Source organism: Ruditapes philippinarum, unplaced genomic scaffold (assembly GCF_026571515.1).
Source record: "Ruditapes philippinarum isolate M1 unplaced genomic scaffold, ASM2657151v2 ctg4096_1_1_1_1, whole genome shotgun sequence".
NCBI classification, from domain to species: domain Eukaryota; kingdom Metazoa; phylum Mollusca; class Bivalvia; order Venerida; family Veneridae; genus Ruditapes; species Ruditapes philippinarum.
In genome coordinates this window covers 112,373-178,437 of record NW_026856301.1, presented here as the reverse complement: position 1 = coordinate 178,437, position 66,065 = coordinate 112,373, and the positions used below count along the sequence as shown (strand labels likewise).

Here is a 66,065-nt window from a genome sequence, read left to right as displayed (position 1 = left end):
TAAAATACGCTATTTAAGTCTAGGTTCCAAATTTTGCCGATCCGGATAAATTCATATTTATGCGGTTAAAAAAATGCAAAAAATAAATGAATTACAGTGAAAAGAAATGAAATAGTTTTGTTGTTAATAATAAATTAAAATGCTTTGGGGCATGCGCGGTCTCAAATGGATTTAAAACATTTGCTTTTGCAACGCTGATTGTTCGAATCCAGGGAATCTGAATTATTTCAAATGAAATAACTTAAGATATGTTGGCGACCTTTATGCCTCAAAGTGATTAAAAAAAATATTGAAAGAGAAACAATATGGTTTTCTGTTTAGTGCACATGTACCTACATATTCACTTTTCAAGGACAAAGGCGCATTTGAAGGTCAATTGTGCGAGTCTTCATTATTATGTGCGCTCCATATCTGTCATACCATTAAAATTACCAGAGTATGAGGATGCAGGGTCCTGCAGTCATATAACTTAAGGTCATATTTAAAGTTGCATGCCTCCGGATGAGACAAAATATTTCCAAAAAGATCAAACTTTAGTAAAATGTAATAAAATTTTAAGACATGTAAAATATTTTATTTCCGATTAATGACTGATTTTTCAGTATTTATAACCATATTGCTACTGCTTGACTAACATATTCAGGGCTATTTTTGCATAATTTATGTTGACCTCTTTCTGGCAATTTACGCGGGGATTGTAACTGCCGTTTGCAACATGTACATGACTTTCAATTCACAATATTTAATTTTTAAATACATTTTCAAAATTTTCTTACAAATAGCATGAATCTTAAGGCATTATGCTTTCAGATGAATATAACTTTGATAGCATTTGATTCAATTAAAGCAAATTGTGTCACTTGAAGTGTATCAGACGTTAGTTTAAACACTCCAGTCAGTTCACGTAGGACATACAATGCACGAGATATTCATGACAAAATGGCCCTAATATGCTTCCGAGCTTTCCCGATATTTACTTCATCAAACTAGACACTTCAGATGTGGACCGAACTTGGTGAAACCCCATTCGAGGGTCTGCCTTTATGCCAATAAAGATTACACTTCCGTAAATCTCTACACCAAATGCTGATTATGCCTGTAAAATACACGTTCATTATAAAAAAGCAAGAAACTACCTTCTGCATATCAGGCTGGTGAACGATGATGAAACATTCGGCCGATGCGCAGGAGAGCAGTATGTGCACAGATGCGATAAAGGTAATAAGTTCGATCCACACCCAAGTGGTAAGTTTGTCTGAATCGACAAAATCTGCACGAGACACTCCCGGCAGTGTACATGAGAGATGTGTGAGCATTGTCCGAGGCTAAATTTCCTATTTTCTGAAATTTTATTCAAAATTCTACATATATATATAATAAGAATAAATAGTCAACTGTAAATTAAAAAAAGAAACCTCTTTAATATACCAACGTTTCCGCTGAAAAGCCTTCTTCAGGGTACACGAATAAATGATAACAATACACAGGAAATTATGTACTACATGTATTCAGGTGCCCGTTTGTGCTTAAAGATAGCACGGAGGTATTAAGGCTGATTTGTTACGTTTTTGTGCGTTGCGTTGGCGTTAGCGACAACACGACAAAGCGCCAAACGGCGCGTTGTCGCGCTGTCGTCTTGTCGTCCTGTCCCTAGCGCGGCATGCGTTGTCGTGCGGCGTGTTGTTGCGATGTCACATTATTGAAGGATTGACTTATAAGCCAAGCGACAGGGCGACAACGCGCCGCACGACAATGCGCCGTTTGGCGTGCCGCGATAGAGACAGGACGACTACGCGCCGTTTTGCGCTTTGTCAGGTTGTCGCTAGCGACAGGACGATAAGACAAAAGTCCGACAACGCGCCGTTTGGCGCTTTGTCGTGTTGTCGCTAGAGTCAACTAGACGCACAAAAGCGTACCAAATCAGCCCCCATACGGAGGGGCACCTGAGGTCTTCCTTCACATGTATATAATATATTTAAAAGCTTGACACACAAATAAAAATTAGAACTTAAAAATCAAATATCAAAAGGAAGTTAAAACACAATCACACGTAACCAAAATTGAATTATTTCACGTCTTCTACATATTACTGTACTGGCATGCGAGCAGTATCCGTACAAAAATCGTAGTTACTTAAACATTTTTTTTTTTACGCTCACTCACCAAAATTTGAATGTTACATATCAATATTCGGCTCGTCACACAAATCATGGAAATTCCATCATGTTCTAAACATAGAATAACCCTTAGTTATGAGGCCTCATATGGGGTACAGAAATTATCCATTATTTTGTATGAAGAGAAGTAGTTCCCGTACATAAAATTTAACCCATTATAATTATACAATTTTATTATATCGGACCTATTTTTCATTTATAATTGTTGAACAGACCATTTTCTAAGGGATAAATAGATGTAATTCAGGAAATAGAAAGTAGACTAAACGAGTGTATCTATTACCCGGTACCGTTACCCCCCCCAACGCATTCACATGCGATGGCATGCTTGTATACATGATATTTTAAGCATCAAAGCCATACAATTATTTTATATAGTAATATTGGTCAAAATTCTGATAATTAAACAAGTTTTCATCACATTGCCTTCTTATTTGTAAACAGGTGGTATTAGTGGAAACCCCTTAAACATGCCTCACGTGTAAGTATGTTTGCGCATGCGTGCAAGGACGGAATCCCCCAGATAAAACAAGGTCACGTTTTGACAACGCACAGGTGAAAGTGATTTAAAATGAGACTTTTTATACGTACTGCCGAACTGAGACTTAGATTTTGTCTCGTTTATGTATCTGCTTGATTTGAAATGAATTTTTGAAGAATGCATGTAAAAATCAAGCGTTTAAATGAAAAATACGGGTACTGCTTCTGTACGGGAACTGCTCGCATGCCAGTACATGTATTATTATTTTCATTGAGCTCTTTTGGATGATATTTACACGGCCCAGCGCACTGTTAACTATACACTTTCACAAAGAATACTTTAACAACAATATCGATTGGAGATTTTAATATATATAATACTGCAATTAATATATTTAGGGTTATCATGTTTTTGAAGGCGGTTAAATGATAATCTTCGTAACATGGGTTATAGGCAAATTTCGGCACTTTTTAGAACAGGGATAATCTTTTTATCAGTTTCTCTAGTGATACAGTTACTAGTGATAACTTTACCGTACTGGTATTTTAAAGAATTTTCAGAAAGTGTAAGTGTAAACGGTGGATTGCTCTTCGCCTGTGCTAAGATTGGACACAACAAGCAGTGCGGTACGATAGAAAATCCTCAAGGTATATTGCTCTTTTTTCCAAATTAAAGGCCCAATGTGCCTCAAAAATGCTTTATTTTTATTTCTCAAAAGAGTTATATATTTTGGTGTCGAGTTATCTAAAAGGTTATTCATTGGCCAATTACCTGTATCATAATTATTTTGTTTCTGTTGCTTGTTTGGGAATTAGTACTGCCGTAGTGCTTTAGTTTTTTGTATAGAAGTCAAAATACTACCTCTTTTACATTTTGCTACTTTTATTACAAATAATTCAGCGTTCTTTCCTTTAGGTAATATATAAGCACCTTAAATGCTCTAAAACCTTTATCTTAACATTATTAAACTCATGTTTACCTTTTCTAAAGGAGGGAAAATCTTGATTTGTTTTTTAGGTATAGATGTACCTTTAATTTAACTAATGTGTTTCTAATATTGACATTTTCAAATCTTGTTTCGTGTATCCAATTCAATTTATGTATTACGATAACTTTCAGCTATTGATCTTAGCATGCCGACAGTTTAAAGGAATTGATTTGTGAGCTATAGGCAGATTTTTTTTCCATTTACTTTAATAAAAGGTTTGAAAATAGCATGGACCATACAATCTTTTCAACCCGTAACCTGCTTGTTGTTACATGATCTAGTATAATCTACCCATACAACCAATGCAGACCAAGATCAGTCGGCACATAACATGAACCATTCCGTATGATTATTGTCTGCACTGTTTGTTATTCAGTCAGTATAGTTGTATGATGCATGCTTTTGTCAAGATTGAAAAATGGACAATCCCATTTACAATTATATTTAGCGTTAATGAAGTTTAATTGGCAAATTTTGACTTATCCTATTATTGTAGAGCTTTGACATTTTAATCATAGTTAAATGTATGTCTAGCGAAAACAAACTGTAGTTTTTTAAAGTAAATTTGCTCCGAAATAAGGGCGTGCGTGGCCGGGTGGTTAAAGTCGTTGAAACCGCTTGCCCCTCACCGCTGTGGGTTCAAATCCCGACAAGGACCTTCGATTCTCTCGTGTGAGGAATCTATCAATCTAGCTTGACGAACGCCGGTAGGGCTACTCAGGTGCCCGTTCGTGCTTAAAATAAAGCACGCAGGGTCACCTGAAGTCTTCTTCCATAAGTAAAGCTGGAAAGAAAACGACAAAGCTGTGTTCTGACGGTCAAAAGTACTGCAAGTTTTTGTCATGAAAAACATATGCACTTAAACACTGAATGTTTAACACTAAAATGTTGTTTAGAAATGAGTTTGCAATCCACAATAATTTGATTTCCCACTGTGTTGTAACCATAAACGTTTTTTATTTTATCTTAAGGTTAAAATCATTTTCAGAAATGCGGAATCCGTTTTGCACCACTTTTATTGCAAGAGCTGAATACATGTTGTCAGAAATATTTGTATATTAAATCGTGAACTCTTTTATTATTACAGACTGGTATGCAAGAACTCGAGACATAGAGCTGATCGCTTTCCTTATGCTGGTGACCGCTTTAATTATTTGTATGATATTCCTGTTCGTTAGAGACATGAAAATATTGAAACTTGTCAACTGGATTTTATGCTTTAGTTCATGTAAGTATATATACTTAAAATATACTGTTATGCTTACATCAAGCGACAGACTGACATCACTGATGCGTCGTATAAGATAGTCCAAATTCTGTCATAGAGCTGCGATATTTTCTACGACGCCGGAGGCTATGAATTCCTTACCGGTGCGACAAAAACATGAATAGCCTACGACGTCAGTAAAAACGTTTCTTGTAGAAGCACAAGAGCGCATTTTTAACTAAATCCCGCTTGATTTTTTTTTTAAACGAGGGCTTCTGCAGAATGTAAATGCTTAAAAAAGGCATAAGCATTATTCTTGAATAAATGCATGTGTTTAATTCGGTAATTATTTGGTTTCTGTTATTTGCTTCCCGTATAAAAAGAGACCAGTTTCACTAGGCATTTAGAAACGTTATGATGTTTTATATTATTTTGGAATGTTGGGTTACTTTAATTTTTTGTACAATTTTAAGAGATTGTTTTGTTAATTAATCTAATTTAATTTTTTTATTTATTTTTAACTTTACAAAAAATATATTTGCTATGAATTTTTATTCCAGGTGGGTTCATCATCATCGGTGTTACTATATACAAAACTAAATCAAGAGATTATCTGAGTGACATCTCCAGCGCATTTACTCTTGCCATCATTAGTGGAATAGCTGCTCTGGTCGCGGGTGTTGTTTGTTTAATGGATTGGATAAAACAATCTTTTGTATAAAACAGAAAGAAATGAGGACGCTTGGGATAATATCAAAGTAGATGAAATCAGAGGCTTTGAAAAAAAGACTGACTAACTAAATATTAAGCGAAATACAATTGAACACGGTTCAAAAGTCTGAGATATAAGATGATTAAGGTAGCACTCCACAGTTAATTTCAAGTTCCTGCCGTCAATGTCCTACAAGCAATACGTCTAATAATTCTGATACCAAACTACACAACCTGGAAAAAGAAAACACATTTTGTTGAGAACATATATGACATAAGATTGCAAATCTACAAAGAAATTATCCCATCTGCAATAGGCAGGCAGTCAAAAAAGTTGCAATTTATTCCGTTGAAGCTCAAAATCTACAGTGGCCCGAGACCCAAAACAACACATTTCGACCCTCTGGCAAAAAATATCTGCAAATATACAGGCTAAAGGAACACCGTCTCTGCTTTAGCAACTCCCTATACATGCAAAATATCACAAAGAAACTAGTCCTCAACCTTGTAGATTTTTTGCTACTGCTAAAAGTTTGTACGCTCAAATATTGACTGAAAGCAATACTTTTAGAAGTTATGACCTTTTTAACTCGGAATTTATATATAAAAAAAATTGTTATTAACAGACGAGCGTAAACACCGCATGCGCTTCTCTTGTATATTTCAAACATGGCCTAAATTGTGCTATACATTACATGTTATGGGGCGACGGGTCACCGACATAATAACGTTGCGAACTGTAGTTTATTTGATTTATTCCAAAGTAACGTAATATGTGTAGGAAACTGTCCTGGTAGGAGTTGGATTCAATGCATGTTAAAATTTCTAGAAAAACATGTTCCAAAATATTATACATGTATAGTAAATACCCATGCACCTAAAGTCACAGGCGTCCGCCGCATTTTTCTTGCCAATATTGGTCAAATTATCATAAAAAAAAATCTCCCCTCTTACTATAATATTTGCTATAATAATATCATATATCATAATTATATATTAAACGGGTGGTGGATAGTAATTCTGTTCTTGATAATTAAAGGGAAATAATTCTATGAGAATTTTACCATACTAAGACGAATATTACGAACGGAACGCCTGTTTGTCATAATAGGACTGTGATCAAATAGATTTCATTGATCCGTGTTTGATGATTGACATACTAAGAAATAATCAATTTCGATCTGTTTTAGAAACAGTTGTCTGTTGTAAGGATAAATATGTTTTAAAAATATTTTTCTGTATTATAGATAAATAAATGTCCGTAAATTCACTTTGTACAATGCATTTGCTTTTAAAATTTTTGTTTTGTTTACGTTTTGCCAGTCTGTAGCATAAATTACACTATGGTCCCAAGAATCATATCGTATGGTGGCTGATTTGGTACACTGCGCGTTGCAATATCAATAGCGACAACACAACCTATATCGCTGTCGCCTTTTCGTCTTGTCGCTAGTGACAAAACGACAAAGCGCCGAACGGCGCGTTGTCGCACTTTCGGTTTGTCGATAACGATGCACGCCAAACGGCGAGTTGTCGTACGGCGCGTTGTCGCGATGTCGCACTGTCGCTTAGCTTATAAGCCAATCCTTTGATTTGAACCGAGCGACAATGTGACATCGCGACAACACGTCACACGACAACGCACATATGGCGGGCATCGTTAGCGACAGGACAACAGTGCGACAATGCGCCGCTCGGCGCTTTGTCATCTTGTCGTTAGCTACAAGACGAAAAGTCGACAACGATATAGGTTGTGTTGTCGCCTTGGACAACGCAACGCGCAGTGTACCAACTCAGGAGGAAAGTGTGCGTGAGCACCTAGTTCAGAGATGACTTGAAAGGCATAACTGCTGGCAAAACAGCCATTTTCAGTGTTACACTCATTTCATATTGTCTCAGATTACTGTACATTTAGGTTCGTATTGGCCGCCAATTTGATATACTTTTGGCTCAAAATATTTCATATCTTTGGCTAATACTCGGTGGAAATTACGTGGAGGTTGATTATCACCACTTTGTACTTTAAAAACATGTCCGGGGTCCGTACTCGACAGCGATAGCTGCACTTAATATCTTAAAGGGCTGATGGACCCCCATTTAGCATAGACTATCCCCCACCCCGACTAGGTTCAAGTGCATACTTGACAAAATATATACTAAATGACACACTCTTTTTAACGTTTTTGCTTTCTAGCAGTTATTGACATATAAAATGTAAGATTGGACAAATGTATGGTGGCATATATCTGCCAACAGTAAACCATATCATTATCGCGTTAATCTGACATGTAGTTAGTTTTCGTATTAACACGATAAATATCTGATACATTTGTATCTATCAGATTATATAATTTTTTTCTGTTAGATAGGAAAATAATGAATAATTTTACTTCCAAAAACAGTAGTCAGATAGTTTACTCCATGCAACTGTTTTTTTTCTACTCACTTATATCTGAGACGTTCATCAAACATCAAACGAGATACTATATGTTTCAGTCAATACTCTATTAAATGTTTATTTATTTTGTTGTTATTTTTTTGCATGTCCAGATATGAATCTTATGGTTATTTGTCTCTCATGTCATTTGTAATACGTAGTTGTCCACTTGCGAAGAAATTTTTAATTTACTGGGAAAGTTATCCAGGAAAGCCGATTTTGTGGACTGGTTGACGAGATATGAGTTAGAATATGTTAAATTCGGCATAAAACAGATAACACTTTATTGATAGCCAGATGCATTTTTAAATTAAAAGTATTGTATCAAAAAGAATTGTTTTGTATTATTTAGTATTTTACGGTGTTCCGTTAGTGTCAGAGGAGCTCTCTGAGAATGAAAAGTGCGAAGTACGACAGTACGATGGTGACAGTACGATGGCAAAGTTAGACAGTACGATGGTGACAAGACGACAGTACGATGGCGAAGCGCGATATCACGATGGTGACAGTCAATTGTATTGTCGTACAGTTACCATCGTACTGTCACCATCGTAGTACTGTCAACATCGTAACGCACCGTACTGTCGCGCTTTACCATCGTACTGTTGTACTGTCACCATCGTACTTTTGCGCTTCACCATCGTACTGCCACCCATTGTCGACGTTTTCTTCTATGCTAATATTTTATCAGGCACATGCTTAACAGGAAGGTGATAGTACGATGGTGACAAAACGAAATTACGGTAGTGACAATACGACGATGACAGTGCGCCAATACAATAATGACAGTGCAATGGTGACAATACGATATTATGGTAGTGATAATACGATGGTGACAGTACGCCAATACAAAGGAGACAGTTCGACAGTACGATGGTGACACTACGACATTGCGATAGACTATGACCATCGTAAAATCGTGCTTTGCCATCATACTGTCTTACTGTTTCCATCGTACTATTGTGCTTCGTGCTTTTCGTTCTTCGAGAAAACGAGCTGGTCCTAACAGAACATCGTAGTTTTTATGGGGGTCGAGGTGGCGGTTGGGTTGCAATAGTTTTATCTGTACGTTTGTATTGTTTCAAGTTTCGACTTAAACATACTGAAATGACATTAGTGTCCAACTTTATTTGTCATCCAATGAAAACGCTGTTTTTCTGTGCGTTAATTTTCATAGAAGACTACATGTATATCGATTTATGTCCATAGTCGACTTCTATTCTACATAGTGCTTCATAGAACCGCATAGCAACGTAATAAAGTGAATGATGAGGCCAAATAAAGCTTGACACTAAAAATGTTAGTATCATCCGTGCTGTTCTACAGAAATTAGAAACATTCTCCTGTCGCTATCGCTCCTGTCGAAGTTTCTAATTTCTGTAGAACAGCACGGATGAACACTAACATATACATAGAGAAAAAAATCATCCAACGAAATAAACATATTTTGTTGTTGTAATTTACGAATCATTCTATCAATTTCTTTATCGTTTAGAAAGTCTACCAGTTTAACTCGATAAGGTTGGAGACCATCAAATAAGTAATTCAGGGGTCACTGGTTCGATCCCGTGTTCACTTGGTCCTTATTTTATTTGCATTGTTTTATGTTACTAAAATTAGTCGTGTTTTGCTAGAATTAAATGGTAAATATTCAAAATGTAATAAAATTCTGATTTGCAAAGAAGCCAAACTATTTTTGGATGAATTAAACAAATAACAAAACAAATACAGTACAAAAATATTCGGATCAAAATAATGATCAATTTTAGTATTAGGATCAATATTTGGATCAACTGTAAAATGCCCGTATCTTGCAAAAATATCAACAAATTTATTCTAAAATTTCATAAACTACAAGCTATTGCAAGTCTAGTTTTATTAAAGTAATATTAGATATTTAATCAATGAGGATAAACAATGAAGAAAATGTTTGTTTTTTAATTTGATCCTGATCTTCGTGAACACAGGGCCCAGGAGTCGCATGTCCGATCCTCTGGCGAGGCGTACTTCTTCGTGACACTTAATCTTGGACGTTGAATCTAATGGTCATTTGCCTCTAAACACTGTATCAGGAATCTTAATAATCCTGAGCCGCGCAATGACAAAACCAACACAATGGGTTTGCGACCAGCATGGATCCAGACCAGTCTGCGCATCCGCGCCGTCTGATCAGGATCCATACTGTTCGCTTACAACAAGTAGAGAAAGTGATAGCGAACAGCATGGATCCTGGTCAGACTGCGCGGATGCGCAGACTGGTCTGGATCCATGCTGGTCGCAAACCCATTATGTTGGTTTTGTCATGACGCGGCTCAATTATAGTATTAGCAGTTGGTCAGTAACGGAGAAACTGGTCATGACTGTATAGTGAGTGATTCAGAAAGACCTGTAAGTTTGATGGACCGCCTAAATATGACCAAAAATATGTTTTAAGCGGCTTAAAAAAACCTGAAAAACAAACTGTCGTTGAGAAGACAAAATTTGAATTCATAGATCGATCATAAAAACTAATTCAAAACGTATGCTCAGCCGTGACCATTTGAATACATCTTCAAAATATAACTTTTTTATTGATTCCAATGCAGTTTTACACGGCCCAGCGGACTGTTTCTATATACAAAGAGTAAATAAACAACAATATCCAATGGAGATTTTGGGATATATTTAAGTTCTCTTTGACTGTAATTTATGATCATTTCAGTTAAGACTTCAAAAAAGATAGCAGTTAAAAAATTTGCTCTTCAAGATGGGTTTTGGGCAAGCGTCTATAATGTTGAAAGTGGGGTTTATACTTATTATAGTAGCCCTTGTTATACAGATTCTGGCAGTGGCATTACCGTATTGGTATTCTAAAGAAGTTGCGAACAATTATGATGTGTATGGTGGACTGTTCCGCGGTTGTGCTGAAGCCGGCAACACCAAAGCATGTAACAACGTTAAAAACCCTACAGGTACGTTTATACTTCTAGCTTCATTTAACCAATATTTTCTTTAAAAAAAACTTTTTTATTCCGATACAGATTTTTTTTCAATATTTTTATTCATCTTTTTTTCATATAATCGTTTTATATATTATTTTAAAAAAAACATTTTTTTGTGTTATTTTAAGTTATTGAATTAGGAAATCTTTCAGGTATATTAAAAGGAAATTTTAAGAATTTGCAGTGGACTACTATGTTTTTTACTATTTATAAGCGTAAGAATTCTAAAAGTAGTAGAAATTTACATTTCAGTAAAGATTATGGTTACATAGATGTCGAGGATTTATTTCTTCAGAACTATTTTTATTCGAGTATATCTTTGATATATTATAGATTGGTGGGCAGCAACTCAGGCGTTTGAGATCATCGGTCTTCTTATTCTTGTGGCCGCTTTAATCCTTTGTATTATTGTACTGTTCGTCAAGGACATGAAAATATTGAAGATGGTCAACTTTATTCTATGCTTTTGTTCATGTGAGTAGCATGTAAAGTTACTTTATAACTATCTATATCAACGTTCTAATGTCAAAATCAAATGAATCTTTCAAATTTGAAAAAAAACCCTGAATGTATAAATACAGAAATTCTTTAAATCACCAAAGCATTGGTTATTTATCCAAATAAACTAGTAAATCATTAAGATTACATCATATTGTTTGCGAAGTTGTTAAATACTGATGTAAATGTATTCTTTCATTATTGCTTTTTTGCCCTAAGCAGAATGCGCATGCGCGAAATGATATTTCCGTTTCTAGGGAAATCGTATTGTAAAAAGGTCTATAATTAGAAATTTGAACACATATCTAGAGCTTTGTGATCATTTGTCGGATGAAGCGAGAATAAAGGCTTAAATTTGAAGGATTTCAACTTGAAAGTCTTCCTCTCTTATTTGTTAATTACTTAATATGGCGATATATTTAAACAAGATACACAGCTATTCAATGTCAAAAACATCCGACGTGTCATCAGCTTGCAAAATTTAAAGGACGATGATTTCGAAACATTCTTGAAATATTTAAGTAAAGAAGAGACACCGCTGAACAATTGTAAATGAACACCGTTGAACAAATGTAAAGGAACACTGGGGGGAAACGATGTAAAGGAACACCGGGTGAACAGATGTAAAAGGACACTGGGGGAACCAATGTAAAGGAATACCGGTGCAACGGTGTAACCAGTGGACCATTCGTTATTGATGAATATTATCCACTAAGCCAATATCATTTTATTTTATTTTCTTAAAATTTAAAAGAAAGATTATAGAAATGATACGTTTTTTTCTTCATACTTAATTTTTTACGTTATTTACATTTACGTAACTTTTGTTTAAAACTAGTTCATGCTAATCAAGTTTTATTATCAGAATGTCCATTTCTGTACAAAGTCATTCTATTTATACTTAGAGAACATCAATAAGTAAAGTGATATTAATCTTGCAGACATATTTTTTCTTCAGGTGGCTTCATCATCATTGGTGTTATTATATACGGAGCTGAATCAGAGGGTTGGTTAGCTGAATACTCCGGGGCATTTGCTCTTGCAATCATTGCTGGGATAGTTGCCCTTGTTGCAGGTGTACTTTGCTTATTGGATTGGATGAAAGCTCCAGCATAAAAACATAGAGAATCAAGGACGTTTAGGATTATTTAAAATAATTATAGCAATTTTTGTTGATAATTTAAGCGAATGAAGCATCAGAGAATATTAGAATAAGATACAGATTGTTGAACTTTTAGAGATAATAAATGGAACATTGTTTTGACGACTGAGTTACCATTTTTTATGAGATGTTAGGCCTTAATATTAGTCAAAGAGGAATATAACAACTGAAAGGTCATTTATACGTGCATAATGCTCAAAGGACTCCTTTGTATTACAGTTAGAAATGATATTTATTTATTGTAACAACTTTCTTTCCACTAAAAATAGGTCTTATAGAATTATATGTTAGAACAAGCATTTACATTATTATACCATTGTTAAGTTTGTATCATTTTATACGAGACTTTATTATTTGTAATGTATAGGGTTCTCTTCGTATTGTTAAAAATATGGCCTTGACATTCATAAACAGTTTGACGCTGTAAATTGATTAGAGCCACATCATTCTAGAGTTTACCTAAATCTTATTTTTCTTTTATATCATACAATCATACAGAGCGTTCATTTATCAATGTTTTCGTTATTTAGAAAACTCAATGTTTGCTTGTAAAGGTATAATTTAAGAACGATTGGATTCATTCATGTTTACTTTAACTATATATCATGTAAATAAATAGGAAATAAATATAATTAAACTTTTGTGTGTGTCGTCTAGTTATAAATCAATCATCATAATTACGCATATATTAGCTCAAATGATAGACATCCCCATGATAAACGAGGTCCGATCCGCTCGTTAAGGCACAATAGGCTGTGTTTGCTATCGAGTACGGACTACGGGTATGTCATCATTTATGCCCATAAAAGGTTTAATTTTGAAGCGCAAACTTCTGTTATTTTAAAAGAGAACATTTGCGAAAGAAATGAATTTTGAATCTGTACACCAACTCAGGGTATTTCGTTCGGATAGAATTCTTGGCTATTTAAACTGTCTTTGGAGTTTTCGAATCCAGGAAGCAAGTCAAATTTCCATGAATAGTTCTTGAAATAAGGGTATTATTAAACATCTCAAATAGCGTTCCCACCACGAATTCAAATAATTTATAGACATAAATGTGGCCAGGACAGATCGTTTGCTGAAAAAAATATATAATTATGACATTGTATTTTACACAAATAAAATTTCGTCTAATTTGTAATATTATCATTTTTTTTCGTTACAGCTTACAAGTTCATAAATGTAATTCCCTGCCAAAAAGGGCTTTCGAACAATTTAATTCTAATAAAAAACATTTATCCTCTTAACAAATGACGCCAGTTATTTCAAATTCAGTGTATTTCAAATTCATTTACCGCATCTCGATCAACGTGTACAGTCTTGAATCTGCCACAGTTCATTTGTACGACATTTCAGTATCAAATATAGAAAATTTACCAATTACGATATAAATATTTCGCGATCTTGTTATTGTGACTTGATATCTCATTATAGGGCAGACATTTCGTTATCACAGTAAAAAAAGCCAATGTCATGTTACACTCTTTAGTTTTGCATTATCAGTCCTGCCCTGCCCAACTGTGTTCGAAAAAGTGCTACAATGTACTACAAAGCAAACTGCAGAGTTTAGCCTGTTGTGATTAATAGGTTGAATAATTGATTGAATACATGAATGAGACTGTTTGTAAAATGGGTTTCGTGCATTTTAAACACTCCCGCTACAAAATGAACGATAGTTGAGCATTCGACCGATACGCGCGCTAAAAAGGTCATTTTTTTGGTTATCCGAAACAAATTAATCAACAAGTAAAATGGTTTCCTGCGGGGAACATATTAGTGATATAAAGATATTTCATTTAACTATTTTCAACATTGTTTGGGGGGGGGGGGATAAATAAACGTTGGTATCAGACATATATTTGACAATAATCGATCAATATAGAAGAAGGTCTTTGGAAACTGGTGACCGTTGATGACCGAAGAAGGTCGAACATAAAACAATTATTTCTTTTAAAGAAAATGATTAAATAGGCCTACCATTTTATGAATAATTCCGAGCAAAAAAATATAAAATAAAGTAAACACACAAGTCTTCGCAGCAAATATCTCTTTTTATTATATACTTATAAATGAAATATTGAGAAATATTGATGAAATAAAATGCGTATTTTCATTTTCCGTATTTTCACTGTAAAAATTTATTTTTCACTGCAGTGAAACATATTTTCCATATTTTCACTGGTGTCTTGCCGGACTACTTTCTTTTAAATTCTGCCAGTACACAAAATTTAAGGGAAAATCTTTCAAATTTTAATATCAAAAAGGAGAAAAATGTATATAATAGTCAGAAAATTCAAGTTTTTCTATAAATACATGATTTATTTTCATCTTGTGGCATGAAAATTACCATATTTCACTCGTGGCTACCACCACTCATGAAATATTTATTTTCATACCACTCAATGAAAATAAATCATGTATTTATAGAAAAAACTTGAATATCCTCTATTTATTATAACAGATGCCACTACGAATATTTTAATTTTGTAGATTTTCAGTATAAACAATTTATTGTTTGTAACATTTTGAGATACATATTAAAGAAACATTGTTAATTTTCAAACACATCATTCAAGTTTTTCCACCTTAAAGGGTAAAATAGTTATTGAAAATTAAAAATATCACGTAATAGTTTTTTTGTTCTTAATTAGGTGTAATTCTGACTGATTCCCTTGAGGATTATCCGTAACGTACCGGCAAACGGTATTTAGCCAGGTTTTCGAAAAGGTCAATTAACCAATCATGTACGGTTTAAAGATCGCATGCTCCTCCATGTACCGAAAACAGGTCACGTGCTCCTCCATGCCTCAAAAGTTAAACGCGTACCAATACCCTGCGGTTTCCAGACCGCAGGGAATAACTGGTCTATGTATCGGTCTTTTTAAGTCAAAGTTATCCGAAACAAATTAATCAATAACTGGTCTATGCATCGGTCTTTTTAAGTCAAACAGATTGGTACAGACCACTTTTTTTAATTATATCACTAACCGACCAATAGAAAGATGGTAATTTTGTTTTGGGCAAATAAAATGTTTGATATAGTAGGTGGACAGCGAAGCAAACACATGATTCAGAGCGCGCCTACACTACTTGACTTTCTGTAAAAAACAAAACAAAAAACGGACACGTAGTATTTTTCTTCTTTAAATATTTTATTGTATTATATGGGTTGAACTGTATCTAGTTAGTTACCCATACATATAATGTTTCACGCGAAAAAACTTTCGGAATGTGAAACTGCGTTTATATCTTAATATTTAGACGTCCAATTTAACTTTATGAAAGAAAAACTAAATTTTTTTTGAAACATTTTATGAATCATTATGATTAACTTACTTAGAATGGGCGGGCTATGCATATAATCTATGAAAAACAATTAAACATTAAAAATGATTCGGAAGAAAACGAAAACATTTAAAGTATATTTAACACAATATTTCAAGACACATTCCGTGTGTGAATTTATAGGTACATGTACATGCATTAATAATAAAAGCCAGATTTACACAAACATTTATGTTTAATAGCTGCCACTGGAAACCCATTTATGCAACTTATCCAGCATTTAAGCAACTTACCCAGCATTTTGAGAAAAAGGCAAATGATGCATAATTTCTCCCTTCAAGAAGAAACAACTAGGTGGAAAGCACCAGCACAGGAAACCTCGTTTTTGAAATCTTATCCGGAAGACTGTTTGAATTTCCAGTAGGAGCTGAGAGGATACATTCAGAACACCTCGCCGATTATTTACAATCATCTCGGAGATTATATGGGTAAAAAAATAGTTCTACCCAGTGATTTCGCCTAAAAAAACGGATTATTTTAGGTTTGATATGCAACGGTAAATAAAGTCCTTTTTTTGGTGTTGACAATAAATTGAAATAAAGCGTACATATTTTGACGTCAGATTTTAATCGAATTTATTCGTCATTTTTAGCACTATGTTGGTTTTCTCATGGGGCGACCTAAATTACGATGAAAAATATATTTGACAATCAGAATCAATTTTTATTATTTGTTTGGGTCGTCAGACCAAACAAATAATGGTCGCGAAATTCCAGACCCTGATGCTGTTTATTGCAAATGCCGAAAGTAGTCCGCTTTTTTGAAGCGGTTACTTCCCTTTATATGTACACTAACGCCGAAAAATTTAGGGGAGATCACTGCGTAAAGATGGTCAAATGACAGGCGCATTAATTTTCAAGCAAAATAGTTCCCGAATGGTCGAAGATTTCTAATATTGTTTTATTCTTTATAGATATACATGCTTATAGTAAGCTCCATGATTATTTACATCTGTGTCGAAATAATAAGGGTTACAAACCATAATTTAGAATAATATGGTTTTTTTCAGGCCGTTGACATATAACTTCACCGTGGCCGAGGGGTTTGCGCGCTCGTTGAGGAAGCGAGAGGTATGGAGTTCAAATCCCAGTTAAGGCAACTCATTTTTTTCTCAAATTGTTTAAGTCAAATAAACATTGAATTGAATGTGTTGCAATTAGTCTTATAGACAATTTACTAGAATGAAAACGCTGGAAAGCATTGGTGGCACTATACAAAAACAAATTGGTTTATAATCTCACAACCTTCACTTTTCTGACATGCTGAGACCCAAACAAATTCAGCGCCTTCTGTGCTTTGATTTATTATGTACGAACAAAGTATCTAAAGCAAGGTTATATAAATGTTGGAATGAGAAGTGTTCAATAACTTAAGAAGAGTACATTTTGTCATGTAAACAAATGTACATAGAGCAGGGTAGTCGTGACAACATCCAAACAGAACATCTCGCCCTTCTGCATTATGAATGTATGTGTTATACATGAACACCAACGATGTGAGGACACGGGTATTGAGTCCATATTATTTATTCAATGTAGGTACTGCGGCATACTTTCCATTTAATAGTTCATGCGTATCTAGACTAATGTGTGTACACATGAAGGAAATACTATTATCAAATCCAAAATTTATCACTTTAATTAAAGTCACTATGAACCTTAGTTTAAATGAGTAACGGAAAAAACTCAATGTAGATAACTTCAAAGCAATATAAACTTATTTTAAATTACTTGATAGGAGTGCCATCCGAATGGTCTTTTATATATCAAAGTATTTTACATGACTTTTTTGTACTTAAGTTTAAACAGCATACACCAAGCAGGTATTTTATAACGAGGACTATTCTGATGTTTCATACAAAGAATTTTCTCTAGGCCTTTTGAATACGTACAGATTTAGTTATTCAACAATTTCTTTAATGCTTTCATTTCTTCTCATCAATATAAATTATAAGATATTTTATATTAACAGCGTCACTTTGATTAACGATATCTTGTTTAAACTTAAAATCCCTAAAAAAATTGAATAAATTGTACAAAAATACAAAGCAGAGTTTATCCATTCTGCAAATTCAGCAAATTGATATATATCATTCACCACAAATGTAAAGCGATGTTTAAACAGTCTAAAATAATATATCTAAATGTTTTAATAAATCCGGTTTTACTTCAAGACATAACGAAGTTAATTTGTGTTTTATAATCAAGTAAAATTATATATTGAAATATTATCAAAATATATTAAACAAACATATGCTAAATTATAGACTGTTGCAGCTCAATTTCAATATATAATTAATATTGATATTATACATTGGTTGATTTGATTAGTTGATTATATACATGTATATTGATACATCGATTTCCAAAATAGGGACATGAGAGCTTTGACAATTCTTTCCTCCTTTTAAAAAAAATATATACATGTATAAATTATATTGGATTGAAAATAAATGAAATGAAATTAATACCTGAACCAAATCAAAAGTCAAGTTTTAATAAACGAATAAGTTCATTTAATAGAAAATAAGATGTTGAAAAGGCATGTCTATTTTTGATATCTAATAAATTGCGTGGTTTATTACAACAGCGAAGAAAAAACTATTGACGAATATTGATCTTAGCAGTATTCATCGTCCGATTAGAGCGTTCAGTCTAACCATTCAGCGGGGGAGAGTACAACTCAAAAGGTAATTCCTCGCATCATTTACATGTCCCTCTTGACAACTAATAATATGTCGTAAACATCTATAAACACATCGTTGGATACCGACAAATATGTTTTGTGATAAAGAAGTTGGCAGAAGGACTTGAATGTTAACGCAGTTAAAAAGGAAAAGTTTGTTTTCAAAAGATTTAAGGCGGGCAATTTATGAATTAAATCTTTTCAATTTATTTGCTTAGTATTTAAGTCACGTAGTTTTTTTGTGGTTTAAGTAAAGAATGGGTTTCGGTGAAGCTTCTTTATTTGCAAAGATAGGATTCGTCTTGCTTATAATTGCATTCATTCTACAACTACTAGGAATAGCTTTGCCGTACTGGTACTCTGTTGATAAAGACAGCTATGATGCATACGGTGGACTTTTTAGAGGATGCTTTGAGATTGCCAGTTCGAACAAGAAAACCTGCGACAGGATGAAGAACGTTGCAGGTAACTTTAAATTTTCAGACCACAACAAACCTTTATGTACCATATGTATCCAAACATATATTCCTTTTAATGATATAAAAAAACATTGATGGCCTTTAACCGAATGAGACAGGCCTTTAACCGAATGAGACAGAACATTTGAAAATATATAGGTCCAGTATTGAACATAACAAATCATCATTTTCAATGAAAAACGCTCGCAATCGTGCAACGAATTTGAATCATTTTTTTTCAGGCACATTTTCTTTTAATTATTTTACTTGATGCTTTTTAAACAATATGAGCTACACTTGATAAGTGTGTTTAAACTTATAGAGTGCCAATACATGATCCGAAACCAGACACTTTCTTGCGAGAAAGCGCAAACGGTCGTGTGTTCAAGGCCGTGATACTCCAAATAAAAATTGCTTATTCTTTTGAATACTTTTTGAACGATGTTTTATGAAGCACACAATTTGTCTATATCGAATGGTAATATTAATGCTGCCTCGTAAAACTGTGTATCTCAAAGATAGGTAGGAATCTTTCCTGGAGCGAATCCAAGCGACATGCCGAACTGTTTTCCGTTCATAACGATTATTATATATAGTTTCAGTAATATTATGCCCATCCTAGGGCATATAGTGAGTCAACATGTGAAAGCCACATAAGTTTTGCATTTTGCCATAATTCTTTAAATTTTATAATATGTTTCCCATGAATGAGACCCAAGGAAATTTATGTAAATATCCATTAGAATTTTCCTCTAACATTCAAATTTAAAAAAAGAGTTGGGCACTATAGTCATTTTATATTATAGGCAGATTTACATTTTATCCTAAATTAATTTTTAAGTATAATGTTATTTTAATTAAGATGTTTTGTAGGCAAGTTAAGCACCTCGAAGAAATGGATTAGTATACCTGTTTTTATTTCTCATTTAGTTATAACACTTTAAATACCGTGAAAGCTTTTATCAAAGCATTTTCTTATGTTATTTGGTGGTTTTCTTCAATTTGATCATGAAAACCTATATAATTTTCATTATTTCTCAAATTTCGACTTTAATGGGTAATCTATCTCGTTTCTAAATTGGCACTAAAATTCTGAAGCTGTTACGGACCATAGATTTGTCGAAACCATTTGTTGATAATAAAATCACAGATGGTTAAATCTGTCGGTGATTTACGTTATTTCTTCTGTATCTTAAGCACCGTTATCCGGCTTACCAGTGAAATCTGCTTGATAAAAACACGTGGTGTTGTTTTCTACCCTTATGGCAAGTCTACGGTGGCATAAGTTAAAAGGGGTATAGGAAATATTTTATTTACTACGCAACAAAAGTAATTACGTTGCCACATGATAGGTATAACGTGAACACGCAATTATGGAAGCTTGAATTGACTATGGAGGCTTGAATTGACCGAGATGCCGTGGTCACGAAATAGCTAGTACATGCGATAGAATAACGTGACACGCGGTAGCCATAACTTGGCCACGCGATATATTTTACGCGGGTACGCCTACGTACTACTATCGCATGCGCATGTTATACATATCGCGTATTTACGTAACATCCATGCCACAGGTCATATGTATATGTGTAATAAAGTAATGAGGAAACCATCTGCAGTATTCAACAGTAATTTTGATACATTCCTGCAATATGTAATTCACGTATCATTTTAATTAAGATACACGCAGTTCTCTTTTCCTAAATAACGTGCAAGAAAATATGTGCATTTGGTGCTAGATTCTAAAGAAAAAGCTTCAGTATCAAAGTCTAGCACCTTTCCACTTACGTTTGCACCTTCACACTTACGTTAGCACCTTCACACTTATGTTTGCATCTTCACACTTAGGTTTTGCAGTGCACACATTGGTGCTTTAGGTTTGTTTATATTATACATATGCAGTTGTGCTCGACTTGTTATTGGTTGTGATTAAAGTTCAGCAAAATGAAAAATTATTAATATTAAAATGTCTCTGACATGGGGCGAATTAAGTTTTAATGATAATGCATTAATAATACATGATATTTTGTTCAGGTGATGAAAGGAAATGTTTAATGTAACAATCCGTCTTTATTTTAATGCTAATTTAATGCAATACCTGTGCCAAAATACTGTTAATATATAACAGTATCCGGATATCAATCTTGAAAACAATAATTAGTTAAAAGCAGCATGCCTCCAGATTCATGCTACTTTAGTGAATATTTTTAAAAATGTATTAAACAGTAAAATATTGTCAAGTGAAAAGTAAATAATTCACACATTGCAAACAACATTTAAATTTTTCGAATATTGCCTAAAACAGGTCATAATATGTAAACATAGACCTTACTGCGTTAGTAACGCAATAAAATATGGTGATTAATACTGCAAAATCAGTTATTAATTGCATATAACATTTGCCATATTTCTTATTGTGAATAATTTTACATTTCTTAAATTCTTAGTACATTTTTCTCAAGATTGATTTTCTTGAAATATATTGGCTCATCTGGAGGCATGGAACTTTATTACAGATTTTATTTCATTTTTATGTGGGAAGCTATTAGTTTATGGAAACATTCTGCTCTCGAAATCGTACCTTAAACCAATGAAAACTAAGCAATTCGTGCAAACTATATTGATCCTAAGTCCTTAGATTGCCAGTTTAGCCTGACACTTTAACCATTCGCCAAGCTACAACTGTAAACTATAATTCATACATTTAATATGAACATATATTCTAATTATAACTTTTAACGCCTTACGTTTAAATCTGTTTTTAGTTTATACAAAATGTAATTTTAAGTAGAAGCCGAAAATACTTGATTTTAACTGTCAACTTTGATATGTTAAACTTCAGAGTAAATCTTTAATCCTTTAACATGTGAATAAAATAATACTAAATTGAATGCATGACTTTCCGAAATAAAGCTTATTTATTGCATTACTTTTTGAAATAATGTTAAACTTAATGCACTTATTTTTGAAGTAATGTTACATTTAATGCAAAATATTTTGAAATGATGCTAAAGTTACTGCATTACATTTTGAAGTAATGATAGATTTAATGCATTACTTTTTGAACTAATGCTACATTCAGTTTATTACTTTTTATTACTTTTTGAAATAATGCTATATTCAATGCATTACTTTTTGAAATGATGCTAGATTTAATGCATTACAATTTAAAAATACGCTAGTTACGTTACTTTTACAAAATTCAATGATGCTTAAGTTAATAAGCACATATTTGTCAATTTATTGGTTAATATAATGATTAACTAACGTTCAAGTTGTCTCATATATGGTCTAAGGTTTACATTGCCACAATATAGGTATATGTATTTTAACAAAAATATTAATGAGCCGCGTCACGACAAAACCAACATAGTGGGTTTGCGACCAGCCTGGATCCAGACCAGCCTGCGCTGCCGCGCAGTCTGATCAGGATCCATGCTGTTCGCTGTCAGTTTCTCCACTTGTAATGGAGTTGATAAGCGAACAGCATGGATCCTGATCAGACTGCGCGGATGCGCAGGCTGGTCTGGATCCATGCTGGTCGCAAACCCATTATGTTGGTTTTGTCTGTCGTGACGCGGCTCAAATAATTTTTATGGTGAGTATAAACCGATCTTTCATTCAGTATAAAGTATATTTATCATGAAGTTGTCGTTGCTAGTCACGTCCTCAGTAAAAATGAGACTTTGGTTTGGTATGTTATCTCCATTAAATGAAGTAATCACAGTTACTTTTGTACTTCTTTTTTAAAAACCCATTATGCCTCAGGAATGCTGTTATTTCTATTTCTTAAAAGATTTTTGTATATGATGTCCTGTTTTAGTTTCCAAAAAGATTTCCATTGGCAATTTACCTGATCTATCTTTTGCTTCTGTTTTTGTTTTAGTACAGTTATAGTAATTTAATATTTTTTGTAGAAGTCAAAATACTCAAGTCAAAATACTACCTTGTTTACATTTTGCTACCTTTATGACAAATAATCCCACATTCAGCTTTACATTATTTTTGCAATCAGCATCTATAGACATGCTCTTAAAACATTATATAAACATTATCATACTCATGTTTGCCCAATCTAAAGTAGAAAAAAATTGTTAATTTCTGAGGCATAATGTGCCTGTAAGTAATAAGAGTCAAATAAATGTTGGAATTTTATAGTACGTTTATTTAACAAAACATTTTCATGGAAATATATGAATGATTTTATCATTTTTTGTTGTTTTTATTCTTATTTTATTGTTTTATTTTTTTATTGTTTTGTTTTGTTTTTATTTTTGAGAGAATATTTAGAAGAAAAAAATATTGATTTAAGACTGGACATTTGATGCATATGATAAAAGAGCCCCAACAAAATTTATTAAAGTGAATTGTGTTTATAATGGAAGGTCCGAAATACAATGCATAATTACTTTGATAGTATTTAGTATTAAACATAAGAACATACCACTATAAAAAACAAGTAAAATGGTTTTCTGCGGGGAACATTTTTAATGATATAAAGATATATAGTTGACAATAATCGATCAATATAGAAGAAGGTCTTTGGAAACTGGTGACCGTTGAAGACCGGAGAAGGTCGAACATAAAACAATTATTTCTTTTTAAGAAAATGATAAATAGGCCTACCATTTTATGAATAATTCCGAGCAAACAAAGAATAAAGTAAACACACAAGTTTACGCAGAAAACATCTGTATTTATTATGGCAGATGCCACAACGAATATTTTAATTTTGTAGATTTTCAGTATAAACAATTTATTGTTTGTAAAATTTGAGATACATTTATTAAAGAAACAATGATAATTTTCAAATAAATCATTCAAGTTTTTCCACCTTAAACGGTAAAATAATTATAGAAAATTAGAAATATCACGTAATAGGTTTTTGTTCTTAATTAGGTTTAATTCTGACTAATTCCCTAGAGGTAATTCCGTAACGTACCGAGAAACGGTATTTAGCCAGGTTTTCGAAAAAGTCAATTAACCAATCGTGTACGGTTTACAGATCACATGCTCCTCCATGTACCGAAAACTGGTCACGTGCTCCTCCATGCCTCAAAAGTTAAACGCGTACCAATACCCTGCGGTCTCCAGACCCGACCGCAGGGTATTATACATGGAAGTTGTTGGCAAATGTGAAATACATAATCCGACAACACATTTATTTATATAGCAGAAAATAAAGTGTTCTAGAACAAAATATTATTTTTCTTCAGATAAATGATCAGTCTAAATCACATACAGCTTTATCAAAAAATTTTTCAAGCAGCATTTTATAAGAATATCCAAATGATACATTTCCATTGTTGTTTTTTTCTGGGTTTTTTTTATTGTTGTTTTTTTTTTTGTTGTTTTTTTCTAATTTTTTTTATCAATAATTTAAATACTTATGGAAAATGTGACTTATTGTAGGCCAATCCACTTTAAAAGGAATACTAGCAAAAACATCCCTTGCTGATGCAAGGATCTCATTAAATATTATCACAAACAAGCCATCTCATGTGTAACGACTTAGTACTAAACAATATAACATACGTTTGTTGTTGAAAAACTTCATGGAAACGAGCTGAATATTTTATATCTTTACTGATTCCTCATAATGATAATTTAGCTAACTGTGATAGGGACCATGTTTCCGTGACCTGGTTGTATATTAATTAAAAATTTACCTGCGCAACATCGCGTGAATGTCACCAGGGTCTTTCTAAGAGACCCGGGTGTCATGCTATATATAAGATATTACCTTCGATCGTTAATTTGTGTTGCACTTGAAGCCGCTGAAGCAGTGCCATTGTCATGACGGTAGATTATACAAGAAAACGGCGCAGCAATCATAGAAAGTGTAAATGAAAATCAATAAGGCGAACAGCATTAATCATGCGGTGATTTTTACGCATCGGTGAAGATGTAAGATTGACACAATCGTAATTCTCACTTGTATTTGTTTAAACGCTGAATCAATACATCATGTTAAAAATTAACATCCATGTCACTATATATACATGTAGTAACACAGCTGACAGCCTTTCGATGCCAATACGGTAACATCAAGATCATTCTATTCTGGTCATATTGCATCTTTGTATTTATGTTTTCATAATTGCCTGGTAAAATGATGACTTCTGATGACAAACCGGCTAGAAAGTAGTTCCAACTCACACGATCATAACATTCAAAATGATGACACTGAAGCTGTTGTTAAATTTCAATAAATAAATTGTTTGAATAAGATGGCCCTTACTAAAAATAGGAATGTTTCAGTCTCAAATTTCTATTATATCATATGTATCAGATTTAATCAACCTTTATGTTTCAGTTTTGTGTACATTTGTGTAGTAATCTTATTGTCGTAATGATAATAATAATAATAATAATAATAATAATAATAATAATAATAATGATGATGATGAAATTTATTAATGTTACCTTAATACCTAGTGTTATAACAATATACATGTAAAAACTATTCATCATTTTTACGAAATCAATGGACATCGATATCTTTCCAATATAAGTTGCAATATAAGTTATATCACGGCTTTCAACAGCTTAGTACTCGACCAGACGCCGAGTGCCTTATCCTCGTGCCAGGTACCAGGCTGTTTGGCGGTCAACATTATTTCTAGAATTCGATAAAAATGTATAAAATTAAAAAAATAAAATAAAAAAAAAACCCACACACCAAACAAAATAAATACCTTTTTTAGCATGCAGAACTGTTAAATCAGACTTATTTTTTCTCCATTTTCAGACTACTGGGCTGCCACACAAGCGTTTGAACTAATCGGATTCTTCTTGGTAGTTGGGGCGCTTATTCTAAGTATCATTGTTCTCTTCATCAAGAGTGACATGAAAATTCTCAAGCTCATCTGCTGGATTCTTTGTTTCTGCGCATGTAAGTATTCCGAAAACACGGACATCCCGGTGGTATTCTTTAGGCTTTTTAATGGTTCATTTATATACATTCTATTATTTTAGATACATGTATATAACCTTTTTGATAGGACATAAAAGTTATAAAAATCGCCGTCTGGTTAGCTAAAGAGGTAAAAGCGTTGGACTATGAATCGGACGACCTGAGTTCGATTCCCGGGTGGCGCTTTTAGAAACACTAGAACAAACGAGTACTGAGCAATGAGTGCAAAGTTTTCTGCACGTGAAAACAACAACGTTTTGCCTCTGTCGCGGTGTTAACCCACGCGGTCTGCAATCCTTAGAATACTAGTCCGACTCGTTTACCACTCGGTCAAGCCATCACTTATGAATTTATTTCTTATAATAGTATAATGAAGTAACTTAAATGCTCTAAATAGGCCTGTGCAAAGTTCTAACTGGAGCCTCAAACTGGGTTTCTGACCCTGTCTTTCGTCATTTCCTTTGTTATTTATCATAACAATTGTTGAAGCTTATTTAAGCGGAACATGTTTTGGTGAATTGTATTGGTATCATGACCCTTTGTTATAGAAATTTGCCTTTAACTCATATTCACACTAAGATTAAGACACAAATGACAGGCCATGCTGATTATTTGTAAAAAGAAAGGATAATTCTTTTTTTTTTTCTGTTTTACAGGTGGGTTTATCATCGTTGGCATTATAATATATGGGGCAGAGGCTGAAGGTATTTATGCGGAGTTTTCAGGAGCGTTTGCTATCACTATAATTGCTGGAATCATAAGTTTAGCCGCAGGCGTTCTCTGGTTACTGGACTGGATGGGAAAGGCCATGTGAACCTTGAAACATTCTTTACAGTCAATTTATGCCTTAAAATATTTATTTCATATTTCAAAGAACCGAACAGAATATTTATATTTTGACCTAAACATATACTGCTGAACATCAGCCATGACAATACACAAATTAAGTTAATCCATTCTTGGAATATAAAAATATTATATGAGCCGCGCCACGACGACAAAACCAACATAATGGGTTTGCGACCAGCATGGATCTTGACCAGCATCCGCGCAGTCTGATCAGAATCCATGCTGTTCGCTATCAGTTTCTCTACTTGCTATAGGGTTTGTAAGCGAACAGCATGGATCCTGATCAGAATGTACGGATGCGCAGGCTGGTCTGGATCCATGCTGGTCGCAAACCCATTATGTTGGTTTTGTCGTGACATGGCTCATATGTTAACAAATGCAATTCAAATTCTTTATCAATTAGTTATTCGTTCATTTATTCTTTCATTAATACTTTGCTTTAATTGTTTAGATCAATGAGTTTAAAAAGGAAAATTTCTACTGACGAAACCGAGTCAGAAATTTTCATATAATATTGTTGTTCTCATTGATTGCAACAGATCTCTAGAATTTTTTGCTTGCCTTTTTACTCGGTTATGTTTACCATAATTATGTGTACATGTAATTTGATGGGATGAAATTCACTAAGTAAGTTTGCTTATTTTGGTCTAGTAACAATAACTACATATTAAAATGCAGTCTACTATCACATGACAGTTGTTTTAATTATTAATTTTCTGTTAACACTAATTGAGGCCACCGACTTATTTTAAAATGCTGAGAAATTATTTTTACTGAACGACATACACCATCTCTTTGTTTTAGAATCATTGTCTTTTGAATGTATCTTGAATTTGTTAAAAGTGTGAATAATACAAGTAGGATATGACTGCACTTACGATGTGACGTGAGGGTGATTCGAGTCAAAGTCGAAGGTGATGTTAGTGTGAAGCAAGTGTGACATTAGTTTGATAAAAGTGTGAAAGAGTGTGATAAGAGTCTAATATTAGCGTGATAAAAGTGTTATAGAGAATGATGCGAGTGTGAATATGATATAAATATAATAAGAGTGTGAAAGAGTGTGATTTGATACGCGTGTGGTGTCAGTAAGATAAAGTTTGAACTAGTATGATACAAGTTATTATTATTCATGAGTACAATACAGTATTCTTTTGGAAGAGAATACATCTTGCCGAGTCCAATAAAGGTTTTGCAGCTGTGTTATTTTTTGTCCGGTAGAAAGTTATTGTACATAGAATAAATAATGACCAGTTTATTTCTCTTAGTCAAGTTAAAATAGAAAATACGTAAATTCAAGGTAAACTCTTAAGATCAACATTGGATGTAAATTTACTTCTTGGGGTACAATATGGATAATATATGCAAGTTTAGGACCCGGAATTAAATAAATATGAGACTAAATTGGCAAGATTTGATTAAATTATAATATATTTTTGATGATCACATGGTTTGAATACTGGTTACATTTTAATACCTGTGAACTAAATTTACATATGATGCAGGTGAGACGTATAATCATCAGAAACTAAGAATTCATATAGCCTTTTACCCCATTTTTGTAAACAAGCAATTCTTTTACATGGGACGAATACTCTAAAATGATCTGAGTTAATTTTATATATTGTAGACACGTGTTTGAGAGTAAGAGTGATAAGGCGTGTGTGCTTTTGTTTGCTTTCCATTGCATGTTTTATATGCGCTTCAATATTTTACACATTCGACAATGACGTCAGAGACGCACTTGTTTCATAGTTAAATATGTGTATGTTATATATCATTAAATGAGCCGCGTCATGACAAAACCAACATAATGGGTTTGCGACCAGCATGGATCCAGACCAGCCTGCGCATCCGCGCAGTCTACTTGTAAAAGGGTTGGTAAGCGAACAGCATGGATCCTGATCAGACTGCGCGGAGGCACAGGCTGGTCTGGATTCATGCTGGTCGCAAACCCATTATGTTGGTTTTGTCATGACGCGGCTCAAATATCCATGAATACTTTTTTAGTATTGTATTTTGAGTGGTATTCGGATTTGTTTCTTGTCTGGTTATTTTAAATTATATAGAGAATATATAAGTGTTTTTCTCCCTATAAATACAGGATATATTTTCATCGAGCGGTATAAAATATGATAATTTTCAAACCTAGAGATGAAAATATATCCTGTGTTTATAGAAAAGACATCAAATTGTTTGTTTATTGTATACGTTTTCTTTCCGACATTACAATTTGAAAGACTTGCCTTTAAAGTTTGTGTATTGGCTGAATTTAGAAGAAAGAAGTCCGGTGAAAATACGGATACTATGAAAAATAAATTTTAACAGTAAAAATACGGAAAATGAAAATACTAAAAAAAGACATTTTATTTCATCAATGTTTCTCAATATTTCATTTATAGGTATATTTTATTCTTTTAAGTGGATTTTATATTTTAAAAAGTGAATATGTTTAAAAAGAGTTCATTAATTTAGATATAACTGATATGCCATTCGTTATAAACATTATTATATATTTTATTTTCATGTTTTACCAAGAAAGTTCTTTCAATTTGATCATATTGATCACATCCATGTTTACTTTATTGAGATTTTTTTAAGATGACCATTTATTCATACTGTATTGTACACAAACAAATTAGACATATACATGTAGTATAATTCATAGAAATACTGCTTCATAAAAAACAATGGAAATAGGTAAAGCAAAAACATTATTCATTGGTTTTCAGCAATTTTATTCCGGTTTATATATGCTCTTTTTTGTAGACTGTTGTTTTTCCTCGTGTGATAATAAATAATTTTCAACCTGCGGTGTTTTGGATTTGAATATACTAGTATAAAACAATAAACCCTGCTGCCGAATACAGAATTAACCCGTGCGATCGTGCCTTATGATTACTATTCAGTCAGTACATGTAATGAATAAGTCCCTATAAATGATAAATTGTTTTGTCCAGCTTGAAAGACGAACAAGTCCATTTAAGATATGTGGTGATTAGTCTTCACAGACGTACTTGCTGGTTTGGCTCTATAAAAGCTTAATTTTTATCATATTACTTTAAGGGGTGTAAGTCTTCTCGTATTCACCACATATGTTTAATGCAACAGTTTATAGCGAAGTGTCCACATACTGAAAAGTTGTTTGTTTTGCGGCTTTTTTACCTATCATCTTGCATCCTAGAAATCTATGATGGCCATAAATCACTTAGCTGAGTCACAAGGTTTACGTTACAAAACACGTGTAATAGTTTTAGATTCCAAAAACACTTCGAGCATCATAAAAGCGTACAGATCAGATCGAAGCGGATACACAAGTGTTTATATCAATAAAGATGGGACAATTTTAGCATGTGAAATTTACTAAGTTCAAAAAGGGCATAGTTATGTCAAAATCCGTGTATGAGTTATGGGCCTCAAACAGTGGCTATCTATTATATGAGCCGCATCACGACAAAACCAACATAGTGGGTTTGCGACCAGCATGGATCCAGATCAGCCTGCGCATCCGCGCAGTCTGATCAGGATCGATGCTGTTCGCTATCAGTTTCTTTAATTGTTATAGGGTCTGTAAGCGAACAGCATGGATCCTGATCAGACTGCGCGGATGCCTTTATCCGAAATATCTCGGCGGGACGCTCTAGGATGGCCCGACTTGAGTGTACGGTCTCCCAAATGGGCTTTCCGGCGGCGACCTTAAATGAACGCATTAAAAAATTCTCCAATCTCATAATAGCCGAGTTTCCTCATAAAGGCCATACTTTTTTCATAACGGCCTTGTTTAGTGTTCATAATGTTGTGGTGAACTTCATATTAACCTTGCATTGAAGTGAAAACGTGCGTAATATTGAAAAATTAATAAATAATGAAGTTGTAACGGAAAGGAATCCGAACTATATGGACCCTAGAACCACTTATTTGTCTTTATCCGAAGTTTGACGGAAAAGACCGAGGAGTTCCGATTGACATCGGACATCTTTGAACGTATTACAATACTCATAAAGACTTTTGCTTTAATATCAGAAGAGATACAATACATCAATATTATTTAGAATCTATGATCGATAATAAAACCTTACTTAAATTCTGATTGAATATTTTCTTCAATTAACCAGCACAAAGTAAGGCATGTTTTGTACAGCGCTTCAACGACTTAGATTGATAAATTATTGATGAAACGCTTATTTCAATTTTGAACGAATGATTGTCCTATGTTATTGAATCATGACGTTATTTATAACAAAGGGCACCTTCATTTTATCAGGATTAATCAATCAATGCATTTTATTGATCAATATAACGCTGGATTCATCATAATTATATTACATTAATTAATCAGCGGTACGTGGCCTGACAATTCTATCAATATAAAACTGCTGAAGTCATATTTATAATTGATGATAATGGTTACAGTTGACAACGTATGTTACCTGCAGATGTCGGTAATCAATGAATAGCCCAAAAGACCCGCGGCATGTCAGGGCCGATTTCTGAACAATGCTTGCAATTTTTCAATGTCAGTGTCGGCTGAACACCACTATATATAGATACTTTCCTACCTTTGGAAATGATATTATTTGACATGAATGTCTAATTTGATAAAAGAAAATTGATAGAATTTGAAAAATTTAACACGAATTATCAGACCATAAACCACTAAGGGAGCACTTTGCTGCCTTAGTTTGTTTCTAATTTCATCTTGAAAACATACAAAACTGAAAACATCGATGGAATCTGTAAAAGATACCCCTACTTAAATAAAACATTAGATTAATTCTTTAGATACAAAAAATAAAATCATAAGCGATAGATCAATTTGATTAACAAATATATATGCATATGAATAACGTGTATATCATCACGAGTGAAACACACATATACATGCGCATATGCACCCGGTAAATCAAACACATTTATCAAAACAACAACGCTTTAAGAGAAAAAAATAAAATACCAATTGTTATGAAGTGAAATAATACTCTTTTTCTTAATTTTTACTCGTTCAAAGATTAAACAGAAAACCACAGTGCAAAGACACAACCAAACGAAGGAAGATAACTCATTTTAAGTTAGATTATGACGCAATGAAAGTAGTGCGCCTTTATCATATATAAATTAACAACTTATGAGAAGCAATATTTACCTATAATTCACGCAGCCAAGCAGCACATACATTAATTAGCTTTGGGGACTTCATTTTTATGTCGATAAGCTTCAGGGACTATTTTTACAATTCGAATAGTCAATTGCAATAGACTATTTAAGTAATGACATAGCAAAGAAAATAAATATATAAATAAATACACAGTTTTCCAAGCTGTTATGCAAATATCTTGGTTGTAATATGCAAATGAGCAACAGTTTACAATCATGAATCAGACACATGTGCGTTAGTTATAGTTTACAATCATCCCATTATATGATGAGATCCACAATTTATTATCAAAGAAGTAAATTAATCTTCGGACGCCCCCTAACGATATGTTTATAATTTCTAGATGCTTATGCCTTATTTGTCTCCATAGACCCATACCATATCATATTTTGTGTGTGAACAAAAAATAACAATTTAGGCAAAATGGTTAAAAACATACATACTGCTGGCTTAGTTTGATTTTTATCTTGATACCCCTACAAATGATAATGAAACATTCTTGGAAAATCCATTTAGGAAGTTCAACCGGTTTATTGTAAATCATTCTCAATAACCACTCACGCCGACACAGGTTTTAGGTCGTATTGCAACTTCCCAGCTTAACTGACGGAGGTGTATCTCAAACAATATATCAGACACAAGCACCCACGCTCGGTTTATCACACGACTATCCCATTCGCCAGTACTCGGAAATAATGCTTAGATCTTAGGTTGAGTATACCTTACAGTCAAAATGTTCATAACCGAGTTAAACAGCAAAAAATACAACAACAAAATGAACAACAACAAAAAAACTTATAAAACACGTAACTTAAGCACGTTCAAATGATTTCATAGTAATATACCACATTCAAAGGCACGCCTTACGTTTTAATAAATAAGCAAAGCTTTTTTCACTAGTACACGAGTACGCATCAAGCATAAAATAATGCGTAAATCTACATAAAACAACAATAAATGAAGTAACCAATCAGAAACAAAGCCGATCTTATGCGTAGACTGACACAACTATTTAATCATGATGAAGCGATTACACATTTAGGTTAAAACTCATTTTGCGTAAATAAATCTTACACAATCGTGTTTTTTTTCCTTCTCCCATAATGCATCAGTTTACTTTGTTACTAAAAGTGTAGGCGATCTGGAAACATTGAAGGCTATATAAATTTGAAATTAACAATTTTAGTACAAAAATAGTTCACAAAGTCGGTTGGAATTATTGTTATTATTGTTATTAAATATTTTGGAAGCGAATGCTTAAATTTTCGTCGTGAATTATGTTATTTCCTGTGTTATTATGGTCTTTAAGTACAATTCTGAAAGTCTGTGGAAAGAATATACCGTTGGATTTTTCTGCCAAAGAACGCACTGTCAACACAGTATTAAATGATGTGGAACAGAAGAAATCCAATCAATGGAGCCAGTTTCCTAGCAAGGATTTATTTGAAAATAAATTAGAAAATTTGATGCAGCTTGATAATTTGTTTCATGTAAAAAGCAAGAACATAGGTTCCACCTTTGCTCCGGCATCATATTCTTCAACTTCATCAGCAACATCAACAACCACGAAACATTCACCATCATCACGAGCATCACCGTCACAAAGACAACAACCATCAGCAACAACATCGGCAACAAAAACATTACGAACGTCATCATCACCACGTCCATCACCAACAGCATCGAAATTATCAACCTCCCCATCAAGAAAAAAATTACAATTAACAACAACTGAGCAGAAAACAACGACGCAAAAAACAACCAAGGCTACGCGTGGCGCATTTAATTTCCGGAAAAGGGAAGCTGCCAGTTCAAAACCATCAACAACTTCTAAAGCTACTACATCGTCTACAACTAAACCTACAACAACAGTCAAACCAGGTAATGCATATTTTGGTTTCCAATAATCTTACCAAGTTCTCTCTTCAAATCCTTTAATTTCTACTAAATATGAAACCATTCATAAACCATTCTTTAATTTCTTATCACTTTTTGTATCTGTTGTTTGCATACACATTTACCTGTCATCCCTTTTACATAAACCATTTGTAATTGTCTAAAAGTTTTCACCTTTACTTGTATTCATATATCATGAGGTTAAGAAATTAAGGCTTTTTAACAAATTTGTTGTACATCATAACTGTTAAATACTTTTTGCAAAAGTAATATTATCTAATAAAGAGTTTATCAGATGAAAGATTTTTTTTCTTTTGATACATTTGTCATCATTCAAGAGGATCGGTTATAGTGTAAAACACCGTCAAACAACTCCCGCCGCCGTGTTAATTTGTTTGCACATTCTTTGATATAAATTATTGTAAAAGGTATTTCATTTTACATTAACACACATATTCCACGTTCGAAAATATTGTATAATTTAGATCTGTTTCAGATTCAGGGTATTTCAGATTCTAGTCGTTTAATCTAGTTTAATTATAGCATGTCAAACACTATCTAACCGTTACTGTTTAACAATTTGCTTAACAATAAGCAAAAAACAGAGCCACCAAGCATTTTCGTATTCACCATTTATATAGATGTTTGTTTCTAAAAACCTAGAAACACACAAAACAATGAGAAGTGCTTATTGTGTAATGTAATGTTCATGGATTAAGAAGTAATCAGTAAGTTATGTTCACAAGGTGAGTAGCAACAAGTGAGTTATGTTCATTTAGAGAGTTATGTTCATTTACAAAGTAACGTTTATTTAGAAAGTAATGTTTATTTTGAGAGTTAATGTTTATTTAGAAGGAAATGTATCAGTGAAAGTTCGAAATAGACCATTGAGTAGTTTTATTGATAAGTGTATTGGAGTTTAAGTAATTCTTGAAGTGATTCAGGTAGTAGTTATGTTAGTGTTCAGTGAATAATATTTCATATTGTGAGTAGTGCTGAGTTAGTCATATAATTAATTTGTAACATTTTGAGAAGTTTTCAGACAGTATATTTTTCACATAGTATGTGTTGCTACGTTATTCTTAAGTTTTGATACTGTATAGGGAGGGTGAGCAGTACTTAATGGGAAATGTTCACAACGAGATAGTACTCGGTGATTGAAGTTCACGTTCAATGGTGTTGAAGTTCTTAGTGAATGTACTCGTGTGTGAGTACTTCTCTTAATGTAATGCTCTTGGACTGATGTGTTTGGTAGGTTTTGTTCAAAGAATGAGAACTTTTCAGTGAGTTATTGTAATTGAGTGAGTAGTGCTTAGTAAGAAACAGCTATGCAGTTTTAATGTGCGACTAGATACACCCATCAATGACGATGAGTTGGAAGTGACCGTGCTACCATGTAGTTAGTATATGTAATCAAAGATTGAAAAATGAAATATGTATACCAACACATCATTGACTTTTAGCATCATGCATGCACTGGCGGGTTTCCCCTTCCATTAGTGAAAACACAATATTAGGCTTGCATTTTAAGAAATCATGATTACATAAACTAATTCAGTAAATATATTTTTCCGTCATTTCAGCTGAGAAGATCACATTGAATCCTAAATGTCTTATACTTAAAAAGTAAGTATTTTAAACTTTGATATATTTTATTATTTGCAATGAAAGGTACAAAAGTACTTACAGAAATTTTCCACAAGATATTTTACGACACATATTACAAGAATTTAAATTAAGAACAGAAATGCTTGGTAGCATAAGTTGATCAAATTGGTAATCATTAGCGCTAATTTAATCAGTTATTACTTCTATGTCTTTAAATTACAATATTTTAATATTTTAAGGGACTAACTCAAGAACTGCACTCTTTAAGGGGAGCGGTGGCCTAGTTGTTAAGGCGTCCTTCTTCAACCCAGAAATAATGGGTTCGAGCTCTAATCAGGTCACGGCCATGTTTCTTCATATGACAACAGTATTGGTTAGTTCCAGGAAGCGGACTCAAAAGTGATTAATATATGTTGCAAATCTGACTAAAGTTCAGATCTACTTATTTCTTACAATGCATAGCGTTATTTCGGAGCTGATTTTAAACAGATTGTATAAGATGCTAAAACTTGTTTCCCAATTGAGCTTAAATATATGGGCCATGCCATGACAAAACCAACATAGTACATTTGCGACCAGCATGGATCCAGACCAGCCTGCGCATCTGCGCAGTCTGATCAGGATCCATGCTGTTCGCTATAAATTTCTCTACTTGTAATAAGGTTTGTAAGCGAACGGCATGGGTTCTGACCAGACTGCGCGGATGCGCAGGCTTGTCTGGATACATGCTGGTCGCAAATGCACTATGTTGGTTTTCTCATGGCACGGCTCAAATGTTAAAACCAACTTCAAACTACAATCATTTCCGCTGATTGGGATAAAAAAAAATAGTACGCTCCATTAACCGTTGTAGGCTTACAGTCCAACAGGGACTTTCAATTCTATAATGTAAGATATAAATCTTCTTAGCTGAACCAAGTTTATGGGGAACACCGAAGAACTATGACAACAAATATCAAAGGCGTAAATGCTGATTTACTTTACTTCATTACAGACTTTCCGTAAACCTTCGCCGACGTTTGACGAAAAGAGCCGAAAAATTGCCATAATTCAATTTCCTCTTTTGAATGCTTTGGGAATCACGAACACGCTTTCTCTTATATAAACGAATCTTGCAGATTACTTACTTTAAAAAGATTATCATTTGTTCTTTTTTTCTATTTTAGGTTGAACGCTAAATTACCTCCGGACTGCACAAGCACTTCGAACATAATGGATCCGTGGAATTGAGTTGTACATTGCATATAGATATATACTCACGAAAAAATATACAAAAAATGTTGTTGTTTTTTTCTTCTTCAGTTTTAGTTCATCTAATAAAAAATACTGTAATGCGTTCTTTCTTATGAAGTAGAAAATCTAGACTTTTTTAAATAAAGATGTTTTAACAGGTTATATCGCCCAGTACAGACGGTTAAACATATGAACAGGACTGTTTATTCCTGACCTTTAATAATTAAATATATTATTGGGTTAGTAAGAAAATCCAAAGCAATTAAATTTTATATATCAGAAGCTCCTAGTATGTAGTGATGGTTTGAAAGGCAGACTGTGACGCAGTTATTTGTCGCAAAGACGCCAAATGTTCCACTTGGCGCTAAATGTTGCGCTAAAGCCGCTCAAAACACCACAATGATGACGTCAAATACCACCCCATTTTCCCTGAAATATCACATCACTACCGTAAAATGTCGCATTATCTGAATTCATGTTAACAACTGTTATTTTGTCAATATTAACGTTATGTACGTAATTTTGTGACTAGCTATCTATCTCATAGGAAAAGATTTGCTGTGATGTACAAGCTAATACGATGAAATTGAAGTTATCTTAGCCCGTATTATAAATTGTCGACCACAATTTTTTGCCAAAGAGCCCCTTGGTGATGAAATACATCTGTATACGTTTAGTAACCCACATGTCGAGGATTTGAATCAGCTTTAGATGGATCGAACACAACGATAAGTTTATTCTCGAAAAAAATCAAATCAAACTCAATCTCAGATCAGAATTTTTATATTTTGTGCCGGTCTACAAGCATGTTTTGTTTGCGGTTTATCTTTTCTTGAGAATGTTCAGCAATCCAAACTAGCCCGGTCGAGGTGAAAATGCTGGCATTGTAGACAGATATTTCCTAGGCTGCCTAAGATGACGGAACATGCTCTGAAAGTGGCTAACATTCTGACTGAACTCAAGCTCACTCTTTTATCATTTTCTTCGTATCGTACCTTTATCTTTTTTAAGTGAGGCTTTAAACTATCATTTTAAATAGTTTTCCTCATTAGTATGAAAGTAATCTGTTATGTCAATCACTGTTGTGTTTATAGACGTAGGATTATACTTTAAATTTTAATGTAATATGAAATGGCATTGAATTGATGGACATTTCAAGCGATTTCAAATTAATTCTTGTAAATAAATTAAAAAAAAAATAATTACGCGGTGCTGGTATGGAATCGAACCAGAGACCTTTAGATTGGTAGTCCGACATCTATACCAATACACCATGAAGTTTACAAATATATTGATATATGCGATAGATACTGGTCAGTGATTATTCAAATGACCTTTACGAATGTCAATGAAGTGCCAGGTCAATATTGTTGGACAATACCAATGGCAAGCAGCTAAACTTATGTTTACTCGTGGTGGATTTTGTTCTATTGTGCTATGTTTACACAATATGTTTTATTTAAAAAAAATGCGATAACAAAATGCTGACCGTGTCGGGGTAATAAGCTAATGCGAGTTATATACCTTGTATATATTTTATATAGAAAACGGGTGCTGGGTCTTAATAATCAAAGGGCGACTTTTTATGATAATTTGACGATTATTGGCATGGCAAATGTGCCGGACGCCTGTGATGTACAGTACATGTTAACTCTTCTTTTGTAAATAGAAAACAAGTTTTTTTATTTCCAAAAATACTTATTATGGCAATTAGTATAATGATAGTGAATCAGTAGTTTGCACAGGACCTTGAAAGTATGTCAATAACAGTACATTCCATTCCCACACAAGTTCATATAGGGGTGGCATTTTTATTGACATAATTTCAAGGTTCTGTGTTTTATATTTTGTATGGAAGTCAAAATACTACTGCAGTTACATTTTGCTACCTTAATGACACATTACTAGTTCGCTTGTGTTTACATTTTTGTGGTAAATTAAGGATGTCAGAAACAAATAGGTCTTCAGAATGTTATGGTATGATAGCCTAATCATTGATAGTATATATATAAATGTACATGTATATGAGTTGAACTATACAATCAAAAGTCATACGACTACTTTCTAGCTTTACTGATTGAAGAAGACCGTGGCTGCTACTAAGTTTTTTACATTATTAAAGACTCAAGCATGCACTTGAGTAGAACCACAGATGTCCCATAAGATATAGATAGCTGGGGAAGAAATCAAAGTTTAAGTTAAACATATTTTATTGTATATTTATACATACATAGATTTTCACAATTATACATAAATACATTTATGTAAATATACAAAAGGGTTGTGCCAAAAGTTATAACAATATATCGGTGGCCCTCCCCTGAACTGCAATGTTATCTAAAAATAGATGTGAAAAAGACAAAATTATGTGAAGAAAGATTTAAGAAATTGAAATCTAAGAAAACAATACTTAGAGAGAAAAAAGTAAATAAATACATTTTCTGATATTTTGAAAACCAGGCCGCCTACTCCCTACAGCAGTTTTACTATGCATTTTAACAGTTGACAATAGTGTTACCAATTTGTATAGAATTGTAAAAAAAGATATAAAAGAAAGTCAATTGTTGTAAAACTATGTAAACTTTTCGTTTCTTTAATAAAAAAGATGAAAATGATGAAATAAAAGCACATTTTGAGAATATTTTAAAGTATTTACACCAGGGGCGTCCGTTGCCGAGTGGTTAAGGTCGTTGACTTCAAACCACTTGCCCCTCACCGCTGTGGGTTCGAATCCCGACAGGGACTTTGGATTCTTTCATGTGAGGAAGCTATCCAGCTAGCTTACGGAACGTCGGTGGTTCTACTCAGGTGCCCGTTCGTGCCTGAAATAATGCACGAAAGGGCACCTGAGGTCTTCCTCCATCAGTAAAGCTGGAACGTCGCGATATGACCTATACTGTGTTGATGTGACGTAAAACCCAAAACAAACAAACAAACAAACAAACAATTTACACCAAAAAATATCTGGCGTACTGAGAGGATGAAATTCTCTTGTATTTTTTAAAAGGTTTAATAATCTGATGACTATATTGTTGGCATTGAAATAAAAATGTTCAACAAAATGTCTTTCGGGTTTCTAACACAAACTGCAAACTTCCTTTTTAGAAGGAAAAACTGATTTGTTCATGAATTGAAACATTATGATAATCCAATGATAAATGATGTAACAAATGTGCAGTATTATAATTTGTTAATGATGAACAGGCATAGTTTTTAGACATGTACATGTAATATAAAGAGTTAAGATATTTTGATAAAAATGAAGTCGAAAGCTTCTCGTTCAGACTGGATTTGTTTCTAACTTAAAGTCTTATTATTATACACTTTAACTATGCATTTAAAGAATATATATTATTTAACTGCTATGGTGTTTATTAAATGATTCCTTCCTGTGGTGTCGTTGGGTTCACCTTCGGTTTAAAGAGATACCTCCTTAAAGGGTATCCACTTTCCCCACAGAAAACCCACTATTAATTTGTTCTAAATGTGTCTGAAAAATTACAGATCATAAGCACTTGTTTTCACATTCTACAGAAAATTCAGAAATGCTTGATAGAAACAGTTAGAAAAAAATAGTTTTGTCCTTAATCATTTAGTATAAAATTAGGACTAGCATTAAAATTAGAAATCCATTAAGGGTATTCAATGCAGCTGTAATTTATTTCATAAAAAAATTGTGAAAAACTTCCACCTGTAACCCACAAGCATTAATCGTTTGCTGCATCATGCTATGATCCAGGTCACCTTGAAACAACATCTGTGAATCTACAAGATTTGATAAGTAAATCCGGTATACATTGATTTTATTAATAAATCTACAAGCAATATATTAATTTGATAAATTAATCTGGAGATGTACCTTTTTTTCTTCATAAATTGCCAGTAATATGCTTCCTTTTTTTTCTCCAACATTGTAGTGTTATAAAAGTGTATATTAAGTTCATCTTCATTATACTGACTGACTGACAGTTATCAAATTTTAATTTTATGTTCACCCTGGGACACTTCTTAGATTTAGAAACTAAACTAGATTCCTTTTTTAGAACTCGTAATCTATCACAGGTCTGGAATCAGTGACGTAAAGTAGTGTAGTCTTGTTTTTTAAAATAGTCTAGTAAAAAAAAACCACAAAATTTTGCTCAGATTTGTATTCAGAAATAGACTATTGTGTATGAAAAGTAATCACGAGAATGTCAATAGATGCTAATTGACGAAGTGTCTTAGAAATTAAATTGAATTAGATTCAATATAACCATGTCACATGGAATTTAATATAAGTAGGTAACAATGCACAACTTCACATACTAACTTAATGATCCTTAAGTATTCTAATATTTAAAAGCGTACAAATTCGTGAAATGTATTGGCTTTAAACACCCCGTGAAGGTCCCTAATTTCTGAGATGTTTCACCCTTTGCGAGGTATCGAAGTCTAATGAGAACCTGCAATGAAAGAAAGTCATATTGTTTTTTATTTATTGATTTGCATGAAATAAAATAACTTTGATAAATGTTTATGTAACCACAAAAAATATGTCTAGATCTTATATGAATTCACTTGTTTAATACAGATTCTATTATTATATATATTGATGAAAACTTGTGTTGTTGAGACAAAAAATAATTTTGGATAACTTAAGCATTTTACATAGATTTCAACATTTCTAACTAGCAAATGCTAACGAAAACAGAACATTCATAGGACCTCAGGCATAATCTTAATGTTGAAGAATATAGGATAAGTAACGAGCAACATATGGTTTTAACAAGTAAATAAATAATATATATTCAAATAAATATTTGTTGGTGGTTTTAAGAGTGTAAAGAAACCCCATTACACGTAATTAAAGTTTCAGTATAATACCTTACATTAGTCGAAAATGGAGTTTTGAGCTCAAATGACCATTTACAGTTCGATTTTCGGCTTAATGTCTGCAAAATATCAGAGTTTTACCGAAGGACACACTGAGACCAGAGAATATGTCAAACACAACACACTTTTTTTCTTTTTTTTCTCTTTCCGTAGTAGTTGTATTTCCGGTTATTCTGGCTGGCCGGAAATTGAGGTAATAATAAATATGACATTACATTATGAAATAAATTGATGATCTTTTGCACATGTTTTACTGTATCATCTCTGGCTACACTATGCAAAATGTGTTTCGGCTGCTCCAGTAGTCTGGCTAACTTCACTAACATCGTCACACCTTTTATTGCTTTTTTACAGACAAACATTAAAACTACAACAAAATAGATTAAATTCAGTTCTGATAGTCTATTCTTTCAAGCTACATTTTTTTCCTAGAAACGGAATAAACATGCTATAATTTACGGCCTCGGTTCACGCAATACCACGTTTTGTAGACAGTAATGCAGTACCAGTACCAATATTTGCAGCATAACCCGACTATGGCTCGAATCCTTAATCCCATTGTTGAAAGGCAGACACCTTAACCACATAATGAAGGCTTCATCAACATATAAAGTCGAGTCAGGGAAAAATAAGGGAATTATCAGGGAATTTTATATAGAAATATTAGTGATCACTATTATGGAAAAGATGCTAGAATTATGAGCCTTGTCATATATGACATACATTGGTGGTGATCAAAAATTATTTTAATGATCAAAAAAATTACAAAGAATAAGACTTTAAAACAAAATTTTAGACCAAAGGGGAAAGAACTCTTTAAATATAGATATTAAAGTTGATACATAACTCCTTTGTAATATGGTATGTTTGAAGACAAGTCAATTTTGCATTAACATTGTACATCTTAAGAGAACAATTACATAAACTATGAACTTCATTTCTCCCCCTCTGCTTTTATCATGGCTTGGGACATGCTAGTTACTAGAACTAGGCAGCATTGGGAGAAGTGTAGTTTTATAGTTAGTCCAATCACAAACACCATGTTTCACTTCAATATACTGGATGGTTTGAGTCCACACAAAATCACTACACCTCTCCCCCATCCAGTGGACAGACAGTTTCTATGGTAAATGTCACTTTAGTGTCCATACACGTGTAATTCCGGAATTAAATGGTTACCATCGATTACGTTTCTCGTCCGCCATGAAGAATCAGTCCTGTGATAATAAAAACAGATTCCTATCATTCATAGTAAAATACAAGTATTTACTGAGAAAAAAATATTTCATTAAATAAAGTCTTTAGTTTAAACAAATATTTTAGCTCGATTGCGAAACAAGTTCTTGCACCTTATATTCCTGGGACTAACCAGCACTGGTGTCATATGAGGAATAATGATCGTAAACCGAGTCGGGCTCGAATCCATAATTCTTGGCTTGAGAGGCAGACACCTTAACCACTAGACCACCACTCCCCTCAAATAAAAGTGTTGAAAAATATTTTTATTATATTTCTTATTTCTTCTACATTAATTAAAAAAAAATAAACAGTTCATCAAAAGAAAAAAAAATGTCTTCAAAAAGTATTGATCCTTTTATCCAGACACTGCACTCAATCATAAGTTAACATGATGCAAACTTGCCGTTTCAAAATGTCTTCAAGATAAACATTTGAACTAAATATAACTCTGAAGAAAAATAAATAAGAAATTAAAATCATACCAAAAACTTAGATATAAAAGTACATTTATGTAGTGTAATCACATTTTGCAATCGGAATTACAGAAATTATTAAATAAATTAACAATGAAAATGACCAAGAGTTATCTATGTAATACATTGACTTTATTAATTTACCTGCATAGTTTGATTCTTGATATCATATGTGTGGATATTCTATAATGCTCAAATTAGCAAGCAACTTGTGAAACCTTTTTGTGCTCTGGGGAAAATTTAACCCAAATTTTCAAAAATTACCCTTTTAGATAAGACCCAAATTGCACCCTCTAATGCCCTTTTTATCGGTGTTCAAAGCCCCCAAAATTTTTTACAGTAAAAAATATGTTTTAAAATTTTGGGTTTTAAAACCCCAAAAAGCAGTTTTTTATAATATATCTGAAAAAAATTTTCCCATGTGTTTTAAAGAGAAACCTAAAAATTTTTTCGGGCAACAAAAAAAATAAATATTTTTGTTAATTTAGACGCAATAAGCTTTATCATAGAAATGATTTCGCTAAAGAAAAACACATTATAATGTCATATAAATTCACCTCTTCGATCTCAGTTAATCTTTACTGACACATCATATCCGACTCCTTGACCGTGCTCATATCTACAAACAGCATAAAAGGCTTTGATAAAGTGTTAATAAACCATCCCAGATTGTTAGGTGTGCACATCTTTTATAACCCCCTTCTTAAAAGAACAAAAATGATTAAACCCTCAGCTTGATTATAATTTCCCTTAAATAATTAAAATAATTTGATTTTTTTCAATATTTACTGAACCTTACATTTATTCACATTACCAAATACTTTTTGTCAAAAAATCTTTTTAATCTAATAACAATCGTCAGATTTATTAGGGTTTTGTTTATTTATATTTTATGACAATTCAACACAAAAGTCATACATACGAATGTGCAGGCTGTTGTTTTTTCCTGCCATCAACACAAAGTTACTACTTCATTTCTGTCATCAAGTCACATCTCCAGCTCCTTATACGAAAAAGAATTAATAAATATAGGGCAATTATCATAATAGAGAATAAATCTATTTCTTTAAAATATTAGATTTTACAAGTTTTGACATAGGTTAATAAAGGTAATTTTGAAGTAATTGAAAAAACTATTTAATATAGTCTTATCATTTCGGACCAATTCACTTTAAATATTTTCATGAATCATTTACTTGATTTAAACTACATGTAATACCTGGACGATTAATGTGGAAATATTTTCTAACAATACACCATATCCATCTCTCTCAACAATGAAACAACTTCCAGTCTTACAAATCTGCCGGTACAGAGGTGTAGAAAGCTGCCTCAAACACGAAACCTTCTTGCGAGTAAATAAGTGCCGGTCCTCTCGAAAGAATCGTGACCAGTCTTGATCAACTTCCACAGTGTCTGCCAAGTCCTTGATTATCCTAGAAGCTGAATAATAAAAAAAGCAAAGTCCAAAAACTAATTATCTCCTACCCTTGGACATTAAACAATTGATTACAAAATACTTCTGTTTAAATATAATTTAGAATTGAAAAAGACTTTATTGTGAAATATAGAAAACTATACTCCAATCTCATGATATTTTTATAGTATTATCATTTATTGCAAGTAAAATTTCGTTTTAACTTTTACCTCCATCAGTAATGAAAACTGTTTTCTTTGGACCAAAACCATCTTCTTCTTTTGACATATACCACTACTAGTAAGCAACCTCATGGGGATGAATCCAAACATCTGCATTCTCATATCTCAATACATGTCAACATTGGAGGCTAATCAGTCGAAACATTATATGATCAAAGGGAGCATAATCTGTTTATAATGTTTATACCAACAATCACCTGGGGTCTTCCTTCATCAGTAAAGAGACAACTGAACACTTAACTATCAACTAACAACTCTTTCAACTGCCTTTAAATCTTATAACATATCATCATGAAACATTTGGACATACAATCGTACAAAAGGAAATATTTATAAAAGACTGTTGGCAAACGAAACATAAGAAAATAATTTTATTAAGACTTAGAGGTCATGAGATTATAACATTTTCAATACATTTTAACAATCATAAGACAATAGAGATTCATTAAAACACAACGACAATATGTTTACATTTAAGACGACTCGCATGGCCAGATCATCGGAACGGGAAATATTATGACATATATTTGACAACCGTATTATACAAAGATATACAGGACACTGATAATATTTTATTTGGATGGGAGAAATTTGATTGAAACATATCAATTAGTAACATTGGAAATACATTTTGAAAAATATTAGGACCAACAGAAATTTTTTAATTACAACACATTTGACCGTATTTAAAACATTTTACGCGAAAAAAAATTGCAGACGACCCGCGTTTAGCCAGGGTACCGGCAACGGAAAATACTATGACACCTGTAAGACAATTTCAAACCAGAATTTTAATAGAATTAAAGAAACCATACAGCATTTTTGGAAGGAAGTAATTGTAATTTGAATATATACATGTTAGTAACATTGGAATTTTTTTTAAACAAATATTAGACAATAGATTTAAATTACAACACAAATAAAATGTTTACATTTTAGCGAAAAATTAACCGATGACCCGCGTGGCCAGAACATCGCAACTGACATTATTATGACACATATTTGACAACTGGGAATTAGAAAAATAGAAAATAAAGGACCCATACAGTATTTTATTTGGATGGGAGTAATTGTAATTTAAATATACATGTTAGTAACATTGCAAATACTTTTTAACAAATATTAGACAACAAATTTTAATTAAAACAAGTATAATATGTTTACATTTTACCGAAAAATAACCGACGGCCCGCGTGGTCAGGACATCGAAACTGAAATTATTATAACATATATTGGACAACTGAAGTAATTTTTAAAGAAATACAGGACACTAATAATATTTTATTTGGATGGGAGAAATTTGATTGAAACATATCAAAAAATAACATTAGAAATACAATTTAACAAATATTAGACAATACAAGTACCATATGTTTACATTTCAGCGAAACATAACCGACGACAACGCGTACGCGGGACATTGCAACGGAAAATATGACACAGGTTGAAAAATTTGAAACCAGAATTGAAATAGAATTTAGGGACACATACAATCATTTATTGGATGGAAGTAATGCTAATTAAAATATACATGTTAGTAACATTGGAAATACTTTTTAAACAAGTATTAGACAATAGATTATAATTACAACACTATATGTTTAAATTTTACCGAAAAATAACCGACGGCCCGCGTGGCCAGGACATTGAAACTGATTATTATGACACATATTTGACAAATGGAAAACAGCAAAATAGAAATAGGGGGCACAATCAAATATTAGACAACAACACACGTATAATGCGTTTACATTTAAAGCATGACGCCCCACCGGTCAGAACATCGGACAGAAAATATTATGACACATATTTTTCAATCGCAGTCTTAATAGAAGTACAGATAACAACTGGTATTTTAATTAGATTGGAGAAATTTGATTGCAAGTAAAATTAGTAATACAATTTATCAAATATTAGACAACATATTTTTATTATAAGTACAGTATGTTTATATTTTAGAAAGAAATAACCAACCACCCACGAAGCCGGGACAACGCAACAGAAAATATTAAACCACATGTTGGACAAGTTGAAACCAGACTTTTAATAGAATTAAATGACACATACAGTATTTTATTGATGAATGGAAGTCATATTCATGTAAGTAATATTGGAAATACTTTTTTTAAACAAATATTGGACAACATATTTTGATTAAAACATAATAAATAAAATATGTTTATATTCAAGCGATAAATAACCGACGTTCCGCGTGGCCAGGACATCGCAAATAAAATTATTATGACACATGTTTGACAATGGAAAACAGCAAAATAGAAATAAAAGGCGCATACGGTATTTTATTTAGGAGAAATTGTAACTCAAATATGCATGTTAATGCATTGGAAATGCATAGTTTAACAATTATTAGAAAACGGATTATAACGACAACAAAAGAACAATATGTTAACATTTAAAGTAAAAATGCACAGTGAGCGGCTTGGCCAAACATCGGAAAGGAAAATAATCCAACACAAAAGGACTCTCGAGAAATCGGTACCAGTCTTGATCAACTTTATTGGTGTTTGCAAAGTCCTTCATTGCTCCAGTATTCTCAGCTATTATGTCACAAGGCAGCTCTCCTGATTTATTTGCAGAGGTGTCTCTAAGTGTAATAATATAGAAAAGGACCGTTGATAATTATCTCAAAACATTTACTTTATCTAAATAAACTGTTTAAACTTAACATATTACAATTTATTTGTTGGCTTTTAAGTAACATGACGACACTCCAGCTCTTTTGTATCGGAGTAGAACCATTTGACAATTCCTATCATCTGTAAAATATACCTTATTGAAATAAATATTTATTTAATAAACCTTTCAAATATGTTATTGCTTATTGAAATATGTATTAAAATGAAATACTTTATTTCTCCCTCGATGCTGGCCTGTCTCCAGAATAACAATGTCATGTACACAATACACAGTTGACCAATGCTCCATCATGCACCTTCCCAACACAAAATTTTCACCAATGTTACACAACCATCCTTATTTCGACATTATCCATCATCACAACGTTGGACACCAATCTAGCATTCATTGTTCAAGGGTTTACTGAAAGGTCACTAGGGTTAACAGAACAACATTCAAATCGCAAAATGTGAATATTTACTTTAAATAAATCTGTTTAAAATTTGACTGGTTACAAATTATCTTTATTTCTTTTTAAAGTAATATGGCGACATTAATGCTACATTGGTAAATGAAATATTGCCACTATATGCATTATTTCTATTTACGTAAAACCACAAGAACTGTCTTAAAATCGATTGCAAGTCAAATTACAATTAACAAAGCTATGGAAATTTTCCTTGTCCAATCAAAAGTCTAGTCCATTAAACATAATGGAAATAGCAGTTATTATAACGACATATTTATTTGATTTAACAGGGGTTTCCAACCCTCTTCATGAATATAACCATGATTCATTACCTTTAATATGTAATCACAGCTCTTATGCCACATGACAACTCTCCAGCTTTATTTGCAGATGTGTCCCTAAGTACAATGTATGTTAAAGACAAGGGCCGGGGACAATTATCCCAAAATGTAAATATCTTTATTTTATCTTAAACTGTTTAAACTCAACATATAATAATTGGTTTGTTTTTAAGTCATATGGCGACTTTCCAGCTCTTTTGGTACATGAAGATGTGAGTCTAAGTGCAATGTTTCAGGCAAGGGGTTGTACCGTAGTAGAACCATTACAGTTCCATCTGCTAGCTAACTAGACAACCTATATTTCACAATTCCTATTATCTATAAAATATGCCTCATTGAAATTATTACTTATTTATTGAATAAACGTTTCAAATATATTCTTACTTATTGAAATATTCAATAACAGAAATACTTTATTTCTCCTTCGATGCTGGCCTGTCTCCAGAATAACAATGCCATTTACATATTACACAGTTGACCAATGCTCCATCATGCAACTTTCCAACACAAACTTTTCACCAATGTTACACAACCATCCATATTCCCACATCATCCACCATCACAACGTTGGACACCAATCTAGCATTCATTGTTCAAGGGGTTTACTGAAAGGTCACTAGGGTTAACAGAACAACATTCCAATCGCAAAATGTGAATTATTTACTTTAAATAAATCTGTTTGAAATTTAACTAGTCACAAACTATCTTTATTTCTTTTTAAAGTCATATGGCGACATTCTAGCTTAATTGGTAAATGAAATATTGCTGTTATATGCATTGTTTCTATGTACGTAAAACCACCGGAACTGTCTTTAAATAGCTTGCAAGTCAAACTACAATTAACAAAGCTATGGAAATTTTCCTTGTCTAATCAAAAGTCTAGCTCATTAAACACAATGGAAATAGCAGTAATTGTAACGACATATTTATTTGATTAAACAGGGATTTCCAACCCTCTTTATGGACATAACCATGACTCATTACCTTTAATGAGAACTACCCGTGACATCAAAGGGAAAGTTTTACCTAACAATACACCGTGTCCATCTCTCTACACACTGAAACAACTTCCAATCTTTCAAATCTGCCGGCACAGAGGTGTAGAAAGCTGCCCCAAACACGACTACTTCTTGCGAGTATATCAGCACCGGGACTCTCGAAGAATCGATACCAGTCTTGATCAACTTTCACAGTGTCTGCCAAGTCCTTCATTGCTCCAGTAATCACAGCTCTTATGCCACATGGCAACTCTCCAGCTTTATTTGCAGATGTGTCCCTAAGTACAATGTATGTTAAAGACAAGGGCCGGGGACAATTATCCCAAAATGTAAATATATTTATTTTATCTTAAACTGTTTAAACTCAACATATAATAATTGGTTTGTTTTTAAGTCATATGGCGACTTTCCAGCTCTTTTAGTACATGAAGATGTGATTCTAAGTGCAATGTTTCAGGCAAGGGGTTGTACCGTAGTAGAACCATTACACTTCCATCTGCTAGCTAACTATATAACCTATATTTCACAATTCCTATTATCTATAAAATATGCATCATTGAAATTATTACTTATTTATTGAATAAACGTTTCAAATATATTCTTACTTATTGAAATATTCAATAAAAGAAATACTTTATTTCTCCCTCGATGCTGTTCTGTCTCCAGAATAACATTGCCATTTACATATTACACAGTTGACCAATGCTCCATCATGCAACTTTCCAACACAAACTTTTCACCAATGTTACACAACCATCCATATTCCCACATCATCCACCATCACAACGTTGGACACCAATCTAGCATTCATTGTTCAAGGGTTTACTGAAAGGTCACTTGGGTTAACAGAACAACATTCTAATCGCAAAATGTGAATATTTACTTTAAATAAATCTGTTTAAAATTTAACTAGTCACAAACTATCTTTATTTCTTTTTAAAGTCATATGGCGACATTCAAGCTTAATTGGTATATGAAATATGCTGTTATATGCATTTTTTCTATTTACGTAAAACCACCGGAACTGTCTTAAAAATGCTTGCAAGTCAAACTACAATTAACAAAGCTATGGAAATTTTCCTTGTCTAATCAAAAGTCTAGCTCATTAAACACAATGGAAATAGCAGTAATTGTAACGACATATTTATTTGATTTAACAGGGATTTCCAACCCACTTTATGGACATAACCATGACTCATTACCTTTAATGAGAACTACCCGTGACATCAAAGGGCAAGTTTTACCTAACAATACACCGTGTCCATCTCTCTCCACACTGAAACAACTTTCAATCTTTCAAATCTGCCGGCACAGATGTGTAGAAAGCTGCCCCAAACACGACTGCTTCTTGCGAGTATATCAGCACCGGGACTCTCGAAGAATCGAAAACAGTCTTGATCAACTTTCACAGTGTCTGCCAAGTCCTTCATTGCTCCAGTGATCACAGCTCTTATGCCACATGACAACTCTCCAGCTTTATTTGCAGATGTGTCCCTAAGAACAATGTATGTTAAAGACAAGAGCCGGGGACAATTATCTCAAAATGTAAATATTTATTTTATCTTAAACTGTTTAAACTCAACATATAACAATTTGTTTGTTTTTAAGTCATATGGCGACTTTCCAGCTCTTTTGGTACATGAAGATGTGAGTCTAAGTGCAATGTTTCAGACAAAGGGTTGTTCCGTAGTAGAACCATTAAACTTCCATCTGCTAGCTAACTAGACAACCTATATTTCACAATTCCTATTATCTATAAAATATGCCTCATTGAAATTATTACTTATCTATTGAATAAACGTTTCAAATATATTATTACTTATTAAAATATTCAATAAAAGAAATATTTTATTTCTCCCTCGATGCTGGCCTGTCTCCAGAATAACAATGCCATTTACATATTACACAATTGACCAATGCTCCATCATGCAACTTTCCAACACAAAATTTTCACCAATGTTACACAACCATCCACATTTCGACATCATCCACCATCACAACGTTGGACACCAATCTAGCATTCATTGTTCAAGGGTTTACTGAAAAGTCACTAGGGTTAACAGAACAACATTCAAATCGCAAAATGTCAATATTTACTTTAAATATATCTGTTTAAAATTTAACTAGTCACAAATTATCTTTATTTCTTTTTAAAGTCATATGGCGACATTCAAGCATTATTGGTAAATGAAGTATTGCCGTTATATGCATTGTTTCTATGTACGTAAAACTACCGGAACTGACTTAAAATAGATTGCAAGTCAAACTACAATTAACAAAGCTTTGGGAATTTTCCTTGTCCAATCAAAAGTCTAGCTCATTAAACACAATGGAAATAGCAGTAATTATAACGACATATTTGTTTGTTTTCACAGGGATTTCCAACCCTCTTTATGGACATAACCATGACTTATTACCTTTAATGAGAACTACCCGTGACATCAAAGGGCAAGTTTTACCTAACAATACACCGTGTCCATCTCTCTCCACACTGAAACAACTTCCAATCTTACAAATCTGCCGGCACAGAGGTGTAGAAAGCTGCCCCAAACACGACTGCTTCTTGCGAGTATATCAGCACCGGGACTCTCGAAGAATCGATACCAGTCTTGATCAACTTTCACAGTGTCTGTCAAGTAATTCGTTTAGTCAAATGGCGACCCTCCATCTGTATTGGTAGACGTGTTCTTTTAGTGCAATCTTTCAGGTAAGGGCGGATGACAAAACCTCAAAGAATATTATACATTTATTAAAATTTACTTCATCATAATAAACTATTTTTCTTGTCAACATATTACTATTAAATTGTTGTGTTTTAAGCCACATGGCGACATTCCAGCTTTACTAGTAGATGAAGGTAGACTCCTGAGAGCATTTTTACAGGCAAGGACCGGTTTCCGAGAACAACCACTAGCTTTCCATATGATAGCTAGCTGGACAACTCCTATTAACTTTGTTATTACTTATCGATTAAAAGACTTAAAATTATACAATTTGCTTATATCATTGGAAAATTCAACGAAAGCAAGTACCTGAATGCTGAAGCCTGTCCTCAGACTGACAATGTCACATACAAAATATACATTGTACTCAATACTCCGTTGATCATGCCAATCGAAAACGAACACTATCAATGTAACACTGCCAGCCATATCCTCATCACAAATTTGCAGGTGCACCTGTTTAGACCATTCGCAGAGTTTCCTGACACATAGGTGGATTATATGCCAAGATGAATTCGGTGAATCTGACAACTTCCAAATACCAGAGTATTAAAATATTTTGCAAATTGATACAACACAAAACAGTATAATAATTATATTACTTCTAAAATACATCGATATATTAAAATTTTAACAGAAGTCATACAAAAGAGCAAGAAACGCAAAGCAAAATTTATATGTGAAATATCAACAATTAATCAATAGATATCAAATATTATAGGACACTGTGGCCAAGATAATTTAAATGTTTGTTTATTAAGCAAAACATCGTATTCGGTACAATCGCGCGTGTATAGTTAGAAAGAACGACAATGTTGTTAGTTTACATAGGTGGAAGATATCAACAGTTGGCATCAACAGTTAAACAAAACATATCAGGTATTATAAGGCAGTGTGGTTGATGCTATTTTTATATAAAACATGTAGTAAAAGTTAAGCAAAAAGACCGTGTTAGGTAAAATCGCGCGTGTAAAGACGACATTTAAACCACAATTGTAAAGACGACGCGTTGACCTGACCAAAATTGCATTTAACATTTAAAATAAAGAAGAATGACTAAAAATAAACAAGAAATACATTTTACTTTAAACCATAAATGATCAAACCACCCCAACCTCTTCTATAATATCAACTAAAATACCTAATCACATGTTTACATTTTAGCAGAATACACAAAATAAACAAGAAACACGTTTGTTTTAGTTTATAGTTTTTAGTTTACATAGGTGGGAAAAAAATCATAATCAAATATTAGCAAGCATCCACGTATGGTAAAAAATCGCGTGTATAGTTACGACGCGTTAGCCTGACCAAAATCGCATTTAACATTTAAACCATAAATGATCAAACAAGCCCACCCCCGATTCTGTAATATCAACTAAAATACCCTATCACATGTTTACATTTTAGCAAAATTCACAAAATAAACAAGAAACACATTTTTAGTTTACATTGGTAGGAGATAATTCGCAAAACGACGCGTTGACCTGACCTAAATCGTATTTTATATTTAAACAATGATTGATCAAACCATCCCACCCCCTTCGAATAATATCAGAATAATATCAATTAAAATATCTAATCACATGTTTACATTTTAGCAGAATACATAAAATAAACAAGAAACACATTTTTAGTTCACATTGGTAGGAGATAATTCGCAAAACAACGCATTGACCTGACCAAAATCGCATTTAACATTTAAACCATAAATGATCAAACAAGCCCACCCCCGCTTCTGTAATATCAACTAAAATACCCTATCACATGTTTACATTTTAGCAAAATACACAAGTAAACAAGAAACCCAGGTTTTTATTTACATAGGTGGGAGACAATTCGAAAATCAACGCGTTGACCTGACCAAAATCGCATTTTACATTTAAACAATCAATGATTTACCAAGATTTACCCACCCCCTTCTAATAATAACAACTAAACAGCTAAAATGTCTCATCACATGTTTACATTGTAGGGGAATTCACACAAAATAAACAACAAGTTCAAAGTATGCATATTGGCAGAAGTAGTAGGTTGGAGATGTAATAGGATTTTAATATACATTATAAAAGTGCAGTGTGTGGCACAAAATCCGCGGGAGCGTCGCGAGATGAAATAAAAATCGAACGTAACGTCAACAAGCATTCAAATATCACCCTGAATGCCTATCACTTGAAGGCTAAATTCAAACAGAACTCACATGCGTACACTGATTTTCAGACGTCAGACAAAAATAGGAATTAAAATAGCACGGTTCGAAATATCAGCACAAGAATAAAGTACTTTACCAACAAGCACCGCTTGCAATCTTCCAATCTTACAAATCTGCCGGCACAGAGGTGTAGAAAGCTGCCCCAAACATGACTGCTTCTTGCGAGTATATCAGCACCGGGACTCTCGAAGAATCGATACCAGTCTTGATCAACTTTCACAGTGTCTGCCAAGTCCTTCATTGCTCCAGTAATCACAGCTCTTATGCCACATGGCAACTCTCCAGCTTTATTTGCAGATGTGTCCCTAAGTACAATGTATGTTAAAGACCAGGGCCGGGGACTATTATCTCAATATGTAAATATTTATTTTATCCCAAACTGTTTAAACTCAACATATAACAATTGGTTTGTTTTTAAGTCATATGGCGACATTCCAGCTCTTTTGGTACATGAAGATGTGAGTCTAAGTGCAATGTTTCAGGCAAGGGGTTGTACCGTAGTAGAACCATTACACTTCCATCTGCTAGCTAACTAGACAACCTATATTTCACAATTCCTATTATCTATAAAATATGCCTCATTGAAATTATTACTTATTTATTGAATAAACCTTTCAAATATATTCTTACTTATTGAAATATTCAATAAAAGAAATACTTTATTTCTCCCTCGATGCTGGCCTGTCTCCAGAATAACAATGCCATTTACATATTACACAATTGACCAATGCTCCATCATGCAACTTCCCAACACAAACTTTTCACCAATGTTACACAACCATCCACATTCCGACATCATCCACCATCACAACGTTGGACACCAATCTAGCATTCATTGTTCAAGGGTTTACTGAAAGGTCACTAGGGTTAACAGAACAACATTCCAATCGCAAAATGTCAATATTTACTTTAAATAAATCTGTTTAAAATTTGACTAGTTACAAATTATCTTTATTTCTTTTTAAAGTCATATGGCGACATTCAAGCTTAATTGGTAAATGAAATATTGCCGTTATATGCATTGTTTCTATTTACGTAAAACCACCGGAACTGTCTTAAAATAGCTTGCAAGTCAAACTACAATTAACAAAGCTATGGGAATTTTCCTTGTCCAATCAAAAGTCTAGCCCATTAAACACAATGGAAATAGCAGTAATTATAACGACATATTTATTTGATTTAACAGGGATTTCCAACCCTCTTTTATGAACATAACCATGACTCATTACCTTTAATGAGAACTACCCGTGACATCAAAGGGCAAGTTTTACCTAACAATACACCGTGTCCATCTCTCTCCACACTGAAACAACTTCCAATCTTACAAATCTGCCGGCACAGAGGTGTAGAAAGCTGCCCCAAACACGACTGCTTCTTGCGAGTATATCAGCACCGGGACTCTCGAAGAATCGATACCAGTCTTGATCAACTTTCACAGTGTCTGCCAAGTCCTTCATTGCTCCAGTAATCACAGCTCTTATGCCACATGACAACTCTCCAGCTTTATTTGCAGATGTGTCCCTAAGTACAATGTATGTTAAAGACAAGGGCCGGGGACAATTATCTCAAAATGTAAATATTTATTTTATCTTAAACTGTTTAAACTCAACATATAACAATTGGTTTGTTTTTAAGTCATATGGCGACATTCCAGCTCTTTTGGTACATGAAGATGTGAGTCTAAGTGCAATGTTTCAGACAAGGGGTTGTACCGTAGTAGAACCATTAAACTTCCATCTGCTAGCTAACTAGACAACCTATATTTGACAATTTCTATCATCTATAAAATATGCCTTATTGAAATTATTAATTATTTATTGAATAAACCTTTCAAATATATTCTTAATTATTGACATATGAAAAAAAAACTTTACTTCTCCCTCGATGCTGGCCTGTCTCAAGAATAACAATGCCATTTACATATTACAAATTGATCAATGCTCCATCATGCAACTTCCAAATACAAACTTTTCACCAATGTTACACAACCATCCACATTCCCACATCATCCACCATCACAACGTTGGGCACAAATCTAGCATTCATTGTTCAAGGGTTTACTGAAAGGTCACTAGGGTTAACAGAACAACATTCAATCGCAAAATGTCAATATTTACTTAAAACAAATCTGTTTTTTTTATTAACGTAAAACCACCGGAACTATCGTAAAATAAATTGCAAGTCAAACTACAATTAACAAAGCTATGGGAATTTTCCTTGTCTAACAAAAGTCTAGCTCATTTAACACAATGGAAATAGCAGTAATTATGACGACATATTTTTTGATTTAACAGGGATTTCCAACCCTCTTTATGGACATAACCATGACTCATTACCTTTAATGAGAACTACCCGTGACATCAAACGGCAAGTTTTACCTAACAATACACCGTGTCCATCTCTCTCCACACTGAAACAACTTCCAATCTTACAAATCTGCCGGCACAGAGGTGTAGAAAGCTGCCCCAAACACGACTGCTTCTTGCGAGTATATCAGCACCGGGACTCTCGAAGAATCGATACCAGTCTTGATCAACTTTCACAGTGTCTGCCAAGTCCTTCATTGCTCCAGTAATCACAGCTCTTATGCCACATGCCAACTCTCCAGGTTTATTTGCAGATGTGTCCCTTAGTACAATGTATGTTAAAGACAAGGGCCGGGGACAAATATCTCAAAATGTAAATATTTACTTTATCTTAAACTGTTTTAACTTCACATTTAACACTTTGTTTGTTTTTAAGTCATATGGCGAAAATCTAGCTCTTTTGGTACATGAAAATGTGAGTCTAAGTGCAATGTTTCAGACAAGGGGTTGTACCGTAGTAGAACCATTAAACTTCCATCTAGCTAAGTAGACAACTTATATTTGACAATTTCTATCATCTATAGAATATGCCTCATTGAACTTATTACTTATTTATTGAATAAACCTTTCAAATATATTCTTAATTATTGAAATATTCATTTAAAGAAATACATTCTTTCTCCCTCGATGCTGGCCTGTCTCCAGAATAACAATGCCATTTACATATTACACAATTGACCAATGCTCCATCATGCAACTTCTAAATACAAACTTTTCACCAATGTTACACAACCATCCACATTCCCACATCATCCACCATCACAACGTTGGGCACAAATCTAGCATTCATTGTTCAAGGCTTTACTGAAAGGTCACTAGGGTTAACAGAACAACATTCAATCGCAAAATGTCAATATTTACTTTAAACAAATCTGTTTAAAATTTGACTAGTTACAAATTATCTTTATTTCTTTTTAAAGTCATATGGCGACATTCAATCTAAATTGGTGAATGAACTATTGCCGTTATATGCATTTTTTCTATTAACGTAAAACCACCGGAACTGTCTTAAAATAGATTGCAAGTCAAACTACAATTAACAAAGCTATGGGAATTTTCCTTGTCTAATCAAAAGTCTAGCTCATTAAACACAATGGAAATAGCAGTAATTATAACGACATATTTATTTGATTTAACAGGGATTTCCAACCCTCTTTATGGACATAACCATGACTCATTACCTTTAATGAGAACTACCCGTGACATCAAAGGGCAAGTTTTACCTAACAATACACCGTGTCCATCTCTCTCAACACAGAAACAACTTCCAATCTTACAAATCTGCCGGCACAGAGGTGTAGAAAGCTGCCCCAAACACGACTGCTTCTTGCGAGTATATCAGCACCGGGACTCTCGAAGAATCGATACCAGTCTTGATGAACTTTCACAGTGTCTGCCAAGTCCTTCATTGCTCCAGTAATCACAGCTCTTATGCCACATGACAACTCTCCAGCTTTATTTGCAGATGTGTCCCTAAGTACAATGTATGTTAAAGACAAGGGCCGGGGACAATTATCTCAAAATGTAAATATTTATTTTATCTTAAACTGTTTAAACTCAACATGTAAAAATTTGTCTGTTTTTAAGTCATATGGCGACACTCCAGCCCTTTTGGTACATGAAGATGTGAGGCTAAGTGCAATGTTTCAGACAAGGGGTTGTACCGTAGTAGAACCATTAAACTTCCATCTGCTAGCTAACTAGACAACCTATATTTGACAATTCCTATCATCTATAAAATATGCCTTATTGAAATTATTATTTATTAATTGAATAAACCTTTCCAATATATTCATACTTATTGAAATATTCAATAAAAGAAATACTTTATTTTTTCCTTGATGCTGGCCTGCCTCCAGAATAACAATGCCATTTACATCTTACACAATTGACCAATGCTCCATCATGCACTTTCCCAACACAAACTTTTCACAAATGTTACACAACCATCCGCATTCCGACATCATCCGTCATCACAACGTTGGGCACCAATCTAGCATTCATTGTTCAAGGGTTTACTGAAAGGTCACTACGGTTTACAGAATTACATTCAATCACAATATGTCAATATTTACTAAAAACAAATCTGTTTAAGATTTGACTAGTTACAAATTATCTTTATTTCTTTTTAAAGTCATATGGCGACATTCAAGCTAAATTGGTAAATGAAATATTGCCGTTATATGCATTGTTTCTATTTATGTAAAACCATCGGAACTGTCTTAAATTAGCTTGCAAGTCAAACTACAATTAACAAAGCTATGGGAAGTTTCCTCGTCCAATCAAAAGTCTAGCCCATTAAACACAATGGAAATAGCACTAATTATAACGACATATTTATTTGATTTAACAGGGATTTCCAACCCTCTTTTATTATAAAAAAAACATGACTCATTACCTCTAATGAGAACTACCCATGACATCAAAGGGCAAGTTTTACCTAACAATACACCGTGTCCAAATCTCTCCACACTGAAACAACTTCCAATCTTACAAATCTGCCGGCACAGAGGTGTAGAAAGCTGCCCCAAACACGACTGCTTCTTGCGAGTATATCAGCACCGGGACTCTCGAAGAATCGATACCAGTCTTGATCAACTTTCACAGTGTCTGTCAAGTAATTCGTTTAGTCATATGGCGACCCTCCATCTGTATTGGTAGACGTGTTCTTTTAGTGCAATCTTTCAGGTAAGGGCGGGTGACAAAACCTCAAAATATATTATACATTTATTAGAATTTACTTCATCATAATAAACTTTTTTTCTTGGCAACATATTTCTATTAAATTGTTGTGATTTAAGCCTCATGGCGACATTCCAGCTTTACTGGTAGATGAAGGTAGACTCCTGAGAGCATTTTTACAGGCCAGGACCGGTATCCGAGAACAACCGCTAGCTTTCCATATGATAGCTAGCTGGACAACTCCAATCAACTATGTTATTACTTATCGATTAAAGACTTAAAATTATACCATTTGCTTATATCATTGGAAAATTCAAAGAAAGCAAGTACCTGAATGCTAAAGTCTGTCCTCAGACTGACAATGTCATATACAAAATATACATTGTACTCAATGCTCTGTTGATCATGCCACTTTAAAACAAACACTATCAACTTTACACTGCCAGCCAGATCCTCATCACAATTTGTAGAGGCACCTGTTTAGACCATTCGCAGAGTTTCCTGACACAGCAGCTGGATTATTAGCCAAGATGAATTCGATGAATCTGACAACTTCCAAATACCAGAGTATTAAAATATTTTGCAAATTGATACAACACAATACAGTATATTATTATTTTAAAAATACATCGATATATTATAATTTTAACAGAAGTCACACAAAAGAACAAGAAACGCAAAATTTAGGTGTGAAATATCAACAATTAAACAATAGATATCAAATATTATAGGACACTGTGGTCAAGATAATTTAAATGTTTGTTTATTAAGCAAAACACCGCATTCGGTAAAATCGCGCGTGTATAGTTAGAAAGAACGACAATGTTGTTAGTTTACATAGGTGGAAGATATCAACAGTTGACATCAACAGTTTTTTTAGTTTATAGTTTTTAGTTTACATAGGTGGGAAAAAAATCATAATCAAATATTAGCAAGCATCCACGTATGGTAAAAAATCGCGTGTATAGTTACGACGCGTTAGCCTGACCAAAATCGCATCTAACATTTAAACCATAAATGATCAAACAAGCCCACCCGCTTCTATAATATCCACTAAAATACCCTATCACATGTTTACATTTTAGCAAAATACACAAAATAAACAAGAAACACATTTTTAGTTTACATAGGTGGGAGACAATTCGCAAAACGACGCGTTGACCTGACCAAAATCGCATTTTACATTTAAAAAATAATTGATCAAACCATCCCACCCCCTTCGAATAATATCAATTAAAATATCTAATCACATGTTTACATTTTAGCAAAATACACAAGATAAACAAGAAACACAGGTTTTTTTTATTTACATAGGTGGGAGACAATTCGAAAATCAACGCATTGACCTGGCCAAAATCGCATTTTACATTTTAGCAAAATACACAAAATAAACAAAGGAATACATTATTTTTAGTTTTTAGTTTACACAGGTGGGAGACAATTCAAAAACGACGCGTTGACCTGACCAAAATCGCATTTTACATTTAAAAAATAATTGATCAAACCATCCCACCCCCTTCGAATAATATCAATTAAAATATCTTATCACATGTTAACATTTTAGCAGAATACATAAAATAAACAAGAAACACATTTTTCGTTTACATAGGTGGGATTCGAAAACCGACGTGTTGACCTGACCAAAATCGCATTTTACGTTAAAAAAAATAATTGATCAAACCATCCCACCCCCTTCGAATAATATCAATTAAAATATCTAATCACATGTTTACATTTTAGCAAAATACACAAGATAAACAAGAAACACATTTTTCGTTTACATAGGTGGGAGACAATTCGAAAACCGACGTGTTGACCTGACCAAAATCGCATTTTACATTTAAAAAATAATTGATCAAACCATCCCACCCCCTTCGAATAATATCAATTAAAATATCTTATCACATGTTTGCATTTTAGCAGAATACATAAAATAAACAAGAAACACATTTTTCGTTTACATAGGTGGGATTCGAAAACCGACGTGTTGACCTGACCAAAATCGCATTTTACATTTAAACAATGATTAACCAATTTAACCCACCCCCTTCTAATAATAACAACTAAACAGCTAAAATATCTCATCACATGTTTACATTGTAAAATAAACAACAAGTTCCAAGTATGCAAATTGGCAGAAATCAACAAATTGAGTTAGTAGGTTGGAAACGTTATAGGACTTTAATATGCATGTTCAAGTGCAGTGTGTGTCACAAAATTCGCGGGACGCGTCGCGAGGAACGTAACGTCAACAAGCATTCAAATATCACCCTGAATGCATTTCATTTGAAGGCTAAAATTCAAACAAAACTTACATGTATACTCTGATTGTCAGACAAAAATAGGAATAAAAATAACATTGTTCGAAATATATCAGCACAAGAATAAATTGCATTACCAACAAGCACCGCCATTGTCCGCGTCCTGACCATGTTGATTTTCCCTCTAAAATGATAGCGCATTCAATACAACGCACGTCAGTCCATCATATGATCACGTGATATGTAATTCATGTAAGATGGGAAAATGTCAAAAGAAAGTTGATTGTCTGACAATAGGTATCTTTCCGCATATACAATAAAAACAGCTCACGTTTCGGCCTTTTCCGCTCTACTACGGGCAAAAGATACGTGATAAGATATTAAACAATTCGGCTTTCTCCGACAAAATTTCGTAAAAAGATTTATTTAACTCGCCTGAGGTGTTTCGGATAATTTATACATCGCCACACAAAAGATTACATGTATACAATATCGCGACCAAGTAATATTTGTAATCTATTCCGTTATAACACAGAAATAGCAAAAGAGACTGTACATGTGACATATTAAGTACATTCTTTAAAATAGAATGGTCAATACAGAAAAAAATAACAAAATTGGTAACTTGCGTAATTATAACACATGTGCATCAGTTGTCCAAATCAGGTTAATCGTTATTTTGTTTGAGTGTTGAATCAAACAATTTGAATAAACATAACCCGATGCTTAAATTGCATGTACCGTTATTGTGCGCGTTTTGTGGAGTTCATTAAATCCGTGCATAACCATATTCTATACACAGAGAAATACCTTCCAAAAAATACACACAAAACAGGCACAATCTGTTTAAATACGTAAAGCAAAATTCCGTGAGTTACGTGCAAACGGCACAATTTCATGATTCCCGGAAAAAACGGCCGAAAATTTAAGCACTATCTTTGTAAAATAATAGCGCTGTGTACACAACCGACAACCCAGTTCTTCAAGGCACATTATGCCTCAGAAATGAATATTTATTTCCTTACATGTGTTTTAAAATGTTTAATAGAGCATGTTCGATGTTTATAACCTGACAGACGAAAGTAGCGCTGAATGTTGAATTATTTGTCATTAAAGTAGCAAAATGTAAACAAAGCAGTAGTTTGACTTTCATACATAATTACTGCACGTGAACTTATTCCCAGAAACAAAAAGCTTTTAAGTATTCATTCGTTGCTGAGGCGAAATGTGCATTAAATGGCATTACCTATATGATATTATACCAATTTATGTTTATTTATGATTAGACAACAAAATATTTTATTCCTCCACGTAATTATATATCACCCATAACGTTAACTTCGTGCAAGGCGACTTAACATAGTTCTGTAGCAATCTACGAATGGATGATGATACATTACTTTTTCCGTTAGCTCACATCGGAAATACGGTTCCTCTATCTGTGACCGCCCCCCCCCACCCAACAAAATAGATAGACTATAAGCAATAAATTATAGGTAACTGTAATGTTCAATACCCATTTAACCCATATTATGCTATATAATTTTAATTCTTAAAAACTAAATTGAAGTTCAGTTCAAGTTTCAGAACTCATTCACTGGCCATATAGTTGAATCGTTTTTATTTGTTTGGGTCGTCAGAACAAACAAATAATGGTAGTGAAATTTCAGACCCTGATATGCTTATTTGCAAAATCCGAAAGTAGTCCATCACGAGTTCCTCAAATGGGTTACTTCCCTTTATAAGTACACTAACGCCGAAAAATTAAGGGGAGATCACTGCATCAAGACAAATGACAGACAGATTTAATTTTCAAACCTCTGGCCTGAGGGAAGAAAAAATAGTTCCCGATTGCTCGAAGATTTCTTATATTGTGTAATTCTTTAACATTTCTGCAAATTACCTAATAGATTCAAATAATTTTGTAACGCGAATAAATATCATTTTAATCAATGGAAATTGCTCGGCTATTTTCGTAAAGCTTTGTATTATTGTGATCGCCTAAATGAACATTTGTTATTTAGACTTTCTGAGAAATAAAAGGAAGGATGTTGACTCTAGGACAGGGACATGATTATTTACATCAGTGTTAAACAACAGGTTTACCATGAACAAACCATTTCGAGATAACTAATGATTAAAAACCCTAATTTAGAATAATATGGTTTGCTTCATGCTGATTTCTTATAATTTCCCCGTGATTAAGGGGTTACAAGCTCGCTTCTGAAGCGAGAGGTCTGGAGTCCGAATCCCAGATAAGGCAATCCTCTTTTAAAAAAATGTTTAAGCCAAATAAACATTGAATTGGATATCAGTGTTGCAGTTAGTCTTGCTGCCAATTTACTATAGTTATAACACTGGAAACAGCATTGCTGATACTATACAAAAACGAATTGGTTTATAATCTCACAACCTTCACCTTTCTGACATTCTGAGACCCAAACAAATTCAGCGCCTTCTGTGCTTTGATTTTCTTCTATTGTTTGGTCATTAGTAAAATTACAGTGATCTATTTTTTTTGTAGTAGACAAATACCATTTACGTTGTCACTTGCGTACGTTTGGCTATTTTATGACAAAATAGATTACATTCAACATGACATGTGATCAAATCAAACATCTAAAATTCTCTGAATTAATTAATAATATATAATTAAAACCTGGAAACAAATAATCGTATTTATTTCTGAGGCTTAATGTGCCTTTAACATAATTTTTATTAATTTAACGCCTACTGCCTACGCACGATTTTCTCATGTAAAATGATGCGAGAAAATCGTGCAATGTAAAAAAAGACAACGGTTTGTTGTCTTATCATACACACAGCAGAAATACATCAATGAAATCGGTCAATACGGAGCAACCAGTAGTGAAGCGGGGAACCCAAGTTTATTTATAATGTTAATTACGCAACATTATATTTAAAAGTTATTGTTTTTGTTATTTCAATATGCCAATTTCTTTCCAATGCCGCTAATTCAATTTCTATGTTGCTTTTTACAAGTGAAATATTCATATTTGTATGTTAATTGCGATATTGTAATTATAACTATACCTTTCATGTTGTAACCTTTGAATACTAATGAGTTTTTTTTTAATTCAGTCATAAGAATTCATATGCTACGGAAGCCCATTGAGGCCGTTTTGAGATAGAAGTTAGAACTTAGATGTTAGATCTTAGAACTTAGATCTTAGAACTTAGGTCTTAGCTCTTAGAACTTAAAGGTTCCGTATAGGCGGGAAAACGCCATATTAACTGCAAGATAGACAAGAAGGTGTAAGATGATGTAAGTGAGATAATTTTTTATTATATTTCTTTAATTCTATTTTTTAATTAAAGAATTGCAGAGAAATAGCAAGAACGTTTAAAGATAAAGTGATTGTATATTATAAATAAGGACCGGGTAAAACACAACCGATTTCAATAGGAGACAAAGGTCGAACAATCTATCTCCAACAAGCAGGGACAAATCAACCCCATAAGTAGCTATTTTAGCCAGATCTAGCTATTTGAGCCGAACCTGGCTACCAAAAAAAAAGTTTGATGACGGACACAAGCTTTGAAACTGATATATTTGTTGCCTGTATTTATGTAAAACCCCAATTATCAAATTTAAAACAGTATTAAAATTGTGTATCTAATAGTTTTATAATAATTATAAATTGTCGGTTTTCTAATGTGTATGAAAATAATTTGATTATTTTTCCTATTGCAGACTCTTCTTCATTCCTTTCCCGGACGACGAAAATGTTTTCTACATGGGCATGGATGTTTGGAATTGGCTGTTAAAACACCAGTATCTAGTGCTGTGATCATGGATTTAGCTGTCATTCTCAGAGGGGCGTATTTAACAAGCATAGAACTGATTAAGAATTACTTATCCATAGTTTATTTACAAGGATATTACACTAATACTGAAAGCTAACAAAATTATTCAACCCAAAATACGTACACCAAAGGACGATGGAAGGGATCCCATTATTGTAGTACAAACCGGAGATTGACTACCGGTTGCAATGTGTAGAGATTTTGTGATGAGGCTATTGTCACAAAGCGATCCCAAAGGAATTTATGAACGCAAAGCCACCGATCAACTCGGCAAAGATATGTCTCGAAAGGTCTTTACTTTGTGTTGCATGTTTCGACAAGTTAAAGCTATATGGATTCTGCATCCACGGAGCGATCGACGGGTAAAGTCTTTCGAAGTATCAAACAACAACAACTCGCCCGCATTGATAGCGTCATATTGCCTAATTAGGCATTTTACAGGACTGTATATCCAAGTTCTTAGTTCATCGTTAATTTCAAGTTCATGTGCATGTATGTTTTGAATATAAGTGACGGATTAA

At 33.3% G+C, this 66,065-nt stretch overlaps 4 protein-coding genes and 2 long non-coding RNA genes across 6 annotated transcripts; 4 read left to right on the top strand and 2 right to left on the bottom strand.

The window, feature by feature from the left end:
* The first annotated feature begins 2,956 nt into the window (after positions 1 to 2,956).
* LOC132746142 (uncharacterized) lies at positions 2,957 to 6,097 on the top strand. Its single transcript, XM_060735219.1, has 3 exons — positions 2,957 to 3,305; positions 4,734 to 4,874; positions 5,414 to 6,097. The coding sequence occupies exons 1-3, from the start codon at positions 3,101 to 3,103 to the stop codon at positions 5,572 to 5,574; spliced, it is 507 nt and encodes a 168-aa protein (XP_060591202.1). The 5' UTR covers positions 2,957 to 3,100; the 3' UTR covers positions 5,575 to 6,097.
* Positions 6,098 to 10,622: 4,525 nt separating this feature from the next.
* LOC132746150 (uncharacterized) lies at positions 10,623 to 13,283 on the top strand. Its single transcript, XM_060735227.1, has 3 exons — positions 10,623 to 10,952; positions 11,316 to 11,456; positions 12,439 to 13,283. Exons 1-3 carry the CDS (start codon positions 10,748 to 10,750, stop codon positions 12,594 to 12,596), a joined length of 504 nt encoding a protein of 167 aa, XP_060591210.1. The 5' UTR covers positions 10,623 to 10,747; the 3' UTR covers positions 12,597 to 13,283.
* Positions 13,284 to 18,664: 5,381 nt separating this feature from the next.
* LOC132746149 (uncharacterized) lies at positions 18,665 to 29,704 on the top strand. The gene is made up of 3 exons (XM_060735226.1): positions 18,665 to 19,137; positions 25,882 to 26,025; positions 26,703 to 29,704. Exons 1-3 carry the CDS (start codon positions 18,930 to 18,932, stop codon positions 26,858 to 26,860), a joined length of 510 nt encoding a protein of 169 aa, XP_060591209.1. The 5' UTR covers positions 18,665 to 18,929; the 3' UTR covers positions 26,861 to 29,704.
* A 3,372-nt stretch (positions 29,705 to 33,076) lies between these two features.
* On the top strand, positions 33,077 to 36,884 carry LOC132746141 (spore coat protein SP96-like). Its single transcript, XM_060735218.1, has 3 exons — positions 33,077 to 33,928; positions 35,527 to 35,569; positions 36,718 to 36,884. Exons 1-3 carry the CDS (start codon positions 33,325 to 33,327, stop codon positions 36,779 to 36,781), a joined length of 711 nt encoding a protein of 236 aa, XP_060591201.1. The 5' UTR covers positions 33,077 to 33,324; the 3' UTR covers positions 36,782 to 36,884.
* Positions 36,885 to 42,653: 5,769 nt separating this feature from the next.
* Positions 42,654 to 43,987, bottom strand: LOC132746140 (uncharacterized). Its single transcript, XR_009627951.1, has 3 exons — positions 43,926 to 43,987; positions 43,513 to 43,597; positions 42,654 to 42,873 (listed from the first exon to the last, which is right to left on the bottom strand). It is a non-coding gene; the product is annotated as an uncharacterized LOC132746140 (long non-coding RNA).
* A 10,523-nt stretch (positions 43,988 to 54,510) lies between these two features.
* Positions 54,511 to 56,467, bottom strand: LOC132746139 (uncharacterized). Its single transcript, XR_009627950.1, has 3 exons — positions 55,637 to 56,467; positions 55,133 to 55,257; positions 54,511 to 54,712 (listed from the first exon to the last, which is right to left on the bottom strand). It is a non-coding gene; the product is annotated as an uncharacterized LOC132746139 (long non-coding RNA).
* Positions 56,468 to 66,065: the final 9,598 nt, after the last annotated feature.

Bases quoted from the DNA above. Each gene is read 5' to 3' on its own strand.
- LOC132746141 (XM_060735218.1), top strand. From the start codon at position 33,325: ATGTTATTTCCTGTGTTATTATGGTCTTTAAGTACAATTCTGAAAGTC. The intron at 33,929-35,526 runs GTAATGCATATT...CCGTCATTTCAG, and splicing joins TACAACAACAGTCAAACCAG to CTGAGAAGATCACATTGAAT. The intron at 35,570-36,717 runs GTAAGTATTTTA...TTTCTATTTTAG, and splicing joins AAATGTCTTATACTTAAAAA to GTTGAACGCTAAATTACCTC.
- LOC132746150 (XM_060735227.1), top strand. From the start codon at position 10,748: ATGGGTTTTGGGCAAGCGTCTATAATGTTGAAAGTGGGGTTTATACTT. The intron at 10,953-11,315 runs GTACGTTTATAC...GATATATTATAG, and splicing joins CAACGTTAAAAACCCTACAG to ATTGGTGGGCAGCAACTCAG. The intron at 11,457-12,438 runs GTGAGTAGCATG...TTTTTTCTTCAG, and splicing joins TATTCTATGCTTTTGTTCAT to GTGGCTTCATCATCATTGGT.
- LOC132746149 (XM_060735226.1), top strand. From the start codon at position 18,930: ATGGGTTTCGGTGAAGCTTCTTTATTTGCAAAGATAGGATTCGTCTTG. The intron at 19,138-25,881 runs GTAACTTTAAAT...CTCCATTTTCAG, and splicing joins CAGGATGAAGAACGTTGCAG to ACTACTGGGCTGCCACACAA. The intron at 26,026-26,702 runs GTAAGTATTCCG...TCTGTTTTACAG, and splicing joins GATTCTTTGTTTCTGCGCAT to GTGGGTTTATCATCGTTGGC.
- LOC132746142 (XM_060735219.1), top strand. From the start codon at position 3,101: ATGGGTTATAGGCAAATTTCGGCACTTTTTAGAACAGGGATAATCTTT. The intron at 3,306-4,733 runs GTATATTGCTCT...TTATTATTACAG, and splicing joins TACGATAGAAAATCCTCAAG to ACTGGTATGCAAGAACTCGA. The intron at 4,875-5,413 runs GTAAGTATATAT...TTTTTATTCCAG, and splicing joins GATTTTATGCTTTAGTTCAT to GTGGGTTCATCATCATCGGT.